The following is a 72,089-nucleotide window of genomic DNA, read 5'->3' as shown; positions in this document are numbered from 1 at the left end:
AGTATTCTGAATGTGAGAAAAGCATGTGGCTACCTGTTTTTCCAGACTCACTGCATTACTGCATAAATGACATGGGTCAGTGAACTTACAGGTCATATGACTCCTTGACCACCCAAGGGCCTTTGTCAAATCTGAAATAACCATGCTGAACATAAAAAGATGCAGTATAAATGCAAAGTATATGTGTGAGGAGTGGGTAGTAAAGATGGGAACAAAACACATTTATCGAGAAATCTTTTTACAGACAAGTTGCTGTTTCTTGGAATGACTGTTTTTGTATTACAGTTTACCTGCCACAGCAGACTCCCAAGAATAGCACTGGTGTAATATCTGTAGATGTAATGTTCTATACAACAACATTATTATTATTATTAGTAGTAGTAGTAGTATTGGTGGTGGTGGCAGTAGTGGTGGTAGTAGTAGTAGTAGTAGTAGTAGTAATAGTAGCAGCTTGGAAAAGGTTATTACAGCAAAGATTGCGTTTGGCCCAGATGCACAGAAACATTACTCTTTCCCCTGCAAATAATCCAGCATTTTATTTGTCTGTAGGACAAAGCAGACACAACACTGCCAACCCATAGAAGCCCAGTTCTGCCACTGAAGAGCTGACCAGTTCTTAGAACACAGTATTTCCCTAGACAAACTTAAAAGAAGCCATCCTGAACAAGCAGCTGCCTAGAAGCTAGGGTGCAAAATATCCTGTTGAGAGTTATTTTGTCGTTAAAATACCACTCAGAGATGAAAAGAGGAATAAATTTCAGCCCTTTTGGTAACGAAACTTTTTCAAATTAATAGTCAACTGCTTTGGAAGAAACCTACCAGACTAGACAAGGTGCTTTTGTAGAAAAGATCACTTCCCAGACCTGTCTCTAGTAGCTCCAGTAGTAACAGAATATCAAATGCTTCACACTTAGAAAAACAGTGTTGCTTTCTAGAGTTGCTGGAAAATGTAAAGAGACAAGTCTTGCAGTAAACTAACTGGTCTGTGACCAGAAAGACTAGTTTTCACTTTGACAAAGACTGGCACTCTGACAAACACAGACTTTTTGCAAAATAATATGCACATGGCACACACACTGAACAGTCAAAATCAAGGTCTTGCATGCAACAAGTGGTGTTACAACACTGCAACAATCAAGTAGCAAACCTTAACATGAGACCCTAAAGAGGGTAGGTGTGAAACAAAACTTAAACAGAAGTGATTTTACTCTCTTGTATCCATTTGCTTACAGTGAGCAAGACATTCATATCAGAGTGGCCTGCCCAGCAGTCAGGCACTGAAGTGCTCGCATCTTGTATTTCAGTGTCCACCAAAAACTTAAGAGGACACGAAGTATGAGGGATGTTCACTACTGAGTCCTCCTTCTGTGCCCTGGATTACTCTGAGTTTGGAGATGTCAGTCTTTGGTCTGATCTTCTGTACTCATTGCAAGCTGATAGTCCCTCTCTCCAAATGACGTTCCACCCCTGTGGATCTTTAGGATTTCCTCAGCATACTTCATGTTTATCTGATTCTCTTATGGTTCCTACTCTGTTTTTCTATGGTTTGCCATGATCTTTAAATATCTTGGGTCTTCCTTCTTCTAGCCTGCCATCCCCATGCTGTGTTTCCTGAAAAATTGTACATACTGATGATGGGGTCACAGTGACATGGTAATAGAGGTGCCATGGGACAAGATACGGCATTAGTATGGCCCTTCTCCAGCAGTTCCTTCCTCCTTCTGCTCCCAGAATCACACATCCCATTCACATCAGTCCTAGCATTTCTACCACAACAGTCACACAGATTAGTCTCAGTAGAGCTATCACCATCAAAGTGCCTGGGAGGGAAGAAAAAGACTTTTTACTTGCTAAAGGATTTTGAAAGCCTGGTTTTGGCACTCTCCAAAATTGTTAAGCTTGACTGAAACCTGTGCCTTGATTCCCTGCTGTGTAAATAAAGATAATGACCAGTTTATCATCTATCTCTATTCACTGTAAATGTTGGGAATACAGATTGTCTTAGTTGTGTGTGTGATAGGGTGCTGAGCACAAGGTAGCAGGTATGTCTCAGTGTTACAGACATAATGAGCCCTTGCTGGGACACAGGGACACCTTCGCAGTGGAGATGCACAAACGACAGAGATACAATAATTCTGCTTCAAGGGACTACTTCTACCATGAATGTTTTTGTATGTTGATATTCACAAACCATCATTACAGTTCCTGTGCAAATACAGCTTGCTATCCTGGTATTTTTTCTTAAGTACAGAAGCAGCAATTATCAGTTTATGCATCTTGTACCATTTCTCACTGTATGTGCAAGCTATGATATTTGAAGCAGGATGGGGTATTTTTCCCTCTCCCCTTTTAACTGAATATAGTTAAGTGTTTGAAACAAACAAAGGGACAGGTCTTCTATATTGTCCTCACTGCACACTTCATTCTTGACTTCAATGAGCAGCTTTCAAAGCATCAAGGCAGCATTTGTGTTCTCTACACTCAGGCCTTGAATTCTGCCCATGGGTTAATCTCTATGGTGGTCATCCTACTCACAAGCCATTTAGTCACAAGTAATAGGCTAACAGTACCTGATCATTCCCTCTTTCTACTGGAAAGCTGTCATCAGCAATGACATACTACCACTGTCAATAGAGGCTGGAGATGAACCACTGGATGGTGGGGCTATTCCAGGTTCAATCCCATCACTCACTAGCTCCCATTAAGGATAAGTCAGAGCTCACCAGAGATGTATGATCATCTGCACCTCACTGGCTTTCACCCACAGCTCAGGTGCAGAGGGAACAGAGGAAGCAGAGAGAGGAAGAGAAAACAAAGATAGAAAAATGTTTTACAAGCTAGGGTTTTTTGCAGGATCCCTAATATATTAAAACCCCGATACTGTTCTGTATTCCTAAATTTTTACTGCATTAGAGCATTTTTCTTCACTTAAGCCCATTCCCCTGCAACATTCAGCTCTAATTTTAGGGTGTAGATATATGAAGTGACATAATTTTAACCATGTTTTACCCATAGGATTCATGTGGAAACAGTAGATGTGAACCATTCCAATACATTAGTTTAAAGGGCTGCAAAAGCCATTTGGAGCACCTGATCTGTAACGTTGACTCAGGTGGTTATTCCAGGATAAGTATCCCAGAGAAGCCCTCAATAGGTAAAATCAGTTTCATAAGGATGTATTGGGTTACACTGTCAAAATGTTGCTCCACCACTGAAAAACTAGTAAGTGTCAGAACCACAGTGCTTAAGCTTCAGAGGATAAGCAGGAACTTGAGTGGGAAATTGAATATTTGCTGACCCATCACACTGTTGAATATCTCCATCTTAATTTGAATTATATTTATAGCTCCATATTAGGTATTTACTACAGTGCACCAACACAAGAACACTGCTTTTATGCAGCCAGAAGTAAATGCTGAGAATCTTTCTCTTGCTTTGTCCTACTTAGAACTGTTCACAAAAGTTCAGGCTTCAACTAGCATTTGCATGTAGGAGACTCTCTGTAGCTTTGTTGAAGTTCCACAGCTTGGCATGCTCCTATTAAACTTTCTAGGAAGGAGGTCTAGCTTGTATCTGCATGAGCAAGTAGGTACAAAAAACAAATGTGAAGAAACAGTGATGAATATTGCACAAAAGCATTGACATGGTTTGTTTATCCTCTTTTCAATATCTGGGAGCATATCCTACTTGAGGCTATGACAATTAAGTATTGGAAGATCTGAACAAAAGCTACTGAAGTGCCCTTATGCACACATAGCATATTCAGTGTGTCAGAATAAGGTATGGAGATTATGTATAGCTTTTTTATAGATACTCTAAACTATAGAATTTTACAGACTTGCAAAAGTGCATGCATTTTGCTTAACATGAGAATTAAATTTGTTTCCAAAGTTGTCAAAAGGTATTTTCACATGCAAAGCTGACTTCACATATAACCTTATGTACAGAGATACCCCAAATCCCCTCTCTTTATGTAATTGCAATCATAATGTTGGTGTGTTGACAATATTTGCTTATACGAATGTGCAAAATCACAGTTTAGGAAGAAAATTCAGCCATGCCATCCTATATTCAGAGCAGCTTCCATAATGTTTTGCCATAGATATTTATTTCATTTTGTCTATATTTCATTAGATTATTCACACTATTTTACAGAAATTGTGTCTGGGCTAGTAAAGATTTTCTTTACTTTTTTTTTTAACTTGCAAAAACTATTTCTTTTATCAACTTAAACTGTTATATAGAGCTTTCACTGGTCCGTTGGTTTAAGATGTGTAAAAGTAATACTTTATACAGTTGTTTTTAAGAAAAAACACTTTGTGTTTTCTCAGGTATTCTAGGGTCAATTCCCCATGAATGCTAAAGTGTCCTTACACCGTTTGGAACAATTCAAGAATCCTGCAAAGACATTGGAATTAGATCCATGTACATTTCATTTTCTCTAGCTACATCAGTAGAGAATTATATGTTTAGTATTATCTGGGTATTTTTGTGATGAAGTTATCAAGCAGTCCAGCTGCAACACAGTAGCTCCTTCCACACATTTGCTACACAATTGACAAGCCTATTGAAAAACAAAAAGCAATTGGGTTTGAGTGATCTTTTTCATCACTGCCTACTCTGCCAATGTCTTTGGATACCTGTTAGCAGCAAGAACCAGATTCAGCCCATTTTATAGCAACCATCTACAGAATCCAACAACGTGCTTGCACAGTGGAAGTTGCCGGTGATGGATTTTTCTGTTCTTGCCCCATTTGATTTAATTAAACTCAACTTTTCTTTACAAGAATCAATGGAGTATTTGACTTAATTGATCTCTCTTGATAAATATGAACACGAGGAGTACAGTGCGTTTTTAGCTCTGGTTCAACTTCCAAATTGTGTCAGAAATGCATCCGTCTTTTATAACACCATATTTACAGTTCAGAACACAAAGAAATTGAATTATAAACAGCTGAATCAATGCCAATCTCTGCCAAGCTGCTCATAGGTAGAATAACTTCAATAACAAAATATCTTCCAGTGTGGTTTCAAATGATAAAAATCACATCCTACATTGTTCAGTGCTGGGCTGTCTCCACTCCCCCTACCTAAGCACTTGAATACTATAGTTTTACTGTGTTTCGATGAGGGGCTGTACCTTCATCTGCCCTCAGGTGTAAAGACAAAAGCAACAGCACACAGCATAAGCAATACCCATGAGTTGTTCCTTCTTTAGCTTCAGTTTTCACCCTGGCATATTTTATTTGTCCTGTTTTTCTCTCATTTATGCTCTTGACACTGTTAATGTGGCCAACTTTTTCTAAAGGAATATTACTGAAAGGGATGAGTCCTAATATATTTTATAGTGAGGAGTTGGTCTACCAGATCCAGTTTTCTCTTTTGGGGGAATATCCTCTGGAATGCTTTATAGCATCTTTGAGCAGGGATAGTAATAGGCATCAGATACAAAAACCCAATGCCATGTTATTATCCAATATTTTTGGTACTGATTGTATAAATCACTTTATGGCAATGTTAGAGGAAATGTAAAAAAGAAACTGAACCTTCTCATTGTATTTTCCCTTCCTGAAGATGATTTAATAAGCATACCCTTTCTATTAATTTGCAGGAACATAAGTGACATCCATTGACTTGATACTTAACCTGCATCATTCTAAATTTGGAGGCTGTATTAACTTCCTGAGAAGTGAGGCATCCTTGTGTAGCTACAGAAATTATCTCATTAAGTAAGCATAGACCTGGACAAAATGATAAACTCTGCACAAGTATTCACAGGCAGCTCCAGCTTCCTGGCAACCCTGACAGCTTAGATCAAGAGACAGAACATACCCTTGTGCCAAAAATCAGCTTTAAAATTCATGATTCACTCCAACATAAGATATACCTTAAGACTAAATTGTACCTGTGTGCACAGATCAAGCATAAGGTTCACAAGCCACTTACATCTTCAAAGTCACTTGAGAAGAGCACTGGCCCTGGGGAGTGTCTCTCTTACCACTGAGGACTGTAGTAAACACTGAACAGTGCTTACCAAATGGTGGTCTGAAAGTTACTTTAATGATTTGCTTTCTCTCTTACATCTTCCCATGAGATTTTCCTATAAAGTCTATCTCCCTCTAAGAAACAATTCTGGGATCAGCAAAAATTGTGTTGCTACAATAGGAAGCATACTCCATTGAACAATTGCATGCAAAAATCATATTTCTTTACCACAGCAGCAGAACGTATTGAGTAACTAACAGAACACTTCTTGGTTAAACAGAATTTTGACGTTAACTTCCCAGTAATAGATTTTGGCTGGTCTTCCTAGACTTGAAGAACTCCTGTCATTTGACAGTGCAAATGTATTAGCACATACATTTCTCTATGTTTCACCACGTCAAAACTCATTCACTCCTCCCAAACCATCTCCTCCAAATATTAGACTTCCCTTTTCTCTGAACTTTCTTACTTCTCCAAACTCACTTTCTTCCTTCCCATCCAATTTTCTACACTCAAGTTGTGGAGACATTCAGCTGAGCACAATCCCCTTTCCATTTCTCATCTCTCAAACTTACATGTTATTCTCTCTACACATGCTCCAGTCTCGACCCTAATCTCTCCTTACATCAGCAAATCAGTGTGTTTCACTCCATCTTTCTGCTACTCCGTCATGACAGCAGCTGGGGCCCAGACCAAGGATCCCATCCACCATTTACAAAGGAAACTCTCAGGTTTCCTTTGCCCTTCTGTAACATACTCCGAGTGTGTACATGCAGCACAAAAAAAAAAAAAAACAAACAAACAAACAAAAAAAAAACAAAAAAAAAACCCAAAAAACAAAAAACAAAAAAAAAAAACAAAAAAAAGAAGACACACTCTTTTGGAACAAATCACACACAGTGACAAATGGCCTCATTCCTAGGGGAGATATACTAGAAAAGACAAACAAGGTATGGGAAACATTCAGAACAAGACATGGGGAACATTCAGAACAAAAATATGGGGAACATTCAGGCTGTTTCAGAGACCTTCCTATTGGGATGCAGGAAGGATCTCAAGTTAAATCTGTAGAGAGTTCAGGAGCAGGTTTTAATCAATGGATATATGAGAAACTGTGTGCAATAGAGTTGTAGGTGTCCTAGATGCCATTAAAACAGGAAAAGAAAAAATCCCACTAAACCTATAGATTCAAATTTCTTTTGGCTGGTATTTCATTACTTCAAAAGCCAATAAATCATGCTCAAGATAAGTGTCCTAGTCAAACACCAGCCCATAAATACACCAAGTGTAAAAAATTGAGCACAAAGGTTTATTTGAACTTCAAAAGAATTTGCTGACTCTCAGTCACTGATTAAAATTTTCTCTTCTGTGTGAAGCACAGTGTACTTCTGCAGGTCTCCCCAGAATGCAGATGTAGACATTTCTGAGATTCTGATGTCTGATTTATAAAATCAGCAAATGGTCCATTTGCTCCTCTGATATGGATTCCAATGCCTTACCAGTTTCTGCAGGGTGAACCTGCAAGGTCATGTGAGAAGGTGTTAATCTACCAAAACACCTCGTGCCACTAAAACCAAGTAACTGTTACTCTGCACACTATCTGCCATCTACGATAGACTTCCATTGGCCATAACAGATCTCATTTAAGTTTTCATTCTTTTTGTGCTAGAAATTATGAAATGCTCTACATGGACACAGGTTTGGAAGTGAGCACTGTGAAACTGCAGTTTGAAAAAAGAAGTGCAAGCCCAAGATAATGACCTGTGTAGGTGCATTTGTCTCATGAGAACCTACACAGACAGTTGTAGCAAGGAAGCATGTGAGACCCAGAACTTGGTAGCATGTTTGCCTATAGGCTGAGAAAGAGATGGAAGACCATGAACAGATGATACTAGTAGTCATCACATCTATTAATTCATAGAGAATTAAATAGAAAACAACAGAAGAAAAGCAGAAAATACAGTAAGATCTTGTTTGAATAAAACGCATATTCAGAAACACATGTTGTAAAGGAAGTAGCTCAAAATCTTGCAGGGCAACTCCTTGAGGGTGACCATGGTGGTTTAAGAATAGGTGTGCTGCCCAAGAGAATGGAAAAAAAAAATACACAATTTGGCGGCGTATTGCATCCTACTACAGCATTTCCATAGGGCCAAGAGCTCATTTCTTCTCGATACCAGTTGACAGCCACATCCTTCTGCTGCCAGGAGAAAGTACCAACAGGTTTGGTCTAGTATGAGTGAGGGAGAAGATGCCCTCAGCCTTTCCTGTTGTAACTAACTGTGCCACTCACATGGTATGAAAAGAAAATCATGACACTTTGAACAGATTCTAGGGCAAATGCATTGGTCCTCCATTTGCTGTACAGGCTGTTCGGCCATTCGGTAAAGCTGGGTGCAACAGAGGTGGATAGGATTTCAAATACCCATCCATACTATGTCCTACTTGCTGTCTCCCTGCAGCTCCAAGCTGAGTATGCACCACTGCACATCTACACCCTTTGCACTGAAGGGGAGCACAGACACCTCACTCTTGGTCCCAGACTGCAGGGTCTCAGATCAGTGCCAAGGGCTCTGGGACCCTAGGAGAGGGCTTTAGATCTGGTTGCCTCAATCACACAGATGTTCACAGCCTCACTGACCTCCACTCTGAGGATGAGATCAAACACCTGCATCTTTTGACTTCTTTAAGTATGAGCCAGGGAAAAAGGAACTGATAAGTAAAAAGACGTAAGAGGAAACAATCCTGAGGGATTTAACTGAAAGCGGTATCTTTTTTTAATCCACTAGGTAGCATGTAATTCCAGACCTTTCATTCTTCCATGGCAGGAGACACACTCCTCTGGAACAAAGGGAAAAGGTAGGATGGTTTCTTTCCTTTCAGAAAAGCCCACTTACATTCCTGTAAGCCTTCCTTGAGTACCTTGAGAGCCCTCAAGATTACTCTGACTGGAGCAACGAAAGGAACATTCAAGGCTTACAATAATCCTTTTCCTCAAGAGTGAAGAAAACATCACATGTGGCTGCAGCTTTCAATGCATTATTAATACCAAGCACTCGGCAGCATTTGCTTCAGTGAGATAAATTTGATCTGTGAACACAAAAGAAAGAGAAGGAAGACAGCTGGTCAGACTGGTCACAGGAATACCTGCTGAGCCCAATCAAAAAACCAATATTTTTGCACAAGGACCCATGAAATGTGGACATAAAACAAAGCATAAAGAGTAGTAATACTTCAAGAAAATGTATTCAGTTACCAATCTCAAACAACAATTATAATGCAAATTACTTCAGCAGTTGAGCAACAATGCAGACTAATTAGAGATATTAAACCAAGTAAACAAGCCTTTTATCAAATAGAGCAGTCACTAAAGGAGATCCTGAGGCATTTATGATGTCACTGAATTTTCTGCAGGGGTTTTGAATCTGTGAATGTATAAGTGTTTCCCAGGAAAGATGGATACCTTGCATGGCAGCACTGATCCTTCTGCCAGCAGGCTTTCTTTACTTAACTACTTTATGTGGACTATGTGGGTCTAATTTCTAGTTTCATAGGACTGGGATCCAGAAACAAACAAAAAAAACAAAACAAAACCAAAACCAAAAACAAAAACAAACAAAAAAACAAAAAAAAAAACCAAAACCAAAAAAAAAACAAAAAACAAAAAAAAAACAAAAAAAAAAAACCAAAAAAAAAGAAAGAAAGAAAGAAAGACGAAAAAAAAAGTGCCAAGATGAGAAACCTCTGTTTTGGTGGCTCAACTCAGCAAAATAGAGAATAATTAGTCACACAACAAAGGGCACAATTGCATGTCTGGGATCTGCACACTGCCATAGTTCCTAATAGCTCTGCCATTAGTCTGCTGGGGGCTCAAGTGAGCAGTCAATTTATGACATGATATGTAACAGCAGCTGGGTAGAACAGTAAAATGACCCAGATGAGAAGGTCATACAAAGCTCTTCATTCAAAATGTGTGCTTTCATGTCCAAAGAAATCCCTGTGCCAGCTCAGAACTGACTTACTTCCGGACTCCTGATGAATGATTTGAAGTGGGAAGAGGGATTAAAGGTGAAAACTGAGATGTAACTAAGTGTCTGGCACAGGCACCCAAATTAAGCAGGTGACACAGGGGTTCGTGTTTGTCTTGTAAAAGTACATCACTACCAAAAGTAATAATCAAAAAACTCAACCTTTGTGGCATTTAGTGTGGGTTTGCCACACGAGGACTGGAGCAGTACATCGCTTCAGAGTATAAATTAAGTTCACTAACCCTTCACCCTCTATGAGGACTCCCATCCACTCCCATACAGTTGTTCTTCAATCACAGGAAATTAATCTTCCCTGAAGTAGGAGAAAGCTGCTGCAATCTAATAATGTTACAGCTGAATGGGAGCTGCCAGGGCAGTAAAACGTGGTTCAACTCAACACTACATCTTCACAACCTCGGCTGATTTGTCTCTGTTTTCTTGAAAAGCAATTACTTTAGGGAGGGAACTGGTCAGTGCAGTAGTCTGCTTTACCAGATAAAACAGGCAATGCCTGTATCTGTGGAGGGAATAAAGATGGTGGCTCGGAAAAAGTGGATCACAGAGTCTGGAAGCAGGTGTGCAGCTTTCCTCCAGCCTCATGAAGAGACCCCATGAAAAGATATGAATGCTCTGGGGTCTGCTATCTAATGGCAGAGCATGCTGTCTGTCTCAAGGCAGGCTCAGGGAGCAGCGCTGCTGGTGCAGTGATAGGGGATTCTGTTTGGATCATTAGGTCAGGGTGAACTGCATGAGGGCAACAGGAGTATCTTCAAAGACTGAGGAGAGCAGGCATTTCACAGTGTGCTTTTCAAAAACCAACTTCGTGACTTCACAGGGCAGTAGGGAGGGAGGAAATTACCATAAAAACTCCATACGCTAGGACTTGGTCTGTATTTTCCTTTCCCTTACAGAAGGAGGTCTACTTGATACTGGGCACCTTTTTAGTAGCTGCAGCTAAACTTGTGTCACTCAGTTTGGTCATTCAAGAGTTTTTCAAGAGAAGTAATCTATTTTATGCAGCTGACATCTCCCTTTACTTTTCCTCCTCCCTCACCTCAGATTTCTGGTAGAATGCATCACTCTGATATATCATGCTACTCACAGAAAACTTCAGTAAGCAACATTTACATAATCACCAAGTGACCTATTCATCCCTGATAGACCTAAGTCTTACTTCAATCAAATCTGTAGTCCCTCCATCATGTCATCTTGTTAAGTAGGCCAGATTTATCTCAAAACGTCAAGAGCCACTGTGACTAATTAATCATTCTACGTTATCAGTCTTTTGAAAAGTACTTCAAAAATCACTGAAGATTCCACTTCAAAACTATATTGTCCACCAAGAAAGTTAGCACACACAACAATTGAAATAAGAAAACTTTTTATTCAGTGCAGAAAGTTCACTCAGCCCAAGAAATGGCATTCAGTACCATACCATCAACTTCACATACTTTAAAGGACTTTGCTCACAAAGAATCCTGCTTTGTTTTTTGTGGTTTGCCATGTCCTACCTTGCCAAGCGTAAACGCACACTTACATAAACTCTCTGAACAGAGAACAACCTTGTCAAGAACAACCAGCAGGGTTCCCTTCTCTCAGAAAGGAGGTATCCTTTTCTACATCTTACAAAAATCTTTCTCAGACCTGTATGGGGTTTTTTCCACCTTCCTTTTTCCAGCGTAGGAAACATGTCACAATGCCAATGTGCTTTGATCATCAGTACAAACACCTCTTTATAATCTCAGTGTTATTAAGAGCAATCAGACTCTGAGTGGGATAAAAATAAACAATGAAACAGGTTTGGTTTTTTTAAAATTGGTGTAATCCACTAACACATGCAAAAAGATGCATTCATTCAACCATAATAGAGAAAGACAACCCATTCCCTGAGCTATAATAAAATGCCCATTTATGCCTGTCTCTGTGTCAAGGATTGAGCAAAGACTTCCAACCAGAGAGTATTTTACAAAATAATCAGCTGAAGAAAACAGTTTCTGAACTGATTTCCACATCAGTCCAGCCAGACCATGTCTTGGCTTGACATGGATGTCCTACTGAACATACTCAGAGCCATAAGAGATCTGTAAAAAAATGCTTATAACAGAGTTAGAGTATCTCTATTAACTTTTATATTTCTTAATTACCCATACAATGGGTTCTTTGTATCAAATATCTCCTGTTGACGGGGAGAAGCATTGTTACTATGGAGAATTAAAAAATAGCTCATCTTCTCTAAAAAATACAGCAAGTAGAACTAAAGGAAGAATGTCAAAAACTCAACTGCTTGTCATATGTACCCCTCTGTCATTCCAATTGTTTTATACTGAGAATATTTTTCTTTGTATACATAATAGATCTTACAGAGCAGGCATTATTTTCCATACAGGGAGATTCCATATAGTTTTAGTGGAACTTAACTGGAAAAATACTACCTTAAGTATATATTTACAGCTAACTGTAGCATCAAATGGAAAATATTCTGTCTGATTTCCTCCTCTTCTCCTCCCAACACTTTTAAGGTGAGAATTGGCTCTTGTTATTTTTTCCACACCTGCAAAATGCAAAAGCCTGGTTTTGAAACCCTGGGAGATTTTCCTGCGGGAAAATCCCACTATGCTGTTAGGATGTTTCTGCTGCCTGCTGTAGGAAGCATCTGTATGCAGAATAAAACAATGCCCTTTTCCCAAGCATATTGGAACTGCACGAACCAATACACTGTTAATATGACCAGATTTGTTTCATATCTTCAGTTCACGATTAGCACATAGAGGATGATGAATGAATCCTGTGCTCTCAGAAAGAATAGCGAGTGTTTTTTCAAAATACACTGATTGGTTTGTTAAATGTATTTAAATTTGATGTATTTCATTGAAAAGGTATTCCCCTTGCTATGTTGGTTAGCTGCATGAGGTTATAATTTTTTTTTTTTTTTGGTGCAAACCTTTAGCAACCCAGTTTTGTTACAGAAATAGCTTAATTTCTACACTTAAGCCTGTTCTCTTTGTCCAGCTGCAAAGGTGGCTAATAAAGCTCTTAGTGCTTAGAGATGAAGAAAGCTACCCTGGCTCTATCCTCCTAAATCCTCTCTGAGAAAAAGGGAACTGGTAGAGAGCTGACTATTTTCTTTCCCAGGGCTTCGGTTAAGGACAGAAAATGGTTCCTCTCTGAGCGGAGGAAATGGTTGTCCAGTAAATACACACTGAAAAACAACATTCTGTGATAGAGACTGATAACAATGGACACCACACACATTGCAACAATAGCAGTATAACAGTGGTCTGGATATACATAGGACTCCCCTGGACCTCCACAAGTTGACCAAGGAGAGCAGCTATTGGTGGGCTCAAAGATGAATGGTGAGTGACAAGCATTTATGGAAGAAGACGCCTCAGGGGAGTTGTGAGGGAGCCTGCACACTCTTGACAGCCTGGAAATTTATCTTACAGCCTGTAATACTGGATTTACTAGTGGTTTTTCAAAATCTGTGTCAGGGTAGGAAAAAAGATGCTCATCCCCTGGAGGAGCCACAACAGGAGTGAGTCAGGCCTTAATAGCCTTAGTTCTCCTCCTTTCCTCAGGGGAACATCAATTTGCTGCTGGCTGTGACTATCTTCTCAGCCCAGTGCAGATGACCAACAGCTTGCCTGGGAATATAACCCAGATTTATACAGTGTAACTGTCATGTAGGCAGATACTGTCCTTGTGCACAAGAACCAAAAGACAGGTCCCAGAGGAAGCACAGCCAGGATTGCTTCAGGCTTTTCAATAATGGAGTTCAACAGGACCCATGGCTACTGCCAGCAAACACTAAAAGCCTGTTCATGACCAGTGATGTCCCTCAGGGCATCAGCATGCCCCTAAGGAGGATTTCAAGAGGAGCCAGTATGGCTGAGTTAGTGCTGATTAGGGAGTAGAAATCCTTTGAAGACGTAGTTGAACAACTGGCCTTATCCTCCATACAGCATCTCACAGAGTGCGAGTGCATCAAGTTAAGCCCTCAGGATATTTGTAATAAGCCTGGAAGAAGGCTTTTTATCACCTCCAGCTGAGCAGGAGTCACCCCTTCTCCCTAGATAAGCAGTGGTCACAATGACCCAGGCACGATCACTTCTGAGCTGAATTATTCTAATTCCCTCTATCAAAGGCTGGATGCAGACTGCACCAAACTTCTGTTTCTCGGGCTGTGACAAGAGCAAGTGAAGGCTCTGCTCAGTTTTATCCACTGAACGCCAGTACTTTTCAGAATAGATTACAGCTTTAGTCCTTGTACTCCACACAGATAATGTGTGGGCCAAACAATTTGTCAACAGTCAATATGCCTAAAAAGCCAGTTTTCAGCTCACCATCTACCTAGAGACATCCCTGGAGCAATGCAACTCCATGCAGGCACATGACAGCCAAAACCAAGAGATGCTCAAGTGAGAGGATCCAGGTCTAGAATAAGGCACTACAAAAATACAGTTAAATTAAGAGTTCACAGTTTTTAGGAATTTTTTAGAAATTAATAAAAAAACCTTCTCTGCTCTCATGGTGCTGGAATTATTCTGTAAAAATGAACAGCATCTCATCCTCAGAGACTGCATAGACTTTTCCAAAGTTTGTATGTGTTTGTCCACACAATGGCAGGCACCTCTGAACTTGGAAAGGGAATTATTCTGCACTAGGGACATGAGAGAACTCCAGTGGAAATTTCCACAGGTAGGAAAGTAGCAGCCTGAAGTGGGGCCAGAGCTCTTCTCCCACATAACCCAGTGCCAGCTGATGGGTGCTGAGATGTGCCAGGTAAGAGCACTCAGCATCTGACAGGACCTGCCTATGACTAGTCCTGAGCTGTTGGCCCCATGCAATAGATTTGCTGGTTTCTTTGGAAGAAACTCCGGGATCTCCACTAGCTGCACAATTTATAATGGGGTCAGAAGTTTATGCATAAAAGTCATCTACCTTGGCTATGTTGAACACCTTCTTGTTTGCAAGGATGAAACACATTGTAAGTGCATTATAAAGTGCATTATAAGGGCACGAGGCAGAGTAATACAAAAGCTTGTTGAAATAAAATATCATGAGACGGTTACAAATTTACTGAAGTATAGTACGGGATAAATAAAAGAGGTTATTCCCTCATGTTATTAAGAAAGAAGGAAGAACCAAGCCCACAGGAATCAAGGAGCCTGACTCAAGAAGTAAGAACAGGACACTGTAAGTCAAACTGTTGAAAAAAACAAACTACTTATAAAGCTAAATAATAACTTTGATTGAACTTTGTGCTAATCTTAGTCACTAACACAGTAAAACATCTGCCCACAGGTTATGTTTGCCCGTTACTTATATAAGCCTCTTCCTTGTGGAGCATGTGCCACGTAACATGTATGCATGGTGTCAAAGAGAGACTGGAGAATGCAAAGCCAAGGACTACAGCTTTAGGTTGTTACATAAATGGGAAATGCCAGTTTTTTATTTTAAAAGTTATGCTGAAGGTGTGCTAGCTTTGTGGATTTACCACCTAGCACCCATCTCTGCATAGTCATGAAATTAACTATCTCTCAACTCTGTGTGTGAATTGGCTTCATACACACTGAAGTATATGGTTTTCACTGGGTGAAAGAACACATATTTGTGACCACAAGTTGAGAACATCATCTTTAAAGGTGTTGTGGATGGTTTCCAAGTAGATAACCTATATCTCTTCAGGTCCAGAAAGCCAGTTTGGTTTCAAAACACATCTTGCGCTTCAGATGAAATTAAGAATTTGCAAAAGCATCTCTTAAGTCTCATTCTTGCTAAAGGTATCACTTACATAGACTTAAGGCAACACTTCCAACAACATAGTCTTTGCTACCCAAGTATGTTATCTTACATAATTTCTTTTTCATCGTATTTTTTTTTTTAATTTACCTGACTACTTTCTTCTGTTGCCTTTAAAATTCCCATTTATGTAAGTAACCTATGGTCTTTTCTCGTTTTCCTCTTCTTTCTCTCTTGCTATTTCAATTGTTTTAGACGTCTGTCCTGTGAATGTTCTTTGCACATTTCAGAAGCAAGATAAAAACCCTGCAGCAAGTCAACAGTGGATATTACTAAATGGAGATACTTGTTCCACACCATGACATGCCACAAGTGAGCAGCAAAGCCTTCCACTGTACCCAGGCTTCTGCTTGGTCTATGTGGAGGATTTCAGGGGCTGGAAGTAAGGGGTGCAATGCCATATGTTGTGAAGACTAGAGCTATGGGGGAAGGAGATAGGAGAAGATGGTGATTATGAGATGTTTCAAGTTAAAGTGTATTATAAGAAGAGAATTGTGTTGTTGGGGTTCAAAAAGAATCATGAAATGCACTGAATCTACTGTTTCCCCCACCACATGCTTTGGAGTTCAGTATAAATAATTTTGATCCTTCAATTTAATTACGAGGAAGTGGACTTTAAGGTACATCTTGTGTGTAGTCACAAATACCCAACAAACAATAGCAATTTGACAAATTGTCTGCCTAACAAATTAATTTAGCTAAACAAGAAGCAAAGCAGAGCCTGCTAGATGTAGCTGAGTTATGGTCCCTCCACAAGGACATTCAAACCTCAGATATGTCATTATCGAATTCCTAAAGGAAATTTAGAACGTTTAGAGCTAGCTAGTGCTATTACACAGTTAACAAGCAACTCAACAGGCTACAGCTTCAAGAGAATGCACAGCCCAGTTCCCTGAACAGTTGAAGTTGAGTTGCTGGGTCACTGGAGAGTGTGAGCCACTGGGTATGCCATGCTTTCTTTTTTATCTATGCTATCTTAAACTATTCGGCATAGATAAACCAGCACCACACTGTAACAGCACCTTCATTCAGCTGCGGGGAGACACCCTTCACTAAGTAGTAAGCACCACCCCTCTGTCTTTCCAGAAGTAAAAAGCTAAGTAATAGCAGAGGCTATTCCTAGACTTCTGTTTATTTTGACACTCTCTTTGTTTATATTCCTTTCTGTTACTGAAATCAGAAAGGTTCTTTCCTAAGCAGAATCAAATCCCTCTACACAGGCTACATTTTTTCTCAACGAAGGAGTTATGACTACCATTGTCACTATTCTTAAGCAAACAAGCCTCACCAGTCAGCTGCATTTTAAATCCGAAGAGAACTTGAGTGGCTGGAGAGGTCTCAGCAATATTATAAACTAGTGGGCTTAGAATCCTGGCTGCTTAAAGCACTGGCAACAACACTGCTGTTTGCAGCAGTGCAGGAAGGATAATTAAGTCTAAAAACAGGAGTTCACTGAGTAGCTTCTCCTATCAATATGGGCCTTGAAGCTGTCTGGCTCAGATCCAGAAAAACTGCTGGCTCCAAAATTCTTTGAATCCCTAAGGTCTGTAGCTAGAGAATTGAACACAAAGTCCTAGAAGTGCAAGAATCTAGTAAGGTTCATCAGTCACTCTTGACAGCATTCTCAGCAGCTTTATGGATATCCTTTGAAGATAGCTAGTAGGAAAAGCTGTGTACTGTGGGCACTGGGTCATGCCCTGATTGATTGGAAGTTCCAGTACATGAGGTAAATGCAGCCACTATGACTTGATCAGCACTAATTTGTACCATATGTTTTGGGAATGCCCATAAGTCCATTTGTTCCAGAGAGGTGTTTAATTAATTACTGAATTAATTTTTCCTATCAGTTAGAATTACATTACATGCTACCTATGTAATGTAAACCTTACAAAATGGAAACTGAGTAACTATATTTTGGCCCACACTAGCACTAATCATTGTCTGTGATGGCTTTAACAGACTGGCCCCTCACAAAATAGATTGCATACCACATCACATCAAAAGTGCCCCAGACGAAGATTTGAAGATACAAGGTGTCTTTTCAAAGTATGTCAATAAACTTAACTGTTGTCTTATTCTCAAGTACACTAATCAGTTAATCTGCAGACTTAAGCAGAGAAGACCCAGATGCAGCTGTGCTTTCCTCGGCATACCCAGGAGGAGAAGCAGGATAAATGCCCTCCCGCCGTACTCCCCCACCTAGTATCCTGGTGGAGTTATTCTTAGCTCTTGGCAAAGGTTAGAGAAGCCCTAATGCTTTTTCACTTTCAGTAGCATCATTTCAGTGCCAGCTCTGTATCATTCAGGTGCATTCTTGTTCAATGGTCTCCTGTCCTGATAATGCTACGTCATGGCCTTTGGCTGCAGGCCTGTTCAATTTCTGTCTTGGCATTGTCCTTTTCCACCACACATTTTAAATAATCTTCCCCGAAGTTAATAACTTGTAGCTCCTAACGCTGAAGGCTTGAAGTTCATCATCTTAGAAGATAAAAATTTTATAGTTAAAAGAGAAAGATATTTTTATAATCAGTTCCTGGCCAATTCCATACAACCATGACTAGAACTGAGGAATGTGTGATGGCTTTAGTAATTAAGTACAGTGCAAGAGACAGATTCTGTAATCGATATTTCAAAGATTTGGTGAAGATTATAATAAAGCCTAAGATGTTAGTTTTACACTGGTTTTAGACTCTGTTGTTAGCTCTCTGGTTTTCTTTGAGAGCTGTTTGAATAGAGTGTCCTCACAACTCATTAGCAGCTGTTAACCATGAGAGCAATGGTTGCTGTCTTGGTTTTGGAGTCTCCTCTCATCTCAGGTCAAGGAAGTCCAGAATCTAGTCTGAGAATCTAGGAGTGAATAGTTTGGAGTTGCTTGAAGACCGTATTATTTTATAGCTTGCCCCACTCAGAAACACACAGGCTGTGTCATTATGTCACACTTTTCTACAGTGCTGAAAGTGATGTGTGTCATTAGCACTGTTGCCTTACAGGCTTACACCTACTTGGCTACTGCTTTTCAGAGAGTCTCCAGTGCCTGTCTAAGTACCCCTCCTATAACACAGAAGTAGTCTTTGATTTTTGTTCTCCTACCATTGGCATCCTTAACAAGTGGTCCTTAAAAAAAGACATTTGAAACAGCAATTTGAGATAAAGTCTGCAGCACATTGCATGTAACATCTGTCTCAAAATCCTCATGAAAACAGACATAAGTACCCCATCTATATGATGGAGTTTTGTTTGCTAGTGGTGATGAAGATGATGATGATGATGGTGGTGGCAGTAATAATAATAGCAATAACAGCTGATGTGAGATAGGCAAGGTTTGAGCCAAGAGAAAGAGACTTGTTGAAAGTTCTGCCTTGGAAAAAGAGGTGGAGAAGTCAACTTCTCTCCTTTTTTTAGTTGAGACTGGCAATATTAGACATAGTGTTAGACTATGTCGTAGTGATCATTATGATCACTATGATCATTACATCATATTGTAATGGTGAATATCTTGAGACTATTGGTTAAATAACACATTTTTAGTCTTGGCTTATGCTTCCCATTGAGACATTAGTGACTATTGAAGCACATTACCATCACTTGACATTTCACACATTGAACACTGGTTTCTGGAATTGCATGAAATACCCACAGCAGTGGATGAATGAAGAGTGTGCTCACTTGTGCCCTCTCTTTTGAACAAGAGCTCTTCCACAAGAAACCCATAGAAAATGCCTTCAAGAGTACACATATATCATTAGTCTAATCTGGTGGTCCCAAGATGTTGTGTTCTCTAAGGGTTGTCTGTAGAGGGTCTTTAATATCTCAGTTCATGGATGTTTGAACCAGTACATAGCCTGCTTGGCATGTCCTGGTCAATTCCTGCAGGCACTTCACAATTCATCCCAAACAGTTCAATGGCCGTATCCCTGAGTTTAGCACAAACCAAATTTATTTTGAGAGTCATCTTGTTTTCTAGCTCTTAATCCTCTCCATACATGAAATGGAGGATTTTAGTATTTATAAGAATAAAAAGAATAAAAACGATCCCAATATAAGTAAATATACTAAGGTACCTAGAAACAGTACTCTGAAGTTTATTGCCACAATTAACTCAGCTCAATTCTTTTCAACTGAATGAATAAGAGGAAACAAGTGTTTGAATAAGACATGTTAGAAGTTTCCTGTAAAAGTATTTTATTTAGTAGATAATCTATAAAAAGCTGATTTTAAATCTCCTGCTGTATCAGAGGTTAGTTATTAAATCAATCATATTGTCAGTACAGAGACATGCAAAAAAACTTAGTTTATGCCATTTAAATGCTGTGGCAAAGACCATTAATTTGGTAGATGCAAAAATGGACTATTTCAGGTGCTGTTTAACTTATTTCCACTAAGAAGTTCCAAAAGTATCAGTAAACAACATTTAGGATGGAGAAATTATGAGCCTCACTTCATTCAGCATTCTGGTTACCCACAGATTTTTTTTCCACAGACATAGAAATCATAAGCAAAGACTACTACAAAGGAAGCTGGTTTATAATTTAACTATAATATATAGATGTGTGTATATATATATTTATGTGTGTGTTCATCAATACCTACACACATATATATGCCTATATATACATACAGAGACAGAGAAATTATTCCAGTGCTCAAATCTGTGGTGATTACAGTAAAGTTTTTCTCTTAGGCTAAGACCAGAAATGAGACAGGAAAAGTGTTACAGTGTGGATACTGCAACACGCGTATCAAACAACGAGGCCCGTGGAAAAGAAATATATATGGACCGATTCTTGACAGATGTTTCAGAGATGTTTATTTCTCCAGCCTCACGGCTGGGATCTGCTGAGGAACTGCGGCAATCACAGGACCCGAGGGTCCTTGCCCATGCAGGGGAACACAAAGCAACCAATGGGGAACGAGGCTGAGCAGGGGCAGGGAAACCCCGTGCCTCCCCTCAGGGCCCTTCTCCCAGGGCTACATGGCAGGGGGAGGGCCCCAACATTTCACCCATTTATTTTTAACAAAAAGATTTAAACCTTAACATTGAAAACAACTGGATAAACATAACAAGAACAGTTTCAAAACAAAACAAGCCACCCTCCTGAGGCTTTAAATGTCCAAACAAATTCTCTGGAACATCTTAGGGCTGACAGAAGGGAGACACTCTCTGAGCATGCTTTGTGGGGAAACTGAGGCAGGAGAGGGTTTAATTTCTCCCCTCCCCCTTTTCATCCCCCCCTCGGCATCAGAGAGGAGTTGTAGGGAAAGGGAATTGTATAGGGAAGCCATGGGGTGAAAAAACGGATTAGGAATAAACTGGGGATGGGGTAAACTTATGAAAGAGTTCATATTGGGTATAGGATAAAAGGGGAAAGTAGGTTGTGGGTAGGGAAGTTGCTGGGATGGATACTGTTTATAATTTTGCACGTAATGGCTGCCTTTGACTGGAATACCCCCAGGCCCAGTAACATTTGCTGCTTGTAAACCCTTCTTTCCTTGCACTATATCAAACTGTACAACTTCCCCATCTCCTACACTTTGCAGGTAATTTTTAGGGTTATTCCTTTTAATGGCAGTTCTATGGATGAATAAATCTTCTCCTGTATCATCTCATCTTATAAATCCATAGTTGTTTTTGACATTGTACCATTTCACAGCTCCTGTGATTTTCGTTGCTACAACTCCTCCTATCACGTGCTTGCGTGTTTGTCGTGGCTGCTGGTCCCGCGTGGCCGCTGCCTCGCCGACTCCAATGTCTCGGCCGGGCCCCCGCGTTGCGGCTGCTCCGCGCCCTCCGAGCGGCGCTGCTCCGGCACGTGTCTGGGCTCTGTGCGGCCCTGCGTTGCCATCGCTGCCAGCCTCGTGCCCTGTGAGCGCTTCCGCTCCGCAAACTCCACGCTGCTTTGAGAGCGGCCCCGTTCCGGCTCGGCGCTGCGCAGCTTCTCGTGTCGCTGTGGAAACCGCCGCTTCTCCCCCCACAGGGCTCTCTGAGCCGTGTGCTCAGAGCGGGCTGCCACGCCGATGCCCGGTTCCTGGCTGCTCGTGGGGGCCCATGACACCCGCGGCGCCTGCGGCATCTTTCCCGCGCTCATGGTTGAGTGGCCGGGGACCCCGAGACAGGGATGGGGTCCGCGATAAGGCGCGCGCTCCTGAGGGGGCCAGGCGCATCCAGCACAGGCACCTCCGCTGGCACGGCTGCAGTCATGCGCTCCTGGGATGGCGGCCACATGGTCTCAGCCACGGGATTATGGCCATCCTCTGCTATAGGGGTAATGGGACCATACAAATGCTCCTCAAGAGCTTCGCTGATTACAAGGGATGCATGGAGAGATTCTATCACTAGTGCATGTTTTGTTTGATCCCTTATTTCATCCCAGATCTCATACCAAAACCACCCGTGATTAATTCCAGTAGTTCCATGAAGATTCATATCAAAAAGTAAGTCTCTAGAAATATAAAAGAATTTTTGAAAAGCCAGTTAAAAAAAATGTTCTAGATCTCCCGGAACAAATACTTTCTTGTTTTGTTGTTCAAGGATTCTTTTAACTTCTAGATACATTTCTTTCTGTGGTTCAGAGAGCCACATTTCCCACGATTCTTCTATAGTCCAGAGAGAATATCCAAACCAAGGTGAGAAGAGAGAGATCTAGAGTGGTTTTTACTCATGAATTTTCTGTCCTTAGGGATCGGCGTCTTGTCAGCAATTCTCCACCATTTGTTACAGTACAGATACTGCAACACGCATATCAAACAACAAGGCCCGTGGAAAGAAATATATCTGGACCGATTCTTGATAGATGTTTCAGAGATGTTTATTTCTCCAGCTGCATGGCCGGGGCTCTGCCGAGGAGCTGCTCAATCATGGGACCCGAGGGTCCTTGCCCGCACACGGGAACACAAAACAACCAATGGGGAACGAGGCTGACCAGGGGCCAGGGAAACGCCGTGTCTGTCCCCTCAGGGTCCCTCTCCCAGGACCCCACAGCAGGGAGGAGGGCCCCAACAAGTACGAACCAGCGTTTAACAACTTCCTGTTGCTAAAATACCTTTAATGAACATGAAAACAGCTGTTGAAGGTGTCATATGCCATCTTACTATGTTCATACAATATAATAAAGTACACAGATAGGATGGCACATTTCCCTAATTTTTGCCACCTTTATGTGACAAAATTTCTTTGGATCACCACAGCCGAAGCAACACCACAACTAAATAACTCTAGAGATCTGTCTCAGCGTTCCTAATGGAGGATAAGCAGAAAAAACCTCACAGATTCCTGAGCAGCCCTCCTGTCTGAAAGTCATGTAGGAAGGTACAATCATTCACAAGCTGTGCTTGCACACACAGACTAACCCTAGACAAAGTCACCAATAGCTCCATTTGTGCATAAGCTCTCAAATTGAAGGCCTTGCTTAGTGTTCAGGCTTTGGAGGTCTGGATTAAGGTGTGGGCTGTGCGCCATACTTAAAATTCTATTTGAAAACCTGGTCTCCTTGAATGTTAGCATATCAAGGCAGTATGATACACCTGGATATGGAGATGTTTACAGGCTGTGGCAGAAAGCATCTGTTGGGCCATGCTTCAAGGCAGAGCTTTCTGTCCTTTTACATTTACAGCCTCAGGGGAAACAACTGCTCGCAACTGTTCCCAGTACTGTTTGAATTTCCAGTGCAAACAAAAACTAGAGGAAAAGAAAATAAACTTTTGAAACTGCACCTTAGACTTCAGTTTTCCATTTTAAAAAATATATAAATTCAAAACTATTTTAATCAGATCTAAAACTTATCCATTTTTAACCAGTATTTTTCAAGAAATGTCTCAATGAAAATCCAGAAGAGTACCTCTTGATCCAACTTCATAAAAAGTAGCTCTGGTAGTATGAATGCACGTGATTATTTTGGATTTTTTTTTCTAAAACAGTGATTTAGAGCTGTTGTGTTGTTTGCATCCTAGCTACTAAACTATTGTGGAAGACAGCTCACAAGATCAAGTCTTTGCTACATAGAAACAAACCAGGCGTCTCCTTCTTGTCTTTTCTATCAAGGGTTTTTTAAAAATTATTTTTGGCAACAGAAATAATGTTATTGCTGAGAGGAAAATTAGTCTTGTAATAAAAACAACTTCTCACCCATTCCACCTATAAAATTCTTCATTCTTACAATAAATTCTTCTCTGGGAACTAATTAGAAAATTCTTTAATTGATGAGCATTCTGACCATTAGGGCATTTTCAATTTCTCACAGCATCCCAGATGACACTGTTACAGAAAGGCATAACTGAAAAGGGACTAATTGGAACAATTAATTGAAACAACATACAGTTAATTTCAATTATAAGAACCCTGAGTGCTCCCTTGTCCTGTGTTGTGTGGCCTGGTGAACTGGGATGGTGTTCCTACAGACTCCTCAGCAAAAGCTGTGTGAAGATCCCATCTGCTGCTGATTACTCCTGTATTTACTATTTGTATTATCATAACACACATCAGTGCTGTGGCTGCACACAGTTCCCAGTGTAAGGGGTTCTATGAAAAAAAGCAGAACGGGAAGATTCGTGACTGTAGACAGGAGCATGGCCATTGCATGCTTGAATTATACATTCAGTCAGGAAAAAAGTTAAGCGACTCACTTGAATGCTTTGAGTTTTAAATGTTCTCCCCACAAATTTCCTCAAGAAATATCAAAGAAGGCTTCTATGCAAGAAGTCTGTTTCCAGCTAAACATCCAGCTCTGATACTTAATAAGCTCTGGGAAAATGTTCCAAAATATGCTTTTTACAGGCAAAGGTTTCATGCTCCAATTTGGAGGCTCCAACTTGAGCTACAAAGTCTTACCACCTGTTCATCCTAAAGCAAGAGGCTTCTTGCTGTCATTTTTACAAGAAACAACTGTGTATCACTGTCTGTGGCACCCTGCAAAAGGGTGTGTACTCATACCGTGTTGTCCGACCTGAAAGTGATCACACTCCCTTCCTCCACCAGTTGCTGATAACAATTGCCATAACAATTAATAAATTTAGGATTCTGTCAAATGCGTGCCAAGGCTTCCACTAATTTCTGTGGGGTTAGGATTTCCTGCTGCATCGTCTAGTGGATGCAGTATCTTTTGTGTAATGTGCACAAATACCATATTCACCTGCAGAAATTCTCCAGGTTGTAGCTTGAAACAGCACATGACTCTTTCATCTTTATATGGCTGGTTTTGACCCCAAGAATTTAGCAGTGCTACAGATTCTTATGGGAAAATGTTTGATTTTTTACACTAGCATTCAGTTCCTATGCCATGATTCCTAAGTCTGCTACAGGGATCTTATATAAACAGCCTATTCAGCAAGCTGTGCTGAGTATGGGACATGACTAATTATAATTTTATATGGTTGAGGGAATCAGGACTGTACTGTCAAAGAAAGGGCTGTCTGGAGAGTTACATTTATTCATAACATCCACCAGTATTTTACCTCACTTTCTTACATATTGTCTTCCCTGCAACAAACTAGAGAAACCGTTCTTACTCACATCGAATTAATTTTTCCTTCTGTGTGATTCCCCATGCCCTTCTCATGGACTTTCACAGCTCCCTATAGGAAATACCATAATTTCACAGTTCCTTTTGCAGGAAATACCATCTGAAGCTTTGTTTCACACTGACATAATCTCTTCTGCTGGTAGAGAGTGAGCAACCATCCTGATTATCAACTATATTAACAGTTCCTGGACCTTTGAATCACTGTGAAGATATGACCTGTGGAAAGCCTGAATGATACTGTCTTAAATGTATGCCAAATCCTAATCTTTTATTTTGCAAACCCCAGATCACTCTCCCTTGAAGAAGTAGCATTTCTTTGTAAATGCAGGCTATGCAGATAAGCTTTACACTGAAATGAACCTAGTCATGTAATGACTTTCTGAGTGAACAAAATTAACCCTAATGCCTGAGAACCTACAGGAATATGGTCTTGTATAATGAAATGTGGCAAACATGATTATTGAGACAGGTCATGTTGGTCTTATTGTAAAGTACAGTCTTAGGTAAGACAATGATGGTGCACTGACAACAGCTGGCTGCCACCTGATTGCTCTCTCAGTCCCCCTCCTCAGCAGGAGAAAGGACAAAAGGAAGATGAAAAAGCACCTGGGTTGAGATAAAGTCAGTTTAGTAAGCAAAGCAAAAGTTGCAGCTGGAAGAAAAGCAAGAAAAGGAATTTACTCACTACTTCCCATCACCAGGCACATGTCCAGTGCAGGGCCTTGGCACCCATAATGATTGCTTGGGATGACAAATGCCATAACTGAGAGTGTCCCTGTATCCTCCTCTTTTCCCTCAGTTTTTATTGCTAACCATAGTGCCATATGGTATGAGAGAACATCCATGTGATCAGTTTGCATCTGCTATCCCAGTTGGTCACCTCCCAACCTCTTGCTCATTCCCAGCCCACGGGCCTCATGAGGTGGAGGGGTGGTTTGGAGGGAAGGCCTTGACGCTGAAAGACAATACACACGGGGAGTGTTCCTAGATCAACAGAAACCATATAACTGCCATGAGAACATGTCCTAGACCCTCTGCAGGCAAAGGGAAAACCTACATTGCAGTGAACTCTGCAAAATTCCACCTGTCAGACCTTAGCAAAATTAAAAATCACAGGGAATTGAAAAATGGGATATAGGAGATTTCAGAGTTTAATTAAGCTAAGATATCAAATAACAGGCTACACACTGCCAAGAAGGTAGCACACTGCATCTTCAAACACAAAGGAGAGCTTCTATTGCCTTGTTTCCATCATTACTTTTCCACTTTTTCACCTAGTCTACCACGTTTCTATAGTTAGAGAAACCACTTGGAATGTCCAGTACAACTGTCCTATGAATGAGCTTTGCGAAAATATCCACAGCTTCTGAGCCATTAAAAACCACTAGGAAACTGACTGCAGAAAAGGAAATACATTGTGAACTGAAAAATCTAAATGAAAGAATATTTCATACTTTTGTGTTCGTGAATGCTTTCAAGGGTTGATGAGAGGGTCAGTGTTCTGTAAGCTTCTTGGCTTCTCTGTTGAATACAGCCTGAAGTGCAGGATCAGAGTGGGAGATTTCAAAAATTGCTAAAAGTCTGCCAGTGGCATCAGGTATGACTGAAATAGACGCCACTTATTTGTCATATGTTTATGTTCATATCTAGATACAACAGCACTAAAGATAGATTGCTTTACATTTATTTTTCTCCTACCAATGTGTTTCATGCCAGCAGGTCTCTGCTATTCAGTAGAGACAAAAGAAAATTGAGACCTTCCAGTTGTTCACACAAGAAGCAAGATAAGGACAGTAAAATCTCATTTACTGGCATAAATGGATTGATCACTCATAGAAGGAATTTGCTCTGTGATGTAGTCCTGTTGCACAGTTGGTTAGATGCAGACAAGAGCAGCTGTCTTTTAAAACTATAATAACTATTACAACTGATGATGATGACTGGAATCAATAATCTGACCTGCAAAGCCAAGCCATATGATCTTACACTTCCAAAGCAGTATTTAATGTTGCTCTGTCTTTATGTTTACGATACTATAACCTAGGTAATATTTCAGAAATACTGATTTTTCTTTTGAGGTTTTTTGACAATCTGAAATTTTAGGCATATATTACTTCGATTATAAATAGCCCTTCTCAAGTAAGCTAACACAGCAGTCACTTGTATATGTGATCATGAGTACTGTGTAAATTTAAAAAATTCTATAGTAGCTAGAGTATTTTCAGGTTCTATAACAGGCTTTCATGACTTCCAGCAGTCTTAACCAAAATGGAACATTCTTAGATAGTGGAAAATATGTTGTTATTTCAGTTATTTAATCCATTTTAGTTTGCTTGTGGACTGTACGTACAAGAAACAGAATCCATGCTTCTGGTTAAAACACAAAATATTTATGGATGATTCATTGATCCAGATGTAATGATAGATTGTCACCTAAGTGAGCAGCAAAACCAGACTGTATAGAACTGGACATCAAGTTTTGCTTTGTAAAAGATGTCTCTGGCAGAGTACAGCACATGAAAAATGGTGGAAACCTGGTTCACTGCCAGATAGACATTGCCTGTCTTTGGTGTGTGTCAACATTTTGCTCTTCATTTTTTCAGTAACTTAGTTGTTGTGGTCAGCTGCCTATCCCATTCCTCCTCTGCTGATGCAGGCATAGGCACCAAGTCCTCCGTCTCTCCTTGGCACTCTTACACTACACTGCCAACATAAAGAACCTTGATAATTCAAAAGTTGTAAACATAATTTGACAGAACTCAAGTGCATCTCTTGCCTCCTTCACTATGCCACAGCGATATAAGGTGGCCTTCTTGTCAGTGAGGTTGGTTACTATGCAGCTTCTGTGCTTGTGGGTAAGACATAAATAATAAGAGCTGAAAAAAGTTACCCCCAGAGACAAGCCAATATCCAGAACACAAGGCTAATCATACCTTTTTGTTGAAACACATTATAAATATGAACATGAGTAGATCAAGAGTCATTGCAGCACTGTGTGGAAAAAGAACAGTCCAAAACCTGATGGAAGAATCTAGGGCATGGTGCAGGCACTCCCATGCATAGCATTTCATTATTTTTTGAGTTTCTATGCAGACCTATGACCCACTTCGGTTCCCACTGAAATCCATGGCAGATTTAATAGCTGCTCTATTTCTTCATTTTAATAGGCACTCTATATATAGAAAAATGTGTAACTCAAAACTATGTGAATTCTAGTCTTGCTTCACCTCTATTTCTCAAGGGATACTTCTTACTGAAGAACTAAATACTATTCCACAGCGTAACTGTGACAGTAACTATACACAGTGCCTTAAATGCCTGTCATAGTGTGTTCAGCATATTATCTTACACTGGAGAATAGACTTTATTTTCCAGCTACTAAGATACCACGATCATAGTTTGCCATTAAGGCTGTGCCTGCTTTTGAAAGACCATCCATCAAAATAAAATCAAGTTATTATATACTTCCTCACCTTCAACTTCCACCAGTCAGTATTTATCAAATCATAACACTTTCAGAAAAGGCACTGATGACACATGAAAGCTGCAAAATGTGGAGCTGTTTCCCATTAGTGAGTCTTTCTTTTACTCTTTTCTGCAACAACAGGTCTTAAAAGTCGATTCTCTGATACACTTCACTTTTTAATTTTTTTTAATATGATTTGAAAAAAACCAAACCTTTCCTGCTACTACATCTAGGAAATATCAAGGCTATTTCCCTACAAAAGATTTCATGCTCAATATCACGTAACTCAAAGTTCAGTTCCTATGATGGGCCTAATACAGCTTTCAGGACTTCAGAAAAAGTAACATCAGGCAAAAAAACTCCCAACATATGTGTTTCATAAAACTAAGTAATTATACAAGAGAAAAAAAAAAAAAAAAAAAGGCCAACAAAGAAACACCACAAAGATATTGTCAGGATAAATTGTAGTGGCACCTAAGCTTAGACTCCAGTTATTCCTATTTCTTGCAAATCAGTGCCTGGATCAAGCCAGATTGGAATTCAGAAGCAGCGCCCACAACCCCTGAGCTATGATGTACCTCAGGAGGGGTGTAATTTGATGTTGAGCCACAGAGGCATATTCTAAGAGTGGTAGGCAGTATGCAGGGATGGCTGTAGAGGCAGAAGGGTGAAAGTCGGTGGTGCACTAGAATGAGTGGTTTCATCCTCTCCTTCCTGCCCACAGCCACTTTCCCTCTCGTGCCTGTGCCATTGCTCATGTGGCCACACAGAGGGGCTGGAACTCAGAAGCTGCTCAGCTGAATGCCAGCAACAGGGAAACAGCTGGGGTTTACACAGGTGGTCCCCCAGCCCAGTTCTCCAAGAGCACAAAACCCATGCTTGCAATGGGAAGCCATGGGGAGGGGCAGTCAGGCACAGGGACAGGCACGGTGTCATCTCTTCTGGGGCAGCCTGCACTGCAGCTGAGTCGCGAGTGGGTAAAGCTATCCTGCAGGTCAGGTGTGCCTGCAAGCCCTACGCAGGACAAGGCTGGCATAGCAGTACTTTAAGTGTGAGTTAGCCAGCCTTTAAGTAAAAGCCTTTAACCCTCCTTTCCATGGCTTTTAGAAGTATATGAATGACCCAGTCTACAAGTACTGTACAAGCTTGGTTAATTAATTTTGTTCAAAAGAGCTCCAGAGCATTCTATTCATTTTTCTTAACCTCTGTGTTACTGCTGATCCTCATAAGCTCTTACGGGATGTGGATAAATGAGCTGCGAAAAGTACACAGGAGCTCCCTTTGCCTGCACACCAATCTAATGGGCCTCTAGCCAGCGCCGAACTGAAAACCCTTGTGACCTTGCTGGGGTGACACTGAGCCCAAGCTAATAAGCTATATGCAGAGGTTGACTGATCTGGGCTGGGCTTCACAAACATGCTTTTGAGCTGGAGCTGGCTGGTGTCCAGGAAGCCAAGCACACATGCAGAGGGCATTCGTGCATGAGCTCAGCCAACCACAGAGACATATTCACGGTGTCATCAGACTGCAGGCTACAGCTTCTCTCCACAAGATCTCAGTGTCTGCAAAACCTCTGTTCTAGATTTCAACATATATGCAATGTATACTGGCATTGGTTACTCCCAATAGAGCATAGGATCAATTTGGCTATTCCTTGCTGCAGGGACCACCCATTTCCATGTGGTTTGAGGAATATCCCTGTTATTACCATTGTTTTGCAAGGCATACAAGGCATGATGATGTCTCTTCCAGTTTGTAACTGCTATGTCTCACAAAGCTAAAGTCTGGCCATATTTTTTATTCAAGAAAACATGCATTATGAAAGTCCTGTTCAGCTAAGATTTTATTTTTAAGACAATCAATAAACCTATACTAATTATGACCATGTAATACAGTTAATGAGTGTTTTAGTTCACATTACTGCAATCACAGTTCAACATAAATAGAGTCTAATATATTTTCTAACTTGGCCATCATTGGTTTAACCCAGTTCTTACTGCACACTTCAGCTGGGCTGTTGCAATTATTTACCACACCCCCACTGACACAAAGGAAAGTATTTTTACTACTTACATTATTTTATTAATACAACTGGAACTTAGCTCTTTCACTCCCCCCCCCCCCCCCCTTTTTTCCCTCCTCTCCAAGACCTATTGACAAAGCTGGATCCCTAAAGCTCTACATATCTGAAAACATGTAAGGTTATGCAAACAGAACACAAAATAAATGTAGAAAAAGAAACTGAAAAGCAAGACTATTCTCTGCCTATACATAAGAATAAAAGACTATACAAAGTATAGAGCAGAAAATGGCAGCTGTAATTAAATGTTAGAGAGTACTTCCAGCAGGAACAAGCAATCTAAATGTCATAACAGGAATGGGAGGGAGAAATAGGTCTACTATTGTGTAAGTCAGGCAGAAATCAAAATGCGGTATTTCAAGTGGGGAATAGGGATGTTAGGCAGCTATTCTGACAACTTAGGTGTGTCTGGAAAATAAATGCATGCTAGATTAATGTTGAAATTTCCTTTGAAAAGTAAGCCTGTACAGCTAACACATGTAATATGTCAAAAAGAAATTCAGAGATTTTTCTGAATAAGTTATGATATAATTCTGTGCCTTTATTGTGCAACATCTATCTAATGTTAAGAAAGGCCAGTTAGGACTTATTTAATTTCACATATACTGGGTCACAAGCAGTTGCTTCATTTTTTTAGAAAACGTCTGCATTATTTGCCATTCTGTGTCTTGCAGCCTTCTCGGTATTCATAATACCTTATTTAAATTGGAATTTGGAAATGTGATTCACAAGCTTGACACTGTGAAAACAAACTTCTATTAAAAAAGATACCATTATTTATGTGTTATTAAACAGCTGGAAAAACTCTATTGGCACCAAAAAATATGTATTTAAGCAACACAACTAGCAAAATGAAAGCAGAAACTTTTAAATTATTTAATTAAGCTGCTCTAGTTAATGGCTGAAGTTTGCCTGCACTGAAGGAAACAGCTCAGTTACCCAAAATCCAATAGCAAAAAATAAATAGTCAATATTTTTCCCCTCTGGGAATGGGAGCAAGTACCAGCTGCCACATCGTATACATAACTGAGATCTGGCTCAAGGACCAGTATTCAGATTTGCATAAGAAAGAGCAAGGAGTGCTTTTAAACTGCCTACGTGACCCAGGAGCATACGTGCTTGTAGTGAGAGTTAAAACAAGCAAGCTAAACTCGATACTTTAAACTCCCCCTAGGTATCTTTATCCTGACTCACTTAAATACGCCTCCAGGAGATGTCTTTGACAGGAACAGAGGGAAATCTGAGCACAGTGAAGAACCCACTATATAAATGGGGGGATTTCCATCATCTCCACGGAGGGCAAGAGCTGGGCTTACATGTAAACAAACGCATTCTTGCAAGATTTGCAGTTTAGCTGCATTTGATGTTAAGAAATTCCTGCTAATGTGACTTTGTTACACGTTACACCAGTGCAGCATACTGCATTAGAAAAAAAATAGCTTGTGGCCATGTTTATAATATGCAGTGCTGCTAACTAATCTAGTCCGTATGGGAACATGCACCAGCTCTTTACAGGGCTCCAGCTGTATCACTCACAGAGAAAGGATCTCAACTGCTGCTACCCAAATTCTTTGCTCTGTCACAGAGGTCCTGCCATGACATTGCGAAGGTTATTGAACCTCTTGTGCTTTGGGCTCCCTCAGCCTGTAAAGCTAAGGTAACAGAGCACCCCAGCTCCCATCCCTGCCCTGATGGGAAATACATTAGAGACTACAAGCTTCTGAGCTTCTGATATAGGCCATGACTGATCACTGCAGTTACAACATTATCCTTAATCTAGGCCATTATGAGTAAATTAAGGCTCCTTCGTATCCTCAGTGTTTCAATGCACAATTTCGGTTCCAAATAAGGAATTATTCCTTAATTAACAAAATCTTTTCAACATCTTATGTTTTTCAAACCTTTCAACGTTTAAATAACAAAACAAACAAACCAAAACAAACAAAAACTAAATAAAATGAAGAGTGTCTAAGGTGACAAATATTAATTCAACCGAAATATTGTACCAGTTAGAAATGGCAAAGTAAATAACACTGAAACATAAATACCTGAAACATAAATACTCTGACCTTCTGCCAGAGATCAGTGTTTCTGTACCATAAAAATGCATTCAGCTATCCTACTGTACTTGATGTTAATGTGTAGGTCTTTCTTTAAACTCAAATTAGATTACAATGTTAGTAGGTCATAATGGAGGTATTGTTCTCATAACATGTGCTCTCCTGTGCAGTTCTGCTGCTGATAACTATTCAAGTCAAGGAATTTAGGTGGAAGTAGAACGTTACACCTTTTATGTCAAGCCATCTAACAAATGTGAGTGTAAAGAAACAATACATTTTACATCATCAAGTACGCAATTAAGCACTTGCTTCTGACATTAACAGTGAAGACAACAACCTCAGGCATCTTTCTGGTGAGGCAAACTCTATAAAAACTTACCCAGTCTGACCTTTCCAATCAGAATTGTGAGGTTCACCTCTCGAAACGAGAACCGGGGGAGAAGTAAATTTGGCCAGGAATGTTGTTTTACCACATTGCCCCTGCAAACACAGTTTTGAGATGTTCATGTTTCAATGACTGAATACTTGCATTTCTCCAAAAACATGCTGGAGTAACTGAATGGAAAAGGTGGGACTGAGAGGGAAGTGAGATGGTTATATACTGTGCCATGGAGCAGTGAGGAATTGCAGTACAGAACTCTACCTGCTACCACATGAATCAACCACTTCAAAATAAGTGCCTAGGGCTTGCAGAGGCCTCTAGTACAGGGGTAGATGTCACCTGACTTTGTTCCTGCTTTGCAATCCACAAGTGCAAAAGTACCATGTCATGGAAAACTTTGCCTTGGAAAGAGCAGAGGGCTGGAGCAGGAGACTGGGAGGGGTCTGGCTCGTTCCCCTTCACCAGAGTCAGAGGTTGAAGTGGGACAAGCTGCACACAGGAAAGCGAGCAAGCTGCTGGCTGCCATCCTGCTCTCTGCTTCCTGCCCTCTGGCTAGCAGAGGGTGGATTTCATCACCCACCTGCGTCATGACTGCTACAAGTAAGGAGCCCGGTTGGCAGCGAGCATTTTATTCACAAGACTCAAATCCTTTTGACTTCTGGTGTGAGCTTTTGCCAAGTCACATTCAGATCAATACATCAGGTGAATCTGTGCATAACCTTAGGACAGCTTCTGCCACACACAACAGCTGTAACTGAAGTTTTCACCTCTGCTAAAGAGCTCTTGAAAATTTCTTCATACATTTGACAGGCATGCTGTAAGCATCTGGCTTGTTTAACCAGGAATAAAACTATGTAATTTAAATTTGCGAAGATACCCTTACAGCCTCTCAATCTTGTCCAAAACGTAACACAAATGCAGCATCCTTAGCACAGTTAATTTCCTCTCTATAAGGTTTAGTGCATCTTAAATATCAGGTGGAAAATTGTAGATAAACTAAAGAGCTGCTAAACTAATGTCCTGCTGTTGCAGAAAAAGACCTGGAAGGCTGGAAGGCTTTAAGAACATGTTAAGACATGTTTTTTCCTATGTCAAGAGCACCCTAGGAATATCAGCCTTCTCTAGAGGCAGGAGTTGGATTGGATGACTTTGGAGGAGCAAGTTCTAGCCCAGTTTTTCTGTAGGTCTGTCTTTCACTACTTACCACCAGCTGCACTTAGCCAGAAGTAAGTTTACAAAGGCAAATACTAACATCAGCCTTTGCTCACCCCCAAGTCTGATAATGGTCTCACTGGAAGCCTTAAAAAATTCAGTGAAGACGTTATGATTTTATTTATTATGTGATAAGGATTAATTATAAATAATCATTAGTAATGATGAAAACTGTTATAAAACAATAATATATGAGTTAATTCTATCACAGTGATAAGACAATTCTCTGATGATTTACATCACTATACTTTAGGTTTCTAAGGAGCACTTTACCTTTACAAATACTTCTTTTTTGAAGTCTTTCTTCACTTGGGATGATCTGTCTCCAGCTTACACACGGAATGTTATATACTACCTTCATGCAGGCAGATATGCAGTTGCTTACCAGTATGTTTACAACACTGACAGACCATTTCAATTCATGGATATTACAAATGCTTTTTGTTCAAGTAATGAACAAATTTTGTTCAAGTAAACTCTTCAAAAATAAGAGTGAAACTAATTAGTTAAGTGACCAAATAAGCACCTCCCCAACTGCTAATGCAAAGCTAAATAATACAACATCCTTAGCCAAAACTGGAGCCTGGGAAGAAAGTTTGTTACTTCATTTATAGCCATACTAAAATCAGAAACACAGCAGCTAGCTATACCCAGGCAGCTGCCAGGTGTGCCTTTGGCAAGATCCTGCTTTGAGAATTGTTTCAGGCCATAGTTACATAGGGGTGGAAACCAGAAAATGTGAAACGCTGACTGAGCCAAAGGCCTGCAGTTCAACTACATAAAAAGTCCTTAACTTTCAGAGTGAGCAGCAAGATGCGTCTACTTAAGGTCCAAATATAGAATCTGTACCCCAATATAAAGCCCATATGTGTTGACCTTATTGAAGAATCTGGATTTGAGTTGAACTAATGGGGAAAAACACATCTAAAACCATATAGATAATACTCATATCAACATTTCCTTAAAAAGGTTGAGATATGATCTCAGTTAGAAAGTGTCACCCATTTGGCACAGGAGAAATTCAGCACTTCGCTACCCAGGGAGGGTTGGCCCTGAAACGAAGAGATGTTCCTGCTTGACAAGCCTCAGGATGTCTGGGAAGATTTAGGTGCTTACACTTTTTCAGACCCAAGGCTTTCTCCCTCAGGTACACTGCTCCTGGGGATTGCTAGTCCAGAACCACCTCCTGAGACAGTAACTGCACTGAGAAGTGAAACTGAATAAAACAGGGCTAAGGACTCCATGGCGCAGTGAGGCAGCAAGAAGTGGATAAACAACCAGGGCAGCTTAACATGGCAACTGCCTGCCTGCTGAACCAGTCCTGTGGCTGTCCCTCAGGCTCATATGCACAGGTTCCTTCACAGAACTGTCACAAAGCTTAAATTATTGATATCTGTGGAGAACAGCCTGTCAGTAGGTACCAAAGAACGCTCTCCCTGCAAAATAAATATGAGAGAGAGTAGATCCTGCAGCCACTTAAAGCCTGCTGACAAAGGGCTGAATCTTGCTCTGATCTTAACCCTGCAGATGGGCCTTCCAGCTCCAGCTGAAAAGCAGCACGCAGCACCAAGCCTGGTCATATTCCCGTTTTGCAGTTAAACAGTCATGTTCCCATGCTGTAGTTTCTCGCTGGCACCGTTTATTTGGAGCCTAACACCATTTCTGAGCTAATTTTCAGGTTAAAAGCAGGAAGTCTCATTGCTTGTTACTTGCTCAGAGCAGTGTAACAACCATGAGCAAGGGCAAACTATCAAGTACTAGTTGTTGAAACCAGTGGACAGCCTGGAGACCAGTACCTGACACAGGAGACCTTGGAAACTCACACACTTCGAAAGATACATTTCCTGCTCTTTCCCATCACAGGAATGACTACCTAGCAAAACCACCAACGACAAAACAGGTGTGGTTTTTCTTGGCAATTTGCACTAATGAGGACCCAGAATTTCTAATTCCCAACAGGAGAGGAAAAGGGATCAGGAATTTTCCCAAGATTTCTTTGGTGTTTTTTCCTGGAATGGGTTAACACCACAAGGGCTTCTGCTATATCCAAGCCAAATGCAAGTAGACCTTGACTCTCTTTTTTTTTTCTCCAAATAACCCGAGTAAAGCCTAGATAAGCCCCACAGCTGTATTCACCTGCTGGAATTAGTCAGAAATAGATGGTGTCATGAGCATAGCAACAAACAGAGTGAGATACATAGGAAGAAGAAACGGGTTAGGGTCACACTGGACCTTTCTTGCATGCTTTTGCTGATGCTTACACAATAGATAAGCACTGCAGTCCACTTGAACATGACAATGAAGATGATGATGAGAACTTACTCACTGAGCAAACAACAGTGAGAGAAAGATGGGGCATGCTGGGAAAACCAGAGCAGAAAGCACACTTAATTTCAATAGAAAATTAGATGAGATAGACCCTTATCTCACTGAAGCCACTGGGGTTCGCGATCCTGGCTGCAAAGAAAGCATTTCAGTATGATAGCCTACTGACACAACATGAATGGCAGCTGTAGAAGGATTTATGAAGATGATGTAAAGAAACAGATTGACTTTTGTAAGCTCTTGAAATAACTAGCAGCTGGAGAAGCTCATCTACATCACCTAATCTGTCCAGCTCCACTTTGCAGGAATGCTCATGGTCTCCGTAATCCATCTGCAGTGCCACTGCACTGCCCTCTAGTTCATTGCACAATTACTCTCATTGTAAGAAACATTCTCTTATGACTTGAGATTTTCCTCTTTCAGCTTCTGGCCATTGCACCTTGTCTTTCTTTCTTCTGAGAATGTGGGTAATTCCCTTCTTTCATTTACACTATTATCTCTGCAATTATTTATAGTCTGTAACTGTAAATCTCCTGAGTCCTCCATTTAACACAGTTCTTTCAGTGCCTTTTTCTGCGGTCTTACCTTTCTATCATCATCCATTACTAGCTTTGTATCATCTCTATTTTTAATAATTGTTATGATATGGGGATTTGGGTGAATTCACCATTCTAACTGTAAGAAAATCACAGCTATATGAACCAGATACTCATTATTTTAATACTATTACTTGAGAAAAGGTAGTGTGTTTTATGTAACAATGAGACTCAAAAAGCACAGGCAACATCATTTTCAAATGGCAAATCACACATCCTAAACTTGGAGTGTAGAAGCAAAGCTCTGAGAATTCTCAGAATGAACGTCCAAAATACTACAGTTTCCTCCAACCATATGCTAAGAAATACAACAGCAAGCAATTTTTTGCTAAATTAAAAAATAGTAAAGAGAACATCAGTCTGACAGCAGGCTCTGATAACAGAAGTTATCAACAAAACCTTTTCTCTTGGTGACAGTGATTCCCTTTTACATATATCAATAAAAATTTAAAATTTGAATAGTGGTGTGTATTTACCTGAAAATAAGCCAAGAGCTGCAATAATAATAATAATCACTATTGGGAAAGGCACAGGTAGTGTTTATTCTACAAAATATTTGGAAATTTTCCTAAGCTTTCACTTTTGAAAAAAAAAAAATCTGACAATGTATTAACTGCTATTCTAAGGATTGAACCATCCAGTCACCATTTTTACTGTATTTACTACTAAATTACTTCAGCCCTTGCCAAGCATTGATAAATATACCCCCTCAAAGTGCTTTCTGAAACAGGGGGACATGTTTTCCCTCATTTTTCTGGGCAAAAATGCATTGAAAAACTGATCTGCACAAGAACACTTGAAAAAAATTTCTACAAAGTCAAGCCATAAACTGAACCTAGATATCCTGAGCAATATTCTTAGAAAAAACCAAACAAGGTAAGTGCAGTTGAAAAGCCTAAAGAATCACTTGTTATATGCAATGAAGATTTCTCTCCTTGTAACAGGAGATGCTATGCAGTACTGACACTGAAACTAACTGCAGAGGTCATGATAAAATGGATCTCCAAGGAAAAACAGAGACATGATAAAATTGCAACCATGACAAAAATGCAGCTTCGAAAAGGTACTTACCTATATTTTAAAGAATTCAGGTAAAATGAAGTAACGGTTATGACAGTGCAGTAGTTTTGCATACTAATAATGTGACAGACTTCAGTATAAAAAGATCAAAATCAGTCTGGAATAGAAAGATTCTAATGGGATAGACTTGGAGTCTGATATGGGCTAACAGACAGGACGGCAGGCACAGCTCTACAGTGTTACATGGGGGAAAGATACGTCAGGGCCTTGTATTTTTACCTGAACCTTCCATATGCAGAAAAAAATACTACTGATTGCTGTCAGTTCTGGCTACTTCAGCACATGAATGATGGGTGTATCTTCACCAGGTAGCAAATGGACAAACACTACTGTGGCTGAGTTCTGTTTTCTATTAAGATTTCCACATCAGATCTGGTAAAATCTGATTTGAATGATAACCAGCCAGCTCTAAATCAAATGAAACAATACACAGAATTAAGTTGTCTATTGTAAAAGACCAAATTTTAAAAACTTGAGAGAACTAGAAAGTTCAAGAGTTTGCAATTCCTTCAAATGCTCATTAAATACATTAACAAATAAAAAAAGTCCATTGCACACATATTGAATAAGATACTAAGACTAAAAATCCTCTAAGTATAGCTCTGTAACTAAATTAATACTTGATTCACTTTTCAACAGAACAATGACTGCTGTCAAGTGCAGGATAGTTAAAAGAAAAATAAGGAAACAGAACAAATGGAACAGAGGTGAAACTCCAAAGATCTTGCAGTGGTGTAGACAGTCTCTGTCCTAAGATGTGCTTTGGAAGAACAAAATGAACATTGTTTATATTTAAGAAAGACAATAGGAAAAGCTTCTCCAACTGCTTAGCCAGTCACCTACAGTCTCAACTTCAATAATACACTAAGTTTTAGAACAAATGCAGACTAGAAAACTTGATAAACTTCATGTGTGCTTGGAAAACGGGAGAAAGCAATTGGGATTTACCAGAATTTGATTGTACCCAGATAACTCCAGTCTGTCTTTCAATAAGCCATCTGAATTTTTCAACTAATCAAGTTAGCTAGATCAAGTCCACGTGTCACTCAGTAAAGAATCTAAATGAGATGAATATGGGAAACTATTAGTCAAGCAGCAAATTCTGGCAATTTGTACAAGAGTTGCCAGATGGTGTAACATATATAGCTTAAAGAATATATGAGGAGTAATGGTGAAAAGAAAACTTTAGGGCAAAGGAGGTTACTAAGAGGTGATCAGCCATGGGACCTATCACACAGTATTATCCCCAATCTGAAATATCATCACCAACAATCTAGCAACAGAAATTAGGAAGAAGGTTAACAAAATTAAGGACATGAATTTGGACAGCACACTTTAATAGACAATTGACATATAAACTAAATAATAGAATTTGCATGAAAGTCTCTGAGTGGCCATGCAGAAGTGTCCATTTCTCCCCTTTGATTATAAAGGTAAACTTGCTCCTCAGGGTAAATACTTAGGGCAGGTGGATATGTACAGCAGAGACCACAACACCACCTGATGCAGCCAGAGGGAGAGCACAGGATGTCAGTCAAGGTACTTCCAGCAAGCAAAATTATCACTGTCAGCTTAAAGTCAGCAGAGAAGACATTCTCAAGTCCTCCTGTGGAGCTCTTCGAGCCCTGGAGCACCACCTACCTTTCTGTTCAGTCAAGCCCAGGAAAGGTGGATTCAAGCTGGGAGAGGGCTTGATGATCCCAATCGCAGTGCTTAGAGGAATGGTCTATCAACAGTACAGAGCCCAAGAGTTTGGCTAGTTTAGCTTGGAAAAGAGAGAGCTAAGAGAGGACAGGGAAGAACGTAGGCACAGTCACTGAACACAAATAAATGTCAGTCTCAGAAACAGCAGGAACAAAACTTACAGAATAAATAAATTCTGTATGGAAATCAGAAAGAAACTAGGTAATGCAGAAACAAGACACCAGAGTACTCTAGATAAGGTTTACAGTAAATGTAATTGTAAAGAAAAAATAATCAAGAAACCTTCCTTTTCCTTTTGAAATCAGTTGTAACAAGGAAACATTGACCTTACAAGGATAGAATATCCTTATATCTATCCTATCTGGGTATGTCCTAAGATGGCCCAGGCCTAAGAAAGCTGATTTTCATCCTGCAGAATTAAAGTTGGAGTCTATGTACTGCTATAGGCAGACACATTTTATTATACACATTATACTACTGAAATAGATTCAGAAACTGTATTTCATGGCATCATTCATTTAATTTCACCGAAGCAATTTCCTTGTAAGCAAAATCTAACAATATTTCAGTATGCAGGACAATATTATCTTGCATATAGATGCAAAGGCATCAGTACTGATCAATTTCAATGTAAGTTAAAATTAAAGGGAGTGCTGTTATATCGCATTTCCTCAGTTTGTAAATCTGTCTACCACTTCTTGCCAAACACCACCTGCATCAGAGACAAAGTTGACCATTTGCCTGTCGAATATTACACCTCTTCCCTAACAAGAGTATCCAAAAAAAGACTGTGAAACTTAAACATATGGGAAAGAGGAAGGGCTAATGAATGAAAATGGCAAGAGTTTACAACACCCTTAGTGATGAAAAATGACATTTGCATTTAAAATGTGACTAGGCAATGCAGAGTGTAACAACAGATCATTTCTGCAAGAACTGTGGGACATGGAAAACACAATCCACTCTTAAGTCCAAATAACTGATGAGTACAGGGCAGTTCTCTTACCATGTCCTTAGTTTGTTCTTATTTTGATCAGCAAGTCCCACAGTCTACCTGCAAAGAACATTGGGAATTTCCCTAGCATGGTTCTCTGCTGCTTATCCTTATACAGATGTAGACACTGGTTTTCTGCAACATCCGCTTATGTATGAACCAAGAACATATTCAGGGATTTTTACATTCAGGTTAATACACTGTATTCTGTTTCCACATTATCCTCCAAATCTAAACATTCCCAAAATAATGCAAGAACATCATGGCCCACTCCAAGCTTGCCAGTAATGTCTTGCTCCCACTTTCTATCTCCTATGCTCTACAAGCACAACACTGCAATCCTAAATTTTAACCCACTTAATTAATCACATTTCCTATTTTTAACACACACCACATCATTTTTCATCCTTAGTAAAAAAGAAAACAAATTTTAATATCCTTCTCCACTTACTGTAGAGTTTTTTGGAACACAAATGTCAGATTTCCCATGTGCATGCATGTGTACTTCCACAAAGGTGAAAGTATAGACTGTCAATCACTGCACATTAAAGAAAAATAAACTCCAAATTCCTCTTCTTCCACTGGAAAACTTTACAAACACACACTTCTGGTGGAATTTTAATATGTGTGCATACTAGCAGGTTTTCTCACAGGAAAATCTGATCAGAATATACTCCAGTTTATGTATAAGTCTTGCAGTATCAGCAAGATCAAGTTTTATCTGGTTTATTACTAAGCATACAGAATTGGTGTCACATGAGGGCATGATATTTTAAAGAGTTTCTCATTTCTAAAGATAAATATAAAAAGTGCACAGCTGAAAAATCAGTAAGAGTGTACTTTGAAGCCACATTCTCTGCCACAACTAAAGTTTTATCATATCTTACTAGTAAAAAAAAAAAAAAAAAAAAAAAAGATAATGGAAATTTTGGTTCCAAAGCATGACTTACAATTCTCTCATTTCCAGGCTTACATACTGCACAGTGCCACCAATGAAATAAGAACTCAGGTTTTGAAAACAAATTAAATACTTCCAAGGTTCTGTTCCCAACATGGCATGTTCCTTCCTATTATGAAGTCTCTAATACTATAACACTAAGCAAAATGCATTTGTGTTCATATAACACATGCTCACAAACAGGGGATGCCCATTAATAAGTGACCATACAAAGAAAACTGACCAGTTTGTAGCACAGAGGAGGAAATCCTGTCCTCACAGAAATCAGCAGCAAATTCCAATTGATGCTTATATTGGGAATTGTATCCATTGTTTTAGCCATTGTGAAAAATACAGCCGAAAGAAGTAAGTATTTCCTAGCCTCCTTCAGAGATGAACTGTACATTTCTTGTACCACTAATGATTAAAAAAAAATTAAAAAGTGGATTAAAATCACCAGTGAAACTTAAGTTCTGCCTCATTTTTACAGCTCAGATGATGACGGTGGGAAGGGCAAAGGGGACTTTTCTGTGAGTCCTGATTTACTCCTAGGCATCCTGAGAACACAGGAATGGTGCATTTTTACTGCAAAGTTGTATATGTGTTTCTTTGTTCCCCTTCTTTTTGCATAAAGCTGCAGACAAAACACAGAACATGGACACGAGCAGGACTTTTTAACAAGAGTATAAACCTTCATATAGTTTGCAGAGAAGCCTTCCAAAAAAAAGAAAAAAAGGAAAAAGAAAAAATAGGCCAATTTATCCCTTAGATACAGACACGAAATCACATGAATCAGGATTCATGCACATACCTATTTTAAATTATTCCCAAAGGATGCATTCTCTCTCTCTCATCCTCTGCACAACTCCTCTGAAGTCAGTAATACAGATCCTGGCTCTGCACCTCCAAAATATAGCCATGGACACACCTCCTTCATTTACTGTCATTTCAGGCATGCAATCTCTTAAGCAGTTAATGTCTTTCATGCCAGCACACAATGAAGAAAATATTTCTGCAACTGATCCTAATGCAAGATACTATCCCATAATACATAGCTTCTGCTTTTTCTACCCACGAAGCCTTCCTTTTCTTTGTTAGATTAGGCTGAATATTGTAGACACATCCTCACTTCATGTCCTTCACCAAAGGAGCCGAAGGCAAAAGTCCCATTGATTTAAGACCTGAGGCTGAATTAGTAATCCCAGTGCTTCAGGAATTCATCTAGAAATGGAGACTATATGGTCTTTAAGGCAAAAAGAGAAAGGAACAAAACACACTGAATTCATATTACGTGTACTCCAGAAGGTCCTTTTCCTTCTTTATTTTTTCTTGTAAGTTGACTTTACACTCTATAACCAGTAGGGTAAATTAATTACCCTAAAATATCCAAACTAAATGATGGAACCACTTATCCATTTTTTCATAAGTCCAAATGCATTAACAGCTGAATTGATGTTGGAAAGTCTCAGGGAGCCAATATCTGCCACAATTCCCAAAAGGAAAGGTAATATGATGCCTTTTCTTGTTGTGTCATATTTTAAGGTAAAGGCAATGCCTAACTGGTTCACTTAGCTTCTTGGCAATATTTTCCAGCTTTTTCCAGGAAACATCACATGTTCAAAAATATTCACCAGTTATGGCCAGAAAACAAGGTGGAGACTTCGCTAAAAATAATTAGCTGTAATAAAACAAATACGCATAATATTTAATACCATAAACCACTTGACTATGGGAACTTGCTTAAGTGAGGTGGCAATGCCAGCTTTCCCTTCACACTCCCTCTCTGTACAGAGGTTGTGCACTTTCTTACCTGCCTACTGTCTGCAGCTTCCTGACTTCCCCAAAGCTGAAGTTCAACTCAAACACATATGGCAAAAAACAGAGACTGCAGGTCACAAATGGAAACAAAGCAAATGTTAACGTGTTTTCCCCAACACGATGCAAAAAGGCGTTTCAAGAGCCAGCTCACATTCCCTACAAAATTCAGCACCCTTCCTAAGCCTTAGACCATCCTGGGTGCTTTGCTCCTATGTTATCACTAGCACAGTAGGGCTATTCCCCCATGTGCATGTATTTTCAGCAGACAGAAACCCACAATTTTATTCTATTCTCCTGTACGGATATATTCTGGCTTGTATCCTTGTGTGAACAAGTGACTATTTCATTATACATGCTGCAGACCCCCAAATACCTTCCCATTCCCACATGAAGCAAGCCTTTGAAAGACTATAAATGCTGCAAAGACATGAAACCTCAGTGCAGATAGCTCCCATCTTGCAGATCATCTCACAGCATCCAGCAGGATTCTTGCCCCTTTCTTGAACAGAGTTCCCATAAGGATGGTACTAAGGATGGAGAAAACTTTTCTGTCTGAGATCCTTTTATGGAGATTCCACCAAAATCTGTGGGTTACAGGATTCATGCACTAACTTACTCAAGTGCTTTAATAAAGTTGAAACAATAAAAATTATTTTACAGGAAGTTCTGCTTTAGAGTCCGAACTCTGGGGTGTACAAAGAGCTAGGTACATCCCAGATAGAAAGTTGGATCCCCATCACAAAGCCAGATGCAGATGCTCATAGATCAGGAATAATGCAGGGCACAAAGAATAATTTTTTTCCCCCCAGTAAACCTGTATCCTCCACAGACAAACAAGGAAGGCCATCTGCTAGCAGTATACACCAAGGCATGTCCAGCTCTGTATTCCTGCATGACTCGAGTCTTCTTGTGTATTGCAGCTCTCAGTATATGGCTTATAAAATATTTCTGTAATGACAGCAGGACATTTGTGAAAATGCTGTTCGGCTCAAAGTGCAGCAGGCTATGCAGCAGTGAGCATCCGACTGAAGGCAGTATGTTGTGCTGAAGATCTGCAAGAAGAATGATGTTTTCAACATACTACTTACACTAAGCCATCTTCCTGAGGACCCCAGTCAACCCCCTTGTACACAATAGATTTTTCTTGCGTGCAGCAGCATATGTTTGCAAGAACAAGGCTGTTGCATCTAATGCCACATACTAGGCAGGCTGGGAAAGCAGTCTTTGCCCCTGAGGCCATGAGGTGGAAGGGCTGTAGGGAGGCAAACACTAGGAACTGCCCTCTTCACATTTACACACATATGAGAAATGTAATCACCAGATGTCTTTCAGCTACATAATATCAAATCTTGACTTTTTAAACAAGTCTTTGATACATCAACTATTTGCCCATTTGGATGATGTAGACAGTCATTCATTACATGAACTGCAAGAGATAATCCAAAGTTATTCATGCAGTAGTATGGTTTGTCTTTAGTGTAGTCATGATACAACTGGATGTGAATCAAAAAGGGCTTCACTCTGCAAATAACATACAAAGAAATATGTTATGACATTGAGGAAACATGGAAAATGAAAGATACTTGCTTCAATGGAGGAACCATTAGAAAAGACTAAAAGTATTAAGCTAATAAATCAAGACTTCGTTTCCAAGGAAAGAAACAGCAACCAGCTTTTTCATCGTTTTTGGATGGAGCTGCTTGCTGAGGTTTGTATCTGCACAACAGTATTAAAAGCACAGCACGCAGTACCACCATAAACTAGCGAGTCTATAGGTCTATAAAAATACTTCTTTTTTTAAAAAAAAGCAGAGGATTTTAGAAAGCACAATTTAGAATTCTAAGAGTGCCGTGTACAACCCCAACTTTGCATTTTACCAGCCCTTCTGTATTTCACGAGATGTAATTGGATGTATAAAACGCTACAAACGTGGAATAAAACTACCAATTCTCCTCCTTGAAATAAAAGGTTAAGCTTGTAATTACACGACTTTGACATATCGTTTTGTAAAATTACTAATTAACTACGATCCCTCGATCGGGTAACGCAGAAGTGCTTTTCTTCCTCGAGAGCCGCGCCTGCTTCATTTTAAATCAAGTTCCGCTACAGAGGGAGGGAAAACCCCACAAACACGCGAGCATGTGGCAATGGGGCGGCGGGCATCGCATGGAAGAAACGCTTCTTCGGAGGCAGCCAAGGCGCAGCGCGGGTTTCGGCACGCCTTGCAGTGGCGCCCGGGCCGGGGGAGCCGCATCCCCCCTCCCCGCGGCCGGCGGCAGTGGCGCTGGGGAGACGCAGGGGAAACAAAGCCGCCGCTGCCGCCGCGCCTCCCGACCCTCTCCCGCCGGGACTGCCGCGCTCCGCCGCCCCGGTGCGGGGTCTGGCAGCAGGGTCGCACCGTGCCCGTCCCCGCCCCGCGGAAGGAGGGCCGGACGAGAGGGCGCGGGGGGCTCTGCCCGCAGCACCGCTCCGCTCCGCGCCGCCGCAGCGCCACTCACCGCGCCGCCCGTGCCCCGCCGAGCCGCGCCGAGCGGTGTGCAGGCGCTACGAGCGGTGTGCAGGCGCGCCGCGGCGGCCGCAGGTGCCGCGGAGGAGGTAGCGGGGGCGGGCGGCGCTGGCGAGCCAACCGGGGCCCGGCGCGGCGCCGTGAGTCACCAGCGGGCGCGCAGGGCGGCCGGGCGGCTGCTATAAGAGCGCCGCGGGGACGGCCTCCCCCCGTGCATGTCTCCGGCTGCCGCCTCTGCTACACGCCTCTCCGCCCGCGGCGCCTGCCTGCCCGCGCACCCTGTCCCCGGCGCGGCGATGCGGCTGGACCGGCAGCGCGGAGACTCGAGCGCCTCGGCCGACGGAGCCGGGCGCGGCGCGGGACGGCGGGCGGTCCCGCGCTGCTGGGCGCTGCTGCTGCTGCTCGCCCTCGGCTGCCTGCGCGCCGCCGCCGACGGTGAGTGCGGGGCCGGGGGAGTGGGCTGGGGTGCGCACCGCCGGGGCAGCTCCCGCCGTTGCCCCCCGCGGCGATTTCGTCTCCCACCGCCCTCTCATTTTCCCTCGCTCTCTTATTATTTTCTCCCGCTCTCTCGGGCTGCCTGCCCGCTGCCCCGGGGGGAGCGGGGCGGGCCCGGGCTCCCGGGTAGGCAGGGGGGCGCTGCCGCTGCGCCTGCCCCGCCGCCCCTCGTGCCGGGCGAGGCGCCGCCTTCCCCCCGGGGCCCGGGGCGGCGGGAGCCGTGAGGGGGTACCGGGCCCGGGGCAGCACATCTCCCGGGGACCACGCGCCGCTGCGGTAGGGGCCCGGCCCCCTGATCGATGCTAAGGGGGAGGGTCTGGGTGGCTGAGGCCAACGCGGGAGGGTCGGGGAGGATTGGGGCTCTCTTGTGGGGTAGGAAAGAGGAGAACTTGGGAAGCTTGCGGCGTTAAAGGTGCTGTCAAACTGCGGGGCAACTTAGGCTTTGTATTACGCAGCGGTGTTGGCACGGCTCTAGTTCAGGGCCCAGGGTACCATGAGCGATCTCCACCTGGTGGCACGGCTGAGTCCTGCTGGCGCCGGGTCCCTGCTCCTGGCGCTGGGCGCTCGCCAGTAGCGCTGCTCGTGGCCAGCTGCAGGGCTGCCTCCCGCCTTAGAAGCTGTTGCCCCTGTGGCAGGGGTCCTGCATACTGAGCCAGTGGATGGTCATTTAAAAATATTTTACTCTGTAGTGGAGGTAGTAATAATTCGGCTGACTGCTTTCTTCTTTGAGGAGCTGAGCTCCATCCTACTCTCCCAGGTAAGAGGTGGGTAGTTGAGGTGTCTGCATTGTCGTATGGCTCTTAAATCTCCCGACTATTGGCCTAAAGTAGGCCTAAGTGCCTGATCTTGGCGGTGTTTCCTATAACTGTGTGCAGTAGTTCAGACACCAGATCCGTCGGGTAGAGAGCCCTACCAGCACCTTGTTGTATCTAGTCCTCATATAAAGAGAGACGGGAGAAATGTCTGCCTAATTACCTCTCATCTCCCAGTCATGTAGGTTGCTCCCATGCTTGGTGCACAAAAGACATGGTAAACAGCTGTAGAATGAAGGAACAAGCTGGCACTGAAACTGCTACTGCACTGTGCTCAGAAATCATCACAGAAGATACGCAGTAGAGGGTAATTAGTAGACTAGCTAACCAAGTTATTCTGATTGTTCCTTCAGTGTGAGTTAGTGGCCCCATCAGCTCTCTTCTACTAGTAGTTGCAGGGTCTGGGAGAAGTCTAAGCTAGTTCCTGTGTAAGCTCTCGAAAGGTTTCCCAATCACGGTTAGAAGCTTTTCTGGGACTTGGTGTCAGATGACAGTACACAAGTATCACATGTTTGAAGCTGCCCAGACAAGTAGTCTGGCAATTTGCTTAAGGGGCTGAGACTAACAGTGATAGCAGAGATATGGAGAAAGGTAGTTTAACTTGGGTAGTCAGTGTAACTGTGCTTCACCCTACACCCATTGCTGCTTATGAGCCAACCCCTAGAATGTAGTTACCTGGAGAACAGTAAAATAATGTGTTAGCAGTCACAGGCTCTGATGTTACTGGTACTCTACATTTTTTAGCCTAAGCCTGATCCAAAAATCATTAGGTGTCTAGTGACTGAAGGGGCAACTGAGGTATGACTCCGTTGCTCAAGTAGCAGTGGATTAGACTGGTAGTGCCTAACTAAGTGGTTACCGGGTGTTGTAGAACTGCGCTTGGTGTAAGACAGGGGATCAAAGTTACTGGCTGTAACTAAACTTCATCTTAACTGGAGCTCATTTCAAGTGGCCATCAGAGTCTGACAGACATCTTCAGAAGTGGTCAGATGGTGACCTTTACCTTTGTGTGCCTGTGTGGGTGTTAGGTCTGGTTGATTTTTTTTTTTTTTTTTTTTTTTTTAACTTGTTTGTGGGCTATCAAAAGTAGTTGCTCAGACATTTCACTTGGTATCAGCTCCAGAAGCAATGATATCGTCTTGGAATGGCATGTTGTTAGGACAGTAGTTGTAAAGTTATAGCCGTTAGTACCAAGTTCAGCTATGGTTTCTGTTAGCCTTGTGTGTAGCTTCCCTGTAGCATTTGGTCAAAATGATGTTACATTTGTAAGTCATAATGTACCAGGCAGCCTTAGCAAGCCTTTCCTGGTTATTCTAGCTTGAAATAGAGTAACTAAGCACCGCGGAGTTATTTTGGGATCTCCTTAGTGGCAGGCTTAGTCTAATATCTCTGTATGCTATTTTGAGAAAGGTTGACTGTTCTCACTTTTGAACGCCTGGATGAGCAAGTCCTGAAACTAGCAGGAGTCAGTTGTTTCATATTTTATGTTGTAGTACAGTAAAACCTGAAATATGTAACTAGGGCTCACCTTCTTTTAGAGGTTGCTGGACAAGAAGGTATCAGGCTTAGAACAAGCTAATTGTGGCATCTACTCCCACTCTCAGGTGGCTGGGGTGTGCCATCTAGCACAAGGCAAGCTAATTGACTGACAGCTCATGACCAAGTAGTAGTAGCTTTACAAAACCACACTATTAGAAAGCACATGCTGATGTAATTCCCAACGAGAAAAGGAAACAGGATGGAAACAGTAAACACAAGAGCTGATGTTCTGATTTTTGGTACTTTTTGAACACAGTTCCCATTGAAAAAGTTGTTACCTTTGCTCTTTCAAGTAGGCTACTGCTTTAGTCTGCCAGTTAAGGTTCCTAAAACATTAGCAGAAGTCAGTAAGATGCTGTTTCATCTCTTTGAGCAAGAATTTATGTGAGACATTCAGCAGATAGAATTGCTCATGTTGTTTTTGCTTGTACTGTCCAGCATTTGTGAGTGCCTCATGCATGATGGCTAGACAATATAATGTAAAATGGCTGAGTACCTTCCTTCTACTTGGAAACCGTCTTGCATTTTGTGCATCATACAGAGAGGCTGTAAAATAACAAATAATACTCTACTAAAGTTTGGTGCCCTTTGAGGTCTGGAATGCCAGGACAAAGCACCCTCACTAAATGATGCAATAAAACAAGAAGGATGAGGAGTCTTGCATCATGCTCTAGTCATGTGCAGCCAGTACTGATGCACGGTGTTACACACTTGCCTGTGTGCATTCAGTGGAACAGCTCTGGCTTAGCTGCTGAAGATGCAGGCTGCTGCTTTTAGTGACAGTTATAACAGGGCTTCCAGGACAAAGCATGTTCCCTTGAGGGATGGGGTCATGCAGTTGCAAAGCTGAAGATACTCTGGAAAATGCACTCTTAAGGATCTTGCAGAAAGCAGTACCTTACTCAAGCGTACTAACAAATCAAGACTTACCAGCTGTGAGACAATGGACTTAATTCCAGAAGGAAGCGATAAATTACTTTGCTCTTTTAGCATCACACTTCTTTTAGTGTATACCAAGGAATGTCTCTGGGTGCCACTGTTTGAGGAGTAACATGAAGCATGAAATCTTGCTCAGATACAACACAGTTATCTAAGCTACCTTTACAGATGTCTTGGGGATTCTGCTGTAATGTGTTAGCAGCAGAATATTGAAATGCTAATCCAGCTTGACATTAATCAAATATAAACCTGGTTTGCTTAAAGTTTGAAGAGCTTTGAGAATGCAGCGCTAGGCGCAAGACAGCGGAGTCATTGTGGGCACATGCTTTTGCAGACTTGACCCTGTCTTGAAGAGGAAAACTGAGTAAGAATGACATTGAGACTGTTTGCTGCTGTTTGGCAGGTGGACTGTTATGGTGCTTAAACTCTGGCCTTGTACTGTGAAGGAAAGCTTTTGGCTCTATTTTCATGATTGAATAAGGTGACTACAAAGATTTGGAGCTCAGATCTGGTTTCATGTTGATGTTAAGCTGTTTATTAAGCTGGGTAGCTTCTTGATCAGTGGGGGAAGCAAGAAAGTATTGCTTAACAGTATTGAGGCTTAGGTTCCTTTTTTCATTGAAGGCGCGAGAGCAAAATGTGAGGAATCCCAATTTGCATGTGGTAACGGACGCTGTATTCCTCAAATCTGGAGATGTGATGGTGATGAAGACTGTTTAGATGGCAGTGATGAGAGTGCTTGTGGTAAGTAATCAAAATAATACCTCTATAGTAGTACTTGCTAGTTGGAAGTGGGGACTTGAGTAGATAGCAGGAGAGATGCTTATCCTGTCCAACAGTTCTGGCAGTCAGAATACAAAGAAAAATTCCTTAGAACAATCACTTTTGATTCCTTGTATCCATCTGAGGCAGTTGAATTTTCCTGAGTGTTATCTAACTCTCCTGAAATTGGCAACTGAGACAAAGCTTGTGACCAAAATTCTTCACTTGTGAGAGTGATGACTGACAACAGAATATAAGCCTGTTCTCAGTTGTTTCTTCAATACACAATAGAAAATGTTTGCTATTAGCACTCTGCTGTTGGCTTTTCCATAGTTAAAAGCCCTGTTTTATATGTGAAAGTGAGTCTGCTGAGTCTCCTATAAACATTGTCTAGCTTTGGCTGCCAACCCTTGCTTTAAGCAGACATAGAAGCCAAGATAGATGACTAGATTTACTTGGAGACGAGGCAAAACATACTCTATATCCAGCGCTGGTGTGGTTGAACTGCCAGTCTCCTCAAGTAGACCTAAACTATTACCCTAGAGTTACATAGTGCCATGCTTCTGTAATGACAAATCAAATGCCTTGACTATAAACTCCAAGTTCAAAACCTAAATATTAATATCAATAAACCTTATTTTAACTCAAGTCTGTTCAAAGAAGCAGCTAATATAGACTAACCTGGTTAGTCTCCGTAGCTATAGTGGTCCTTCAGTGCCTGATTAGATAAGTATAAATGTTTCTCTGTATGCAGAATAACTCTGTAGGAAGTGTTCAACAGCACTGTTTTCTAGGTTGGTGGGGGATGACACCAGACATCCACGAACCAAGGATACTGAATAACTTTCCTAGGGCAACAAAGTTGATCCCTGTCAGTGATATACAAGCTAAGTTCTGGTCCCTAAAAAAAAGTCTTTTTCTCCCTTGCAGTGAAGAAGACATGTGCTGAATCTGATTTTGTGTGCCTCAGTGGTCAGTGTTTGCCTAACAGATGGCAATGTGATGGGGATCCGGACTGTGAGGATGGGTCTGATGAGAGTTCTGAACTGTGCCGTAAGTGAACCTGCTGGCATGGTGGTATAGGCAAGCCTGTGGGGAGGAGCATTTTGACTTCTTGCATGCTTGCAGTCTGACTCTCCTCCTAAAGGAAGGATGAACTTGTCTTGGGGAGCACCTTCCTAAGTGCTTGGCCATGTCAGGATCTTGAGAATTTTCACTGCTTTAAAAGATGCAGAACTGAGTGGGCACTCTGCGCTTGTACTGGTAAGAGATAGCAAGTACAAGGTTTTACTTACAGTCAGAAGCAGCAAGCAGAACATGGCAGGTCTGACCACCACTGTGGCTTGTCCACCAAGTGATTGTTGTTCTCCGAGGCAGCCACTTTGCATGTGCCATCCCAAGACTACCAGAGCTAGTGTAAGGACTGAGTATCTGACTACATGCTGGGTGTGGGAAGCAGTAGTGCAGAGGCTTGACTGTGAGGTCTCAGAATTAGCAGCTCTGGTCTGAAGTGTCATAACCCATCAAGGAATATCGATCCAGGAAGTGTCATTTCCTTGTATCAATAGGATCCACAGTGGGGAATACTTCAGCCCTCAAGTCCTAGTGCACTTTGGCATTACTCCTCCCTACTACTACATATTGTAGCTCAAGCTGCTACAGTGTAACTGGTGTGCAATCACCTTTGCACCAGTACCCTTAAAATAGTAATCTATCAGGAATTGGAAGCATCTTCTTTTACTGAACACCGCAGAATAGTATAGCCTTTTCCATTAATTTATACAGATGGGCATCTAAATAACTGCAACTTTGTCCAGACCTGAAGCCTTTCAGTCTCAGTTTTCAGGACAAATGCTGAAACCCAAGATCAGTAGCTCTTAGATTGAATGTAAACTTTTTTTTTCAATAGATACACGAACATGCCGGGTAAATGAAATCAGCTGTGGTCCTCAGTCAACTCAGTGTATCCCAGTGTCCTGGAAATGTGATGGTGAAAAAGACTGTGACAGTGAAGAAGATGAACAGAATTGTGGTAAGGAGAGAAATGGTGGCTGCATAACTCTATTTGAAATTGACTTGTCTGGAAATGAGCTAGCTGGGCAGTATACCTGGGAAGATAAGTTTTTCATAGTATCAATATTTCTCCTACATTCATCTTGTTTTGCAGCCACTTAAAGCAAACTTTTTCTAGTGCTCCTCTATCCTGCTAAGTTAAGAGTTACAATAATGTAAGCTATTTAATGTGTGTCTTTCTTCTCTGCTAATTTTGGCAGTAGCCATAGGTAGGCTTAGTCACCTGGAAAGCCAACTGTCAGAATTTGTTCTCTGGGGAGTTTCTGAAATTGCTGCTTACATCAACAAATTGTCTCCTGAAAGTGTAGTAGCAACTTTTAGCTAAGGGCATAGCTGATCTACTTGATAGGTCTATCCTGAAATATCTGTGAAGCAGGGTTTCTGGTGTTTGGGTGGCAAAGAGGGGGAAACTTCAGGCTGGTACACAAGTAGAGCTGCCACTACAGCATTAGCTGCCACTCACTGGCACATTGCTGGCTTGTTCAGAAGAACTTGCATACATATGAGTTGCCTGAGCTGTCCTGAGACATATTTACTGTAACCAAAGCCACAGGGCTGGCTTCCATCAGAACCACCTTACCTGGATGGCCTAGTGAGACAGATCTTTAGACTTTTGGTATGTGTCTGTGGAGTCACCATCTTACTCAGCAAACAAATGCCTTAGTCTACAAGTAAATCTCCAGACAGTGTTTCTAATGAAGCTGATAAAACTATCAGCCTAGGTGTGCTGAGCTGAGCTGCTAGCTACATTGCTATTGAACCAGCATAATTTGTACTGACATAAATTGCATGGGTATGCTTAACCACAGGATCAACTTGGGCAAGATCTTTGTCTGTTATCCCCACTGGCAAATGGGCCACTGCTGTCCTGGGGACCAGCACAAAACACTTCAGTTTCAAACTATAGTACATGCTGACCATCAGACTGCCTTAATCTTAGTCCATACTCTTGAGTCAGCAATTCTCTTAACTTCTGTCTTTGGCTCACAGGGTTAGAGCCTGCTTTCAGAAAGGCTTGCAATCAGAAGTGCAGGACAGCCTAGCTACTTCAGAAGATTATTTTCACTCAGTTCAAATCTGGTGCCTATGACTTACAATGTCCAGTGCCAAGGAGGATGGTCTGTGGAACCTAAGTGGTCCTGTAGGTGGCCATTTAGGCTTCCCTATTGCCTTTTACAGGATGCTGATCTTCTGTCAGCTAACAGCTGATAAAAAAACCTGCAAAACAAAATATCTTCACATGAAAGTCAGCCTTCCTGTGATAATATACTAATCTCTCTTACTCCTGTTACCCTAGGTAATGTGACTTGTAGTCCAGCAGACTTCACATGCAGCAGTGGGCAATGCATTTCCAAGAGCTTTGTCTGCAATGGTCAAGATGACTGCAGTGATGGTAGTGATGAGCTGGAGTGTGCACCTCCTACCTGTGGAGTTCATGAGTTCCAGTGCAAGAGCTCGATTTGCATCCCCCTCAACTGGGTGTGTGATGATGATGCTGACTGCTCTGACCGCTCAGATGAGTCTCTAGAGCAATGTGGCCGCCAGCCTGCACCTCCTGTGAAGTGCTCTGCCAATGAGGTGCAGTGTGGCTCAGGTGAATGTATCCACAAAAAGTGGCGCTGTGATGGGGACCCTGACTGCAAGGATGGAAGTGATGAAATCAACTGCCGTAAGTTCACTTGGTCCTTCTGTAGGAGGTACTACTTGACTCCTCTTTTATTTCCTTTGCTTCAGTAAACCTCAGGAGTAAAAGTCTGTAATGACTGTGTCCTCAGCTTCTCGGACCTGCAGACCAGACCAGTTCAGATGTGAAGATGGGAACTGCATCCATGGGAGTAGGCAGTGCAATGGCGTGAGAGATTGCCTGGATGGCACAGATGAAGCAAACTGTAACAACGGTAAATGTGGAACTAAGCAAGAATAAAGTCTTTGCAGAATATCTGTTGAAGCTGGTAGTGACCCACACAACTTTCATTATGTCAGTTATTCAGTGCTCCGGACCTGGCAAATTCAAGTGCAGAAGTGGAGAATGCATAGATATCAATAAAGTGTGTAACCAGCAGAGAGACTGCAAGGATTGGAGTGATGAGCCCCTCAAGGAGTGTAGTAAGTGAATAAACTATTTGCACAAGGCTGACTACTGGTTATACTTAGATATAGCCTCTGAGTAGATGTCAGCAGGAATCCCCATTGGCACTTCTTGGTGGCATCCTTAAAACTGAGTTGTAACTAGTTAATAGGCTAGTTTTATCCTAGCCAAACTGGCTGCTAGGATGATTTCTCTGTGGCCAGAAGGCACTTGGATGCATTAGAAACACTGAAACTTCAGGAGCCTTGATCTTTGCTGCTGCCTGCTTGTAGCATAGAGAAGGTGCTTGTAGCTGAGCAAACATGAATTTGAGGGGTGTCTCTTTCATATGACTTTGAGTACCAGAATGGTCTAGCAGACATGGCAGGCATCATCAGAAAATGGATGTGTACCTGGTAAAATGCATGACTAAGACTGTAATACTAAATATATGCATGCCTTTTCAGAAGTGGCTAATTCTTTCTTCTAGACATAAATGAATGTCTGGTGAACAACGGTGGATGCTCTCATATTTGCAGAGATCTCATTATTGGCTATGAATGTGACTGTCCAGCTGGGTTTGAGCTTCTGGACAGGAGAACCTGTGGAGGCAAGTATCTAGTAGTTTAACATGGACTCTACTGGTGGTACTGGAGGTGAGCATAAACTATATTGTTGTTTTTACAGATATTGATGAATGTCAGAACCCTGGCATCTGTAGTCAGATCTGTATCAACCTGAAGGGGGGCTACAAATGTGAATGTAGCCGTGGCTATCAGATGGATCTTGCTACTGGGGTGTGCAAGGCAGTCGGTGAGTGTTGACATAAGACTTTTATATCCCCACTTCAAAATGAGTTGGCAAGTGATGCAATGTTTATACTACTGGGGTTTTTTCACTAGCTGTTGTGGTGTGTTACTGATATAACTTGTACAGATCTGATCACTACTAACACTTTGAATGATGCCATGATACAGTACTTCAAGCTGTGACATGACTGCTTGTGTCTGCTCCCTCCTGGGCAGGAGGATCCTCCCCATCAGGTTGTGGAGGGAAAAAAGGATGAGATATGGTACAGCCAAGACCTCTGTCAGCATCTGCTAGCAAGTGTGGAATGGCAAATACTAAATATGATGACTCTTAAAACTTTTTGTAAAAGAAAAGTATGTGACTGGATATCTAGACGTACAGATAACACTTAAACTCTTTTCACAGGGAAAGAACCAAGTCTAATTTTCACCAACCGCCGGGATATTAGGAAGATTGGCCTTGAGAGGAAAGAATATATTCAGCTTGTAGAGCAGCTAAGAAACTCTGTAGGTCTAGATGCAGATATTGCTGAGCAAAAGCTTTACTGGGCAGACTTCAGCCAAAAAGCAATCTTCAGGTAAATGAGCTTAGCTTCTGAACCTAGTGTGCTTCCCTGAACCATCCCATGCTTTATTCAAGCTCTTTCTCTGGTCATGACAAGATTCCTGGTGTCCTAAAGATGAAGTACAGTTGATGCAACTTCCCACAGCTAGCAATGTGTATGGCTATTGCACTTTGTAGTAACTGCTGCTGCAGTTGCACAAAAGGCACTCTGTGGAATGTCCCACGTGTATCTTCTGACTGAAATCTTGTGCAGTATTTGCTGAGGTATGCCAAGGGATAGTATCTGTGGAGGAAGTGGTTGAAAGCAAGTAATTCTTGTCTTCCAGTGCCTCTATTGATACCCGTGATAAAGTTGGAATGCACATCAGAATCCTGGACAACATACACAGCCCTGCAGGCATTGCCGTTGACTGGGTTTATAAGAACATCTACTGGTCTGACTCAGCTGCAAAGACCATTTCAGTGGCTAGCCTAGATGGCACAAAAAGAAAGGTTTTGTTTTTCTCTGAGCTGAGAGAGCCAGCTTCTATTGCTGTAGATCCTATCTCTGGGTGAGTATCTGTCCTGGTTCTTTTAAAAGAGCAGACCTACCAACTACATGTTCTGATAACTGACTTAGGTAGTCTTTGTTAGTTATTGGTCATAATAAAGAGTGATACTACACAGTAATATAGTGCATCATACAACATAAATTCTGCTTCACAGCTTTATGTACTGGTCAGACTGGGGTGAGCCAGCAAAAATTGAAAAAGCAGGAATGAATGGATTTGACAGACAACAGCTTGTGACAACAGAAATCCAATGGCCTAATGGAATTGCTCTAGGTATGTTGAACTTGTCTCTGTGCCAGAGGTATTCTGGAGCTTTAGCAGTTTTTTTGCTACAAGAGCTAAGGTCATTCTTCAGAGAACTACTTTCAGCTTCTGAGAAAGGGAAGTTTCTGCATGCCTGAAGACACTGCAACAGGCATTATCACTTCTCAGATACTGAAATAGTAACTTCTTGAACTGCTCTGTGTTATACTTGAGGCACAGGCCACATAGGCATCACTGCAGCAGCCCTCTGTATGCTGGAATGGTAAGAAACTAGGGCAACACTGCCACCATTCTCAAACCTGTGGGTGTTTCAATTCTTGCAGCAAGCTTTGGAGGTTTCCTCCATGTGGACACTAACTAAGTTTGGTGTTTTCCCCCTCCTAGATCTGGTAAAAAGCCGCTTGTACTGGCTTGATTCTAAACTACACATGTTGTCAAGCGTGGACTTGAATGGCCAGGATCGTAGAATTGTGCTGAAGTCATATATGTTCCTTCCTCATCCTCTTGCTCTAACCATTTTTGAGGTAAGAATGACTTCCTATAATCATTGTCAAAGATCCTCTTCTTGCGGGTATGTGGCAGGAATGATGGGGCTGATAGCATCATGGTGGTAATGGGATGCAATGACATTGTCTTCTAGGACCGTGTGTACTGGATTGATGGAGAGAATGAGGCAGTCTATGGTGCCAACAAATTTACTGGAACAGAGTTGGTTACCCTAGTGAACAACCTCAATGAAGCACAGGACATCATTGTGTATCATGAACTTGTTCAGCCTTCAGGTAATTTCAGTACAGTTTATAGTTAAGTCAGTGTATATTTGTAAGAAGCCTGCCCTGCCTGGATGGTGGTAAATGGTATCCCTTCACTGTACAGCAGTCCGTTTCTACTTCTGCTTGGAGCTTCTAACATAGACAGCCCCATGGGGGTTGAGAGGTCTAGTGGCAATTCCTCTTTCTTGGCCAGAGCAGCTATAAATCTATAAGCAGCTCAGAGAAGTAATTCTACTGAAACAAGCAATTACTGAGCAAATGCTTCTGCTACACACCTGGAGCATGAAGGCTCACTCCTGTTCATGCCTTAATTGCTTTACCAACAGGTAGAAACTGGTGTGAAGAGAACATGGCAAACGGAGGCTGTAGCTACCTGTGCCTGCCTGCTCCTCAGATAAATGAACATTCTCCAAAGTACACCTGTGCATGTCCCGCTGGGTACTTCTTGCAGGAGGATGGTCTGATATGTACAGGTACTGTAACACAACTGAGATCTTTCCCAGGATGGATGGGGAAGGGGTAGGGGAGTATTGAACCTGTTAGTGGGAAGGAAATACAGTGGTATCGGCTGACAGCTTTGCTAGAATTAATCTGATGTACTTAATCTTGAAGGGGAGGGTCTTATGCATTAATATGGCCCTCAAAGTCTGCAGATGCTGTTCAATGTCCATGCTTTGCTTCTGCGTTCATCATTGTCATTTGCAACAAGAGTTTGTACCTCCATGGCTTTCTGCAGACAGCAAGCACAAGGACAAAACATACTCAGCCTCTTATAAAACAGGGGTATAAACTAACATGGCTGTACATATATATACAATGTTCTAAAGGTGATCAGCTAATGTTGCTGTCCGAGGAAGTCTGTACCTCCTTTTTGGTCCAGATGAACATGCTGCTGTGCTACTGTTGTCAGCACTGACTATGCAGCAAGCTTGCTTTGTCCAGTGGAGTGGAACTAGAAACTCCAAGGTGACACCTACTCTATTGTGTGTTGACTCTGACTGCCACAGAGTGCTGAATGCAAGGATGCTGGCCTCAGCTGGCTGCTCTGAAAGGTTGCTATGGGTATCAAAGACTGTACCTAACTAGTAAACTTGTAAAACTAAAACCTCACTCAGAAAACCTTATACGAGGGATGGGATGGCATACGATTGTTGTGACTTTAAATACCTGTAATGCATTCCTGGTTAACTGTCTGGCCGTGTTCTTGGAACTACTTTTCATCAAGAACTCTCTGCTGAGGGTGTGCTAGTGAAATAGCTAATGTCAGTGTTCCCAGTGAAGCTAACAAGCTGCATGATCATTTTTGCCATCTGCTAAACCTTCACTACCATGGCTCTCATAGCAAAGCCATTGCAGAACTTCAGGATTAACTGATCTATAATTAGTTCTTGATCTATAATTAGTTTCAGGTACTGGAACAACTGTGGCTTACACTGAGGCTAAAGATACCAGCACAACAGAAAAATCTCCAACTGTTGGACTAGTTCCTGGAGGTACTGGTCCCAATAACTAACACTGCTAAACATTAGAGAAATGAAATGCAAGCTGACCAACTAGCCTACTTGGAAGTTTTCTCCTTTGCATGCAAGTAGAGAACACAGGCCAGATCATTTGTGTAGTGTAACAGCTGGAGCATGTGTTAAACAGAATTAGTTTACATGTAACAGTGTGGAACCTATAGGTTCCGTGAAATCCCAGGAGTGCTCATAGAAGGCAAGCAATAAAGACAGATTCCAACTAACACAGGATGAAGCATGTTAGGCTATTCTAGCAGTGTGCTACTGAGAAGCTAATCAAACAGGAGCTTCTGGGTTTGGGAAATGCTTGCATATGACAATCTGCCAGCCTGTCAGTACACAAGCTCACTGCATCAATTTCTTGTGCAGGATTCAACACTAGTGGTACAACCTCTGAAGTAACTGCAGCTGGAAGAACATCAGCAGCTTGGATCATTCTTCCTGCTGGTGAGTACAGCATTTACTAGCCTTTTGGACCCCTTGTGGTAGGATAGGCCACTCTTAAGAGCTTGACCTGACTCTACTCCATGTGTGCAATCTCTTTGTCTCCCTGCAGTATTGCTGATGATGGCTGCAGCAGCTGGCTACTTCATGTGGCGTAACTGGCAGCACAAAAACATGAAAAGCATGAATTTTGATAATCCTGTTTACCTAAAAACTACAGAAGAGGACCTCACAATTGATATTGGAAGACACAGCGGTTCAGTAGGACACACCTACCCTGCAGTAAGTAAACCTATTAACATGTCTGAGACCCCAGGTTAATAACTGGAGTAGAAAGACTGCTAAATGATACCTGAGTTGAATTTAGGAGAGGTCTCTTCTTTTGAGAGCTGCTGGCTGCATGTAAACTACTGGGTTGAATCAACTGACAACTTTACCCTATAATCAAAGTTAAAGTTGTAGGTAACTAGTGTCTGTACCTGGGATGGAGTAATCTGTACTGAATGTGGTCACTAGCCTGCAGGATTAGCAATGATGTGTGTTGTTTTATGTATTTTGTTAGTGCAACTGTAGCTAACTTGTACTTACTTTTTTACAGATATCTGTTGTCAGCACCGATGATGATATGGCGTGAGCACTGGATCAGGAATCACTTTTAGTTTACTAGTGTCTTACACTCTTTGGGGATAGTAACCAGGTTTGTGGCTGAAGGACTTCCTCCATTCTTGGAAGAAAGAAGATACTTTCTGTATTTATGGAACACTTGTGTAAATAGCTATTTTATACAGCTTAACAACTCTGTAAATACCTGTCCACAACAATTCAGCTGTTAGTGGTTACAGTTTTATCAGTAACCCTTGGGTTGGTTAGTCAGTAACATCACTGACCAAATATAAAGCACTTTCCATAGAAAGCCATATTCCAGCCACAACTTGTAACACCTGTACATATGTCTATAGGCCACTTGTAAATAATTATTGGAAAACCACTATCAAGCACTTTGAAATACTTCAGATGTAAATTATTGTACACACTTTTTCAATGATTGGGGCAATGGCAATAGGAAAAAACGGGTTACTGTGATTGCCAAAAATTTGTAAACATAAGTAATTTTGTATGTATGATTGAAACAATCTTGTCTGTTACCTCTTAGAGGTCTACAAAAATGAATGATCTTTAAGAAACCACTGTAAAACTCAAATGCAGCCGAGGGGATAAAAATAAAATGAGTCAAGCAGCTAAAGTATTTTCTCGATTATTATGTTAGCACTGAATAAAATGGTGTATCTCAAGTTGAAGGCTTTAGTAGGCTGTGCTACCACTGCCAGCCAGATCATGAAGTATTTCTTCAGTTATTTCAGCAGTATTCTAGGCAGCTAAGACACTTGCCAGGTTACGTGTTTGTTCTTGAGACTAATAGTCTGCACAGAGTGATGTACAGAGTGGGTCTCCTATCACAGAAGTCCAGCTGATCACTTAAGTTAGGACTAACAGTGGCTGAAATTACTCAACTACTACTGCAAGGTTTTGAGAGGCAGCATTAGCAGACATGGGAGATGGAGACAGGCCAGAGCATGGTCTGCCAGGTGAGTGTGAGGTCCTTGCAGTGTCTGGCTGGTGGCAGTTACTCCCCATAACTTCTGTAGTAAGAGGTACTACTTGACTCTTGCTAATCCTTCCCCCTGTGAGGTAAGAAAAAGTTGCTTATGGTGGGAGGGATGCAGTTTCAAGGCTACGGCATAGTTTGGAAGAAGCTATAATCTTTAGTGATGACTTGTTAAATAATTTTCAATCAATCCTGTCTCCAAAATAGGAACAATGAAAATCCTCGAGTCAGATTTTGAATCAGTTCCTGGGCTTGCTTCTAATGCCTGTTCTCATTGCAGTTACAGCTGGGGTCTGTTCTCTTAATGGTCTTCTTGTATTGTGGGCTCCTTTATTAACAGATGAGGACAGCTGCGAAGTTGTGCAGATTTAAAATAAGTTGTTTCTAGCAAGTTCACAACTCTTTGGGGAGTTGAAGCTTCTAACGAACTATCACTGGCAACTCAACTGCAGACATTTAAGATATCTGAAACTCATGTGGGCTAAATTGTCTTGCAAAGATTAGGATGTAAAGGGGCCTCTAAAGTTTGTGGCTAGCAATACTGTATCTGTTTTACCAAGTAGTTTTTGGGGTAAAGTGCATTTCATAGCTGCCTAATATGTGAGGTTCATTAGTTGTGGGATAGAATTCAACTTTTTCAGTTAGACATCTACCTCTGGATACTCTGAAGTATTTGTGTTCAAATGTAACAAAACATAATTCTCAGTCAGAAGGTGACTATAAAGTCACATGGCACCTAATTATGGGAAAATGCTCTGCCTTCCCAGTCTTTATAAAGAAGAACAGCTCTACTTTTTTGCTGAAGTTCGTTGCTCTTACCAGTATTGTACCAAGTGGTGTAAGGAGAGACCAGTAAGACCGATAAAGACATTTCTTCCTGAGGGTAATATTTATTTGAAGTAGCAACTTAAATCCGTTTTGGGAACCTGAGGTAGTTTTGACAGACAGTGTGGGCTCTAGGAATTTTTCTGAGTTTACTCCAATGTGCTGAACAAAGAATAGTGCCTTGACATAACAAATTAGTTCCTATAGTCTAGAGAAGACTTAACACTTTACCAGATAGAACTTCTATGGTTTCATATAGCAGGAGGGAGGACTGGGAAATATAAGGCAGTAGCAGGAGCTGATATGAGATGGCCTGTACTTATTTGCAAATGTTGTTTGGTTTTTAGTCTCACTAGGTTTATTCTTTCCTGCCCCTCTTCATTTTTGTGTTATGAAATCATTGTTTACTTCCACAGCAGGCTTGGAGAGTAGTCAGGGATTCCTTCTGTAAAAACAGATCCAACTTGCATTGATAAATACCTTCTTCTCTTTGAACAGTTTTTTTTTTTTCCCCTGCCATCTTGAAGTGTTTGACTGTTTTACTCCTTGTCATAAGACTCTTTTGGCATCTAATGAAGGTGGTATAGCTGTACTGAGCACTCCTGCAGCAGCCCCCTGTGGCTGTGCTGGTGTCCACCAAAGTAATTCTCTGCAATCATCCCTTCTAAGCTCCTCTCCTGCAGTCTTGTGGTATCCCAGAGCAATGGGACATTACTAACATCTTTGCTAAGATTTCAATGTTGAGTTGACTTTATATTCCTCCTGAAGAATTTTCTGCTTATAGCTACAAAAATATGGCTTTAGTTGGTTATTGAGTATTCAAGGTAATGGTATGTTTTTGCTTCACAGAATATTTAAGGCCTCTGGTTCTAAATACTGCCTATTTCTGTTCAGTGTCTGCTAGCCAGTGTGAGTGCAAAGCTAAATTTGAATCTGGCTCTTTCTTTCCCTTATAAACACGCAAATTTCTCTTAATACACTCCCTCTGTTCCCACATAATTTTCTGTCTCCTATTTGATCTGCCTGTGTTTTTACAGCACTGTAAATACTTTACATTATTGCTCAGAGGGAAATTAACATAAAGGGAATTGATGCTGCTCATGTGATTTTTCTTCCCCTTTGCACCTTGTTCCTCTACAGCTAGCTACAATATGCCTTTTCCAGCCCAACTTGTATTTGCCTACATTTTTGATTTTAATGAACATACCTTTTTTCCAATCAGATCTTTCCTGAAACAGTGAAGATCCATTTATCTATTTTTATGTAAGTGCTGAATCGTGCTAGATAAGAGAAAAAGTACAAAAACAAAGACTTAGGCTGGAAGAAATATTGTGGAAGCCCTCAGAAAAAGGAAAAAAGCATACAGCTACAGAAGCACTCTTCACTTCACAACCTAGATGTAAGTGGAGGCCTGCCAGTACTTTCTGTAGATATGGCACAGTATGTCTGTGGAGAACTGTGCTCCTCTTCCTTCTTTGAGCTGGCTCATAGCAGTAGTTGGTATTGTCACTTACTGGAAGAAGGTGTTTGGAGAGGTCTGCCTGCTCTGTTGAAGCGCAAAAGCCAACTTAATACATTCTTGGCTTGCTGGTTTTTGCTTTTCCTCACCTGAAGGAGATTTGAAATTTGCCCATATCAAATGAAAAATTCTGACAGACAGGCTGTGCAATCAGTTAGGCTGCTGACTATCTAGGCTGTTGAACATCTGAAGTAAAGACTGCCTGGGGAAAGAATGATTGATGGTCTTAATTCTCCTTGCACAGCCCTGGTTGGAACACTTCCACACCAATGTGAAGCAGTGGAAAATGCTTCATGTCATACATGAAACTTCTCCCCACCCCAACAACCTAAACAGGTAACTGAAGGCTAACTTCACTAACATACTCTTTGGTATATAATATATTACTTGGACATAGAAAACACTAAGCATTAAATCAAGACAAATGACTGGGGATAACACATTTCATATAAATGGTTTTTTGCTGTAGAGATGTCCTCTGTAAAAAAATAAACAGTTTTTAGGTAACTTTTTCCCTCCTTCCTAGACATCCTTTCCTGTAGTCAAACTTCAAAATACATGGAAATGTTTTATTGTACTGTCAGTGCATAGATTTAAGGTTGGTAGTTGGATAGCAATGAAAAAATATTAACATTCAGCAGACTTGTTTCTTTCCAGTGGAAAGTATCTTTGAAAGGCCTCTTGGAAAGGCTGATCCTTGAATGCAGTCAACACCACAACCCTCTAGAAACAGTGCTGCATCTTCTAATGTCCCCTTTGTGGATGTGTGCAGCTGACAAGTGGTGGTTTGGTTTAGACAGCTTATTCCTTTTTCGGGCCCTTAAATATATAAGAGCTCATATGTGCGTTTAAATGAAGGCTTTCAAGAAAGTTAGATTGTGGTTTGGTAATTCCACAGTGTGTTGTGGCTGCTGTTCTCTTAAGTGACAAATACTGTGAATTTCCAACTTTTTGGCTGGTGCCTCTAGTGGTAAAAGAAGTTAATTCCATGAACTTTCTTCAAATAATGATCCTTAATAAAGCCTCAGTACAAAATTCAAGATACATGTGCTGTATTCATGCAGGAGCATTCTGGTTTTACCAGGAGAAATGCTGATTATTCTTTCGTTAGACAGCATTCAACCCACTTCCCCTCTCCCCCAACTTTTTTTGGTGGAAGAATAGGTCGAAGTCATTTTGGAGGCAGAGGGAGTGGGAGGATGGTGTCTCTAGAATCTATGTGTAACTTGTTGGTTGTGATCCATACACATTATCAGGTAAAACCTGGCAGTTTTGTAAATGTAGTATACCTATATCTTGTCTCAGAAACAGAGTTTGAACAGTTGCTTGGACAGAAGTGGGTAGCTGCCAGATTGTAGCATATAGAAAGAGCTATTTCTTCCTAGCTAATGCAGAGAAAGAAAAGCTGTAAAACTGCTTGCTTACAGAGAGCATAATTCAAATGGTGGCAGGAGAGCTGCATTTCAGTATTTGATACAGTCCATCCATTTGAGAGAAAAACCACTCAAGCCATTTTTCACCGTCTTAGGTTTCAGATGCAAATAGCCACTGACTACTGAAAACTAACATTTTGATAGCTGTCTTTGTAATTCAAATGTCACAGGCAAGCAGTGGGCATTCCCAGTTACATGATACCATCTAAAGGTCCCTTGTTGACCATCAAGAATCTCTAGCAGAAGACTGTTTAGTGCTCCCTGTATAAGCATGACATGTGACTTTCACTAGGAACTACCCCAACACTTTCTTTTAGTGTTCAGCAGTTACAAGGATCCACTCCAGAGTATGGCCTCTGCAAGTGGCTGTGAAGTATAGCATTAATAATTAGACCTGACATTCATTTTGTTCCTCTCCTCATCTGACACTTCAGTAGCAGTTAGTTAATTTAACAAACATTAAGTGGCAGTTTTTTACATGGTACTGTAGGGGCAACTGAGAAAGTGAGTCTGCCTTTAAATTACCTCAGAATGAAAGGAAGTCAAGCAGCCAACCTGGTCATTAGGAGCCTAACAATCACATTAACGAATCAGTGAGGAATTGAAATAATCACAACTTGTGTAAATCAGTTAATTATTTTCAGAGCCTCTTGTCCCTGTAGGGAAGAAGTGAAACTTCACTTTCTGCCTCAAGCGACAGGGCTGAACCAGGGGTCTGCTGTGAGGAAGCCAATCCCCCCAACAGAGAAGATACCTCCCATGTGTTTGGATATGTGGCAACTTCCCCTTTGCCTGCACTTCCTCTTTTAGTTGTTTTTTAGAAGACTCTTGATGTTGTCAAACGAGGTCTTTAGTGTTAGCCATAGATCGCAGCAGGGAACCTGACCTAAATTCATAGCAATCAGAAGCAACTGCATGGGTAAATCCCAACAACAAAAGCAAGATATGCAAAACCCCCACTGCTCACCTTGCAAAAGGTAGGGCAACCAAAATAGCACAGAGTTTAGGAGGCCTCCATTAGGCCTGCAGCAACATCCTTAGGTGCCCTTTGAAAGCGAAGTGCCTGCCAGCAAGTCTGGGTCTTATGGAAATGCTCCAGTCATCTTCTGAGGGCAGTGTGCCATGCCTCATCCATCTGTTGAAACAAAGCATCAGGGACTAATAATCAGGCAGAAGGATGTCCTGTGTTAGTTAAGATTTTCAGAAATTAATATTAGAAGGGGAACAATACATTGAAAACAAGAGCATAAAATCAATTTAAGTCAAAGGTGAAGCCGCCATATTAATTCTTCTTGCAGGTAATCCTTCTCAGTACAAGCTGTTAATTTATGAGCTGCATTAAATACTGTTCTCTAGTTTGACTATATATGAAAGTCCAGAAGGCCAGCTAGGCACAGCTCAGCTCTTAAAATGATGAGGATTAAAAGGGCCTTAACCAGGCAGTAACAGGGAATATACATTAACAATTACTTTATTTTGGTTCACAGTATTTGTTACAAATAGGAAGGAAATCAAATCAGTGTCTTTTCAGCTTGGCAAATTTATAGCTTGATGTGCTAGGAACTTACAGCTTGCTTTTAAAAGGAGTACACAGAGAAGTGTACTGACAAAGAGCCCAGTTTACTTAGTACAATGTTCTTGAGAGAAGAAAGAAAACTAGGAGAAATCCTCAGCTTGGCACAGGAGAAAATGCCTCACTCAGCAATTTATCTTAAGCGCACAAGCTGACGCAGTTAGCTACAAAGAGGAATTGTCACAGGATCCCTTGGCATTCCAGAGTTACTGTGTGCTGGTCCATCATGTTTGAGTGTTTAAGCTTTGTGGACCATAGAAGTATGACTAGACAATATAGTCCTGTGCTTTGTAAGGAGTTGCAGCTGCCTTTGGATTAGGGATGTATGAAAGGCTATTAAAGAGCTCATGTGGTAAGTAAGTGGAAAGTGTGTTGCACTCATTCTGCTATTTGTTTCCTGCATCATTTAAAGCAAATCTCTTCTATGCCTCAGCTTTCCCACTGTACCAAGTCACGGGGCTATTGCAAATATAAACCAGAGCCTGTTAAGCTCTAGGGGAATGATGGGTGCACACTCATCTGCAGAAGCACATGTGTATAAGCAGATTTCATTTAAAGATGCCCAATGCCATCAGTTAACCAAATTTTAGCAAAGACCTGAGGTGAGTTGTTCTAGCATTCTGCTGCTGTGGTTTTTCTGGTTGGCAGTGTAGGTGATTGTCCTGGTTTTGGCCAAGGACAAGGTTAATCTTTGGCAATAGCCGAGAAGGGGCATGGCCAAACCCTAATGTTGTTCCGTATCACCTCAGATCGCTGCCAGGCACAGACAAAGGGACTCTTGCTTCTAAGAAGGGTGAGGTTTCTGCCTGGGAGAAAGCATGGTAGGGAAGAGCTGGTTGGGATTCCTCATGGGATTTCTGTGTAAATTGTTTCTTTGTCTTACACATTTTGTTATTAATATCGTTGTTACTGTTAATTTTCTTATCTCATTGCTGTTTCCAGTAAATTGTTCTTACCTCAGCCTATGATTTTCATCTTTTGTGCCTCTGAATCTCCTCTTTATCCTGCTGGACCGAGAAGCAGGAGGAGGGGGAAGGAGGAAGGCAGGGAGTGAGTGGCAGTGTGGTTTGGGATCTCAGGGGAGACACTGAACTGGGGACTACCCTTCCTAAACCACAGATGTGCACCATAAGGACATTTACTTCTCTATTAATTGTAAGATTTTGCATTAAACATGCTGAGCTAAAGGAGACAGAAAAGACAAATTACATATATATGAAGTTTAATCCAACCACAGAAACTGTGCATATGTTCGTTCTGCAAGACATACTGCACTAGTCTGAGATGCAAACAGCATGTTTGAAAGAAACAGAGTAAGCACCAAATATTGTGTCATTAACTGGATTTCAAATGGCCATGGAAAAATCCTTGGAGGTCATTTTGTACAGCCTACTGCTCAGAGCAGGGCTTCTTTCAAAGTTAATCAGGTTGCTTGTCTGGGCAAGTTTTGAGTTTGCAACTTAGATCAGACTTCATTACTCATTTTGATTAACATATCTTTATGATGCTAGTTTCTTTTAGCAATGAGTTGACACGGCTTTCTGGTACAAGGACACAAAACAAGGAATTGTTCTTTGAAAAGAGAAATGGACCCAAATGCAGATGTCAGCCATCAGAGTGAGTAAGAGGAAGTTCTTTGGCAAAACTAGCATAATGTTTTCAATGAAAATAAATGTATTTCAGGACTTGACTGAGTGAGCCTTATATGTTGACATGCTTAAGACTGAATTTTTTTGTAAACTCACAGCTTCAGTCCGTAGCTCCAAGACTCATGCTGTTCATATGTTCCAGTTACATGGGAAGTTCAGCAATAATCTGGATTTACTTCATGTTGTTTGGAAGTCTCATACACGTGCCTACTGTACTGGTCATGCATTAACAGCATAAATACACTTTCTAAAGCATTGAGCTAATAGTGTAAGAAAAGGCCTTAGGGATGTAGTGTTGTTTACCTTCAGATGTTTCTATTCAGTTTTATAGGATTGCCACTAAGAATATTTTAAATCAGTATTTCTCTTAAACATAACAAAATTATGATACACTGCTGTGATTGCAACATTTATATTGTGGTAGTGCTAAACCATCTATGTCCTAAGGAACCGGAGGGTTTATCAAAAGTGTAAGTTAAAGGGAAGGAAAAGGAAAGTGTCTTGGGCTGATTAGTTTATTCATCCCAAAGACAAAAAATAAAAATCAACTTAATCCAGCTTGCAAACAATACCATTTTATCTTTAGGACAGAGGACTGGCATAGAAGCTGGATGTACTGCACCAATCTGCCCATCCTTTACTGCATTAAAGGAGGACAGTTGAATAAAATGTGCTATTTAGAAAACTGCCTGGTGGCATTAAAAAAAAAAATCAGTAATTTGTTAGATCTTTGCTAAAGCTGTAGTATTGAACATGTGAATAGTTCCCTGACTTTGCCTGTTTTAGTTCCAATTCTGCACTGCCTGCTCCCTTGAAGTAGGCATTTTTCCACTGCAATTGGTCTTTTTTAAAACAGCCACAAAGAAGTGTTTAATTTCTGTGTCTCATACTTTCATTTTTAGTTTCTACAGTGCTGATCTTCCTTCTCAACAGACTCCTGAAGTCATTAGCAAACATGAGCAGTCTGGATAATCAGTTACACAGGAAGCAAGACATCAGAGTCAGTAAGTAGGAAGAGAGACATCTTTCTGCTGGAGGCTATGTCACCCCTGTATTGCTATGATATCAAAGCAACCAAAGGCTTTTTTTTTTTTTTTTCTGCTCTGCAAACAGTGCTGAGCATTCAAGTTAGTGTGCTGAAGAAATAAATTTCAGTGGTAAGCTGGCAGACCACTCCCCACCTGACTTCTATACCCTGGCCCTTCTGCAGTAACAAAAAAGAAGCACAGACGTGTCTGCAGGAGAACTGAACAAATTTGGAGTGTGATGTGGCCAGAGATCACACTTAACCAGAGCACTGCTGCAGCCTGGCAGACCCTTTGCTGTGTGGTCCCATGTGGGACTGATCCTGTTCGTACTGGGGGATTGTGACAGCCCTGAAGAAGTGAAGGAGCCCGAAAGTTGTACGGTTGCTCAGTTCCTTCCCTTGCAGCTGGGATCTGAGCCAAGCACAGGCGAGCCCTGAGGATGTGTGCTGTCTCTCCCCCTCCTCCATGCAGCAGCTGTGCACTCCAGCACCCAAATAAATCTTAATCACTCCATGGTGGCTCTTTTGTTCAACTGTTTTTAAACTTGGAGACCCATTTATGCCGTCAAGTTAACACAAGACTCAGGCCTTGAATCTGCATTGTTGTCTGCTTTGTGCAGTAATTTAATGGGCATGCCAAATGGTAGTTGAACAGCACTAAACCCTTGACCAGCTTTTTTTTTATCTTTTGTGTACAGACAATCGATTATACAAGAGGCAAAAGAGCTTGTTTGATGTAAAACAAGCTGCAAATTTTGCCGTATTGTTATTCCCATCCTCACTACAATTAATTAAAATTCCCTTCATGCAACTAAAGGAGAGTGCCATACCGAGATATATCCCTGACTGTACCCAGGCATAACAATCGATATTAGGTGCATTGTGCACACATTAGGTGGAACAGTTTTTTTCTTCTGAATGTTTATGAAAGTTTGCCCTGTTTTCAACAAAACCAAAACAAAATTATTAGCTTTAGATAAAGGGGGAAAAGGAATGGCACAGATTACAACAATAAATACCATGTATTAGGAATTTTTTTTCTTGGTTACTGCTTCAGAGTTAGATATTGCTTCCATTATAACAGTATAAGAATATAATTTTCTGTGTCTGAGACCCTACATGTGAGATATGACTGCGTAGAATCTGTGGCACAGTCCTTCCTCAAACATCCACAAGAAGCTGGCACCCTGGGACTGAAAGCTGGTTTCCTCAAAGTAGCATCTTCATAGCCAAAGCAACAGCCTGAAAGTAACAGTCAACTAAGTTCAGCACGGCACATTTTACAGGAGAAAAATCTCCAGCATCAGAGATTTTAGAACAGCTGTTAGAACAGCATCAGAATAGCCTAGATGGTGGTGGTAATGAAGATATTACTGAGATGGCTTGGTTAGATTTTACAGCAAAAGTCTTCTATCTCAATTGTCAGGTAGCTTGCTGACTGCTCTGTGCAGCAAACCGCAATCTTTGCACAAGGGGAAAATGTCTGTGATGCTGTAATGGTCTGGAGTGTATATTTATTGCATAACAATTTAATTTTTTTGAGTCTATAGGGTTTGCCACAATTACATCAGCTTAAGAAACGAATGAAGCTTTAAGGACACACCCTGAGTTTAGAATAACCCTTCTCTTCAAGAATAATTTTGATCTTTAAGAAACAAAGAGAGTTTTCTTCAGTTTTTTGGGTTGAGAAATCTATTTTTACCACATGGTGTCAAATGCCAGAAGGAGTTCTCTTACTTGAAATTATTTGAAGAAAACATATATGACATATTTCAATAGTGACATTCTAAGATTCAAACTGCCCTGAGTGAAAAAGGACATCTTCATAGGTTTAAATATTTGAATGGGTAGAATTATCTGTGTTACTTAAAAAAAGAAAAAATACCCCTAACAAAATAATTGGAAGCAACATTTTATCTTCTGATGTATTCAGATGCACATGTAGATCCTGTACTATTGTGAAACATGAACTGATTTGGGTGATATGTCTATTTAACAAGCAGAAAGAACCATGTTAGTTCAGGGCTTCCAAAAAAAACCCTGTACTTGAATATGAAGACCTGTGAAACAGAGCAAATGATTGGTTTAAGAAAAGAATATTATTTAATTTTTGGTATGTAACAAAGTAATATGTTTTAATGGAAGAAAATAATAAATATAACAATGTCAGCCACCAGCAGGAGCAAGGAAATTTGCACAGAGAAATAGCTGCCTTATAGCTTTTATTTTTTTGTGCTGTACATCTACCAGAGTCTAAAACCATGAAATCATGGATACTTTCCTCATGACACGTTGTTGTGTCCACCATGGAGGGCAACATGATAAATTTTCATCAGGCAGTCTGTCACCCAGCTGG

At 41.2% G+C, this 72,089-nt stretch overlaps 1 protein-coding gene and 1 long non-coding RNA gene across 6 annotated transcripts; one reads left to right on the top strand and one right to left on the bottom strand.

Annotated features, from left to right (window-relative positions):
- Positions 1 to 38,743: 38,743 nt before the first annotated feature.
- LOC116437950 lies at positions 38,744 to 46,590 on the bottom strand. Its single transcript, XR_004237542.1, has 2 exons — positions 46,483 to 46,590; positions 38,744 to 45,505 (listed from the first exon to the last, which is right to left on the bottom strand). It is a non-coding gene; the product is annotated as an uncharacterized LOC116437950 (long non-coding RNA).
- A 90-nt stretch (positions 46,591 to 46,680) lies between these two features.
- VLDLR (very low density lipoprotein receptor) lies at positions 46,681 to 70,245 on the top strand. Of its 5 annotated transcripts, none has more exons than XM_032096342.1 (21): positions 46,681 to 46,925; positions 50,900 to 51,019; positions 51,968 to 52,090; positions 52,947 to 53,069; positions 54,408 to 54,779; positions 54,886 to 55,008; positions 55,094 to 55,216; positions 55,669 to 55,788; positions 55,866 to 55,991; positions 56,394 to 56,565; positions 56,879 to 57,103; positions 57,258 to 57,376; positions 57,752 to 57,891; positions 58,008 to 58,149; positions 58,467 to 58,613; positions 59,544 to 59,633; positions 60,027 to 60,104; positions 60,214 to 60,383; positions 60,700 to 63,931; positions 64,296 to 68,674; positions 69,609 to 70,245. In XM_032096342.1, exons 1-19 carry the CDS (start codon positions 46,706 to 46,708, stop codon positions 60,733 to 60,735), a joined length of 2,769 nt encoding a protein of 922 aa, XP_031952233.1. In that variant the 5' UTR covers positions 46,681 to 46,705; the 3' UTR covers positions 60,736 to 63,931; positions 64,296 to 68,674; positions 69,609 to 70,245. The 5 variants fall into 5 exon arrangements, with proteins under 5 accessions (XP_031952233.1, XP_031952232.1, XP_031952230.1 ...); XM_032096341.1 differs by having other exon boundaries at positions 60,700 to 64,387; positions 68,569 to 68,674; XM_032096339.1 differs by having other exon boundaries at positions 60,700 to 68,674; positions 69,609 to 69,710; positions 69,820 to 70,245.
- The last annotated feature ends 1,844 nt before the right edge of the window (positions 70,246 to 72,089 follow it).

Source organism: Corvus moneduloides, chromosome Z (genome assembly GCF_009650955.1).
Source record: "Corvus moneduloides isolate bCorMon1 chromosome Z, bCorMon1.pri, whole genome shotgun sequence".
Lineage (NCBI taxonomy): Eukaryota > Metazoa > Chordata > Aves > Passeriformes > Corvidae > Corvus > Corvus moneduloides.
The sequence above is the reverse complement of the archived record's forward strand: the minus strand, read 5'-3'. Positions and strand labels throughout refer to the sequence as shown.

What these genes read in the sequence shown, in the direction of transcription:
- VLDLR (XM_032096342.1), top strand. Translation starts at nt 46,706, where the DNA reads ATGTCTCCGGCTGCCGCCTCTGCTACACGCCTCTCCGCCCGCGGCGCC. An exon ending in TGAACTTGTTCAGCCTTCAG is followed by an intron (nt 58,150 to 58,466) that starts GTAATTTCAGTA and finishes CTTTACCAACAG; the next exon opens with GTAGAAACTGGTGTGAAGAG. An exon ending in TGTTGGACTAGTTCCTGGAG is followed by an intron (nt 59,634 to 60,026) that starts GTACTGGTCCCA and finishes TTTCTTGTGCAG; the next exon opens with GATTCAACACTAGTGGTACA.